General features: G+C 36.0%; 1 long non-coding RNA gene across 1 annotated transcript; it reads right to left on the bottom strand.

Moving 5' to 3' along the window:
- Positions 1-48,563: 48,563 nt before the first annotated feature.
- LOC144224366 (uncharacterized) lies at positions 48,564-58,525 on the bottom strand. Its single transcript, XR_013333024.1, has 3 exons — positions 58,450-58,525; positions 50,870-50,958; positions 48,564-48,615 (listed from the first exon to the last, which is right to left on the bottom strand). It is a non-coding gene; the product is annotated as an uncharacterized LOC144224366 (long non-coding RNA).
- Positions 58,526-72,089: the final 13,564 nt, after the last annotated feature.

Raw genomic sequence — 72,089 nt, 5'->3', positions numbered from 1 at the left:
GGTTATCATCAGGTTCTCAAACTCTGACACTTCCACACTAAGTGTGAGCTTAGAAACATAGGAGATAGAATATTAGGTGCTCAGTCACAGGAAATTGTGAGTAGCACCCTATGGTAACTGGCCCACCCTTATCCTATCTTTGGCACCATAGCTCGAGTTATAAGTGTCGTAACTAAAACAGTCAGCGACCTGCCATAGTCATTTAAGAAACATAATGCAAAGAGAAATCCCATCCATAATAACAAAAGCACAAAATACAAAGGAAGAAATTTGACAAGTGGGCAAGACCTAAATAAGAAAAACTATAAAATGACATATGCAGGGGTGCCTGGGTGGCTTAGTCGGTTAAGCGTCCGACTTTCGCTTAGGTCATGATCTCGCGGTTCGTGGGTTCGAGCCCCGCGTCGGGCTCTGTGCTGACTGCCAGCTCAGAGCCTGGAGCCTGTTTCAGATTCTGTATCTCCCTCTCTCTCTGACCCTCCCCTGCTCACGCTGCCTCTCTCTCTCTCCTAGAAATAAATAAAACATTAAAAAAAATCTGCTGTTTAAAAAAAAATGACATATGCATACATGTGTGTATGTGTGTATATGTGTGTGCATATGTATGTATGTATGTATATATGTGTGTGTATATATGTGTGCATGTGTGTGTGTGTGTGTGTGTGTGTGTGTCTATTTAAAATAAAGATTTAAGAACCTTTAAGAACCAGAGAACCTTACCATCCTCTGGGCACATTAGCTAAGGCATCATCCTTCTCTATCCTACTACTCCCATTTCTATCTAAAAGATAAAATGCAAAGAAATATCTTTGTTGAAATAATCAACTGTCTTATCTCTTTGTTTGCTTATTTATTGTATGTATTGGATACTAAAATAAGCTGTGAAAGCAAGTACTTTGTCTCTCATGTGTACTCATGTCTGGCACACTCATAAGAATCTTTAATATGTATTCTCTTTTATTTATTTTTGAGACAGAGTGAGACAGAGCATGAGTTGGGGGTGGGGGGAGGGTTGAGGGAGAGGGAGACACAGAATCTGAAACAGACTCCAGGCTCTGAGCTGTCAGCACAGAACCCGACGCGGGGCTCGAACCCATGAACCGTGAGACTATGACCTGAACTGAAGTCGGACACTTAACCGACTGAGCCACCCAGGTGCCCCAAGAATCTTTAATATGTAAAGAGTTCTTATAACCCAATATATAAGATGAACTCTTGTACAGAAAAATAATTAAAAGCATTAAGATATAAATAATAAATAAAATTGCTAATAAGTGAAAATAGTTAAACTTCAATAAATAGCCAAAGTATAAATTGAAAACACATAGAATAGCATTTGACCTCCAGTTTTTATGAATAATTTGGTAACACATATCAAAAGAATTTTAATTTTGTATTTCCTTTGAGCCAGTAATTCTACTTCTTAGGAAAGAATAGGAGAGTCACCAAAAAAATGGGTATGTGTAAGGATCCCCAATAGAGAGTTCTGTCTAATGCTAAAATGGAAAAACTATCTACATAACCATAAATGGCTTAATGGGTAAATAAGTCGTGCTATGGCCATGTGAAGTAATAATATGAAGCATTTAAACATTGTTTTCAAAGAATATAAAAAGTTTTGAAAAATATACAGAAAATCGATGACAGAAAAATTACCCAAACAAAACGCAATACTGTCTGTACAGTATTATCTTTATTTGGAAGTGTGTGTCTGTGTAAAAAAAAAATATAAGAAATTTTGGGGCACAAACACACAAATTAGCAACGACTTTTAAGAGTACTACAAAACTTGTTTCCCTTCATATGCTTTTCTTTATAGTTCTTAAGGTCTACAGTAAAAATGACATTAATTTTAAAAGTCAAGTAAAGTTATTTTTTAATTGCCAATTGGCTTCTTTCAAAATATAACCCAGAACTTTAGCTGGTGAGGCTACAGAAGACATATTATAAAATGGAATGTTTTCTGATAAATGTAGCATAATTGTTACTTTAGATAAAATTCACTCTAATATTTCTACCTACTTTTAGGTTGATCTATGTAATTTTTTATATTGTTTCCTTTCTTCTCCTTTTTTTGGCGCATTATGGTAGTCAATTTCATTTTTTAATCAGTTAAAATGCAAGTATTCTATTAGTATGCTTTGTTACTATGGGCGCAAATTCTTGCTTTCAAAAGAAATAGTAAGCTATGATCCGTGAACATGGATGGTAACGAATGCTTGGTCAGTCCCATTAGAGATGTTATATTTCCTCAGCACAGAATCCAGATATCATAGTTGTTTTAGATCTTTCTAGATGTAAAGTATGTCTACTCTCAGGTTCTTGATGATAACAAAAGGTAATCCTTGATCCATTAGAACACAACAAAACCCAGAAGAATTTATTTTGCACAGTTTTTTTTTAATCACTGTTACCAGATGAATCTACATATTATTTTAAATGTGGATTCAATTAGACAAGTCACACATAAATAGAAAATGTATTTATCCTACGTCAACACTTCACAGGCACTTTCAACCACCAAACTATAGACTTCCTTCCGAATGTCATTGTCAATGCCGATTCTCATTTCTGAATTCAGTATAAAAGGCACAGTTCTTACCACATTCACTTCACTCTACATAGCTATGCTTGAATCGCCGTGGTCTTCTCTAATCCATCTGTGGTAGCTGCTGAGATAAACCAAGATTTTTAAACATAAAACAATGCCGTCTTGTAGAATACAGATTAAACCCACTTCTAATCACAGAGGGCTTATGTTGTTTACCAAGTCTCAGATACATATGTAAGATCATCCACTAGGTTGGAAACCACAATTCTGGTATAATCTGAACAGTGCTATACAAATTTATACATACTGAGTTTGAAGGCAGTGATTTTTCTCTGGACCATATTGAGGTAACTCTCTCTTCCTGCTAGAATCCTAGGATTACCATGACAACCTTAAAATTGGGTTTCAACAGTCATCTTTTCAGTCACAATGTCTGGTGTCTGAAGAAATAAACTCCTCTTCCATGGATTTGTATACATATTTTTCCTTTCAGTCCATCAAAATAATAACAAAGGCAGGTTCATTAGCAAAACTTTTCTCCAGAATGCTGGTGGCCCAAGTTATACCATGCCTACTGATGGTAAGGGAAGTCATACCAAGTGTAAAGTGTCATAAACTGCATCTTCTACAGAGTGAAACATAAGGCAAGGATTAAGATGCTAACACATTTCGGGAGGTGCTAGCCCTGGTGGTGAAGGTAACAGGAAAAGTGAAGCAAAGCAAAGCAAAGTGGAACCAGGACACTATGATGTGTTTCTGCTAAACAATGAATCACAGAGATGGTGGATTGACCTTTGTGTTATTTGGCATCAAAACTCACTTGTACGGTTTGCGAGAAGAAAGCAAACCTATGAGGAGTCAGTGAAGAAGAGAAAGAAAGGGAAAGGAATTTATATGCTCAAGACCTTCCAAGCTCCCTTTCCCTTCAGTCAAAGGTCACATCACACATAGCCAAGTCCTACGTCGTACAACCTTTTGGTGACCATATGGAAAGCCATGGGGTGAGGATTTTCATCTAAAAAAGTGTAGGAGAAAACAACACAGGGAAAACTGATTAAGAAACAAAAAGAAGGAACATGTACCAATCTGAAAAATGATCCAAGATTTTTGTCTCCAAACAAAGACAATGTCATCTGTAATTTTCTGACATGCACAAAACTAGAAGATTTCATGTTTAAGTATTTGCATTCCAAAACTGAATTATTCTTTGTGTTAAGCATATTAGAAATAAAGGAATTTAATACGATGGGAAATGGAATATGAATCAAATATCTTAATAGACTATCAATTAATATCGTAATTAAATTCCATATATAAAAATATATAAACCATATCAGTAAACAATAATATTTTCTTTTCTGAATAGAAAAATACAAAGTGTTCAAAACACTTTTTAAAGAAACTATAGTAAATCCATTAAGTTCTATGAAATCTTTTGTCTAAAATTATATTGTTCATGTCAAAATATAACTTTAAAGTAAGATTTGAAATTTATAAAATAACATACATTGAATTTGGAATTTTTGATGTGCTCTGTTATGTCACTTTTTATTAATATTGTAAATAGTAATCAGGAAAAAAACATTGTATAGTGTCAATAAAATAAATCACTTTCTACTTTGTGTCTTCTAATTATAATAGTAATACAATGTTAATTTAATAGAATTTGGACATTTTGGAAGGTATAAATAAAGTAATACAGTCATTAATTCATACTCCAACCAATTAAAATTTGTTAATATTTCATTTCAAACTTTTTATTTAGGCGTACATATTTTACATAGTCATAAATATTTAGATTGGCATTAAAATCCATGTATAATTTTATATCTTTCTTTTTCCCTTATCGTTATATGTTATATACTATAATATTGTATGATAAGCATTTGCTTATATATCAATCTCTGAAAATAACAATTTAAAAGGCTATGTAATCTCTCTCCATTATACTGATTTTCCATAATGTTCTGAACCATTCTCTGATTAGATACAAATTGTTTCTGTTTTTATTGTTAGAAGTAATGTTAAATGCACACTACTGTCTAATTTTGATTATTTTTCTAGGGATCAATTCATAGAAAAATAAAAATCCAAAGGTTATTCATTTCTGAGAGATTTATTTATGTATGTTGCCATGTTTTTCCCAGAAATATTTTTTTGTATTTAAACTCCTAATAGCACTGCATGAAAACGCCTCAATGAAAAGGCAGGTCCTACAAATTTTCATGTTACACTAATAGAATAAAAGTCCAATTAATGAATTTCCATGCAAATTTAAGTTTTTCCCTAATTCACTAAAATTCTGGAAAGGGAAGGAAGAGTGAACTGAAAGATTTCTTGCTCTCCCTTTTACGGGGAGTGTTGTGGTTTTCTAGAAGCCTCTTCCAGTTAGCTGCCCTACAACCCTCCCTTAAGCAGCTCTCTTAGCGGTAGTTTAGCCTCTGCAGTGGCCCTGTGCCCTATAAGTGGTTCTGTGAAATGGTGGAGCCCCTTGTGAGGAGTCTCAGGGAAGGCTCCCTTCCTCAAGGCTCGCACTGGCCCTTTGCACCACGTGCAGCTTAAGCTGACTCTCCGCTGGGCCCCTCTCCGTTGCAGTGCTGCTTGCAGAATGTTCCCCAAGGAGGGCAGTGGCCAGGCCCTATGGCCCTCAGATTCCAGGCGACTGTAAAACGCCTCAAACACTTCTCTGGGGGGCAAACTTCACTTGAAAGGAGGTAAGAGAAAATACCATAAAGCAGTGGGGCCGGTGGGGGGTGGATTATAGGAGCAAATAGTCCTTTTTATTTTTTCTCTTTCATGTCCTAGAGATGTGAGATGGGCTAAAGCTTGCAAAAGCAGTTTCATGATCTTTTAGGCATGTGCTGCAGATATAGTATAGCAACTTTTGGTGGGTTATGACAGGTTTGGGTGCATACGAAATTGAGACTTCTGCTTAGATTCCGAGACAACAGAAAGCATAACTTTTAACATTATCCTAGATACATGAATAGTATTTATTTATATATACATGGTACTCCTGTACTTCTATATTTACATATGAACATATTCAGAGTTTGGTGTATCTATAAATCTTAATACAGAGACAGATACATTTGGAGAAGGCAATAGACGAAAAGGACAGAGAAAAGTTGTCTAAACCCATACAAGATTTAAAGCCTAGGATACAACTAGGGATGGAATTAAATCCTCAGTTTTAACTTTTGCATGAATTAATTATAAGGTTTTGAAAGTTTGTTCCTAGTACCTCTATCTGTAAGCTACAGCTCTCACTCATCGTCTAGGACCTATCTGAAGATGTTAACAGCCCCATGACTGTTCCTCTGGTCTCATTTCTGATGAAGTGCAAAACCACTTGTTAAGGATACATCTTTAGATAGTGACTGAAGTTATGAAACTGGTATGAGAAATCATAAAGAAGCATCATCTACTAAAATTTCTCTCAAGCTGTGGATGAATCCAGTTCAAATATCTAATTTTTAAAGTCAAGAGAAGTATTTCCATGAGGGTCTAGGGCCCATAAGAAAATATCAGTGCAGGGACATTCTGAAGGTTTGTATCTGACCTTTCTTTGGTTTTAATCACTGAAGTTCTCGACAGCTTAATAAGTTGAAGGTGCTGGGTCACCGTCTAACTTAATAAGGCCTGCCACTGAGACTTGGTCACCTCTGATTGCTCCCATAAGTCTTAACACAGCTGGTCCACTGTCCTTGGGTGAGAAATGTTTTCCATAACTTTCCCCTTGTTCACTACCCTGCATATAAATTGTTTTTATTAACCTGAGAATGATACAGCACTGTATATTTGTGTGAGATTTGCCATTTTCAGCTTTATCCTACAGAAAGAGAGTTGATTGTTTTCGCCAAAATGGAATTAAACACTGTTTATCACCAATGTCTCCTTTTCTATTTTTCTATCCTTATTTAATATGGGTCAAACTAACCTTCACTCTGACATGAGATTAAAGAACTGAACATTGTAACTAGACTCTTTAGACAATTTACAATATGCCATAGGTGTGGGAAGAAAGAGCCAGATAAAAACAATAGACCACTTCTAAAGATTACTTCATAGTACAACATACCCAGATGTATATATCTAGGACTAATCAATTGTATATAGAAATATATATAGTTGGATGATTGGCACATTCCTTTGTCCAGAATGACAAATAAATTGATAGACAATCTATTCTGTTTTATTTCAGTCTATTTTACAAATCTAATGAAAGTCATATTTCTGCTCTCTTTATAATTTCCCATATGGATAATAGTAACATGAAAGTTGATCCAGATGTATAAAACTACAATTTTATAGTATAGCATTATGTCTGTATCCTCCACCTTAACCTTAGTCATGGAGAATGCATCTTAGGGCCATTATAGCGAAATGAAGAAAATTGAATGTCTTTATAAAGAAAGTGGACCAAAGACAACATGACTATATTTTTACTAAGAAAATTCTGCAGGTGGAAGTACTTTGTGCTGGAATCCATCCTATCTTCTTGAAAACCAAAATATTTGCATACTGAATTCATCTGCCATCCCATCATTGACACTTATCTTTTGATTTAATATGATTTAATCCTGTCTAACCTGAAGTCATACACAAACACCCTACTTTTCCACATAGCATTGCATCAAAAATGTGAAAAAGGAAGAGGAAGTAGCTAGATAGTGTCAGACAATAAATAGCCAGCTAGTCATTCTATTACACACAAGGTAAAGACCAGTCTGGTCATAATTCAGTCCTTTCCATGATACAAAAGTTAGAATTTCTCCTGAATCAAGCTAATAGCAGTTTTGGAAGGAGTAAAAGCAAAGTCCTGGTTGTGTTATTTTTAATCTGCATATTGAAATGTTGAATCAAAAGCTAAGTGCTCTCCTCTGTCATATGTCACTAATGTAAATCTCTACATGAAACCATGGTTTCGTCATGTCACTTCAGCATTAGTGAGGTGAAACTATCACTCTTTTACATTCTTTCTTCAATTACTTACTACAATTCCCTCATTCACTCACAGGCTGGAGGCAGAGGCTATTGGTTGTCGTTGTTCACCTTTTATTACTAAGCCACTCTTCCAGAATTCCCTTCAACTTCACATCATTCAATTCATTGGTAAAGGAAGCCTCGTGTGATTCCAATGTAAGATGCTTAAATTAAGATTTTAAACGGCTTTTAACTGCTCACATGAATTTATCTATCAGATACATGTACCTGCAGATATCAACAAAATCTACCTGCTGTTCCTCACTTTCTCTCTCATTTATGTCCAGTAGAATGACCCACTCATATCTCTATTAAAAGGAAACTTCTTGTAGTTCTTCCCTATGCCCTATAAGATCATCTTCTCTATCACATTTCTGTGAGCAGATCATTTAGCTATTTAATCACTGGCACATCTAATCATTTTATGTTTTATATAGCACTTCTCTTACCTGAAAATCTTGTGAATATAACTTTGGTCAAATTTTGAGGATGCCTCACTGCGATATTCACAGAATCCTAGGGTTCTAATTTGCAATCATACTTGTATAATGATCAACCCTGAAAGAGGCCCAAAGACTCTCTATTCCATCTCTCACATTTTCAGCTAAGGAAAAGTACTCTGGGTGGCTAAAACAGGATTAAAACACCAATGACTAGATTTCAAGTTCACAGCTCTTACTGCAACAGCTTGCATTTACAACCCATAAGAACTGTTACAATTTAGTCCTCAGCAAATCAGCAGTCCTTTTTTTTTTATTTTAAACTTTTTAAAACACTTATTTATTTATTTTTGAGAGACAGAGAGAGAGGACGAGCAGGAAAGGGGCAGAGAAAGAGGGAGACACAGAATCCAAAGCAGGCTCCAGGTTCTGAGCTGTCAGCACAGAGCCAAACATGGAGTTTGAACTCATGAACTGTGAGATCATGACCTGAGCCAAAGTTGGATGCTTAGCTGACTGAGCCACCCAGGCGTCCCATGCAAATTACCGGTCTTAAAAATGTCAGTACTGACTATACTACTGAATTGTTCAGTGTTCTCTAGAGAAACAGAATCAATAGGATATATACAGATAGCAGTAACAGGAGATTTATTATATGAATTAGCTCACATGATTATGGAAGCTGAGAAGTCCCATCATCTGCTGTCCATAAACTGAAGAACCAGGAAAGCCAGTGGAATATTTCAGTTTGGAGTCATAAGTCCTGAGAATTAGGGGAGCTGATGATATAACTCCCACTCTGAAGAAGGTTCATTGCTCTAAGTCCCAGAGTCAGAAAGCCCAAGACCCAAAAGTTCCAATGTCAGAAGGGCAGAAGATGGACACCCCAGTCTCAAAGAGAGAGATTATTTGCCCTCCCTTTGCCTTTTTATTCCTTTTGGTCTCTTAACCAATTGGATAGTGCCTATCAACTTTGGTGAGGAGGTCTTCTTTACTCAGTCTGCTGATTTAAATGCACACTCTGATGGGTACACCCAGAAACAGTGTTTCATTATCTATCTGGGCATCCGTAAGCCTAGTCAAGTTGACATAAAATTAACTATCACAACTGCTCAGGTCTTCCAGTAAATCCCAAGCCATGTAGATATTTACACTGTGCTGCACAACTTTTCAGAATCTCCTGCCTCATTCTTTACCTCATTATCCCTCCTATTTTCTCAAGTATACTCGATCACTTTTATTATATCTCTTGTATCTGGGTTTGCCTCTTAAGCATTCTCTTCCAGTCTACTACCACCATTTTAATTTCATCTTCCTCCATTTAAAAAGATTCACTTCCCTTAACTTCTCAGAAGAGTTACTTTTCCCCATTTCTGTTGATAGTATCATATTTCTGATAATAAAAATCACAAATACTATAAATGTCTGCCTTGAGTCAGTCACTGTGGATACATAGAGGATATGTATCAGGTCCCTCAAATGTGCATCTCAGGTCCTCTCTTCCTCACTTGTCTCTTGTCCCAGTGCCTACTACATGACTAGCTCTGAAAAGACTCTGACCAACTTTATGCCTGACAGCATTTTATTCCATCTCATACATTACTTCTTCTTCAAATAATTATGGGTTTTTGGAGGTGGGGATTTTTTTACAAACACACAACGAAAAAAGAAACTTGGACCTTTATGTTGGTGGTATTTAAAACTAGATTAACATCCATCCCCTTATATCCCCACTTAAATTTGTCTAAAGGACAGAGTGAAAGGAAATCTTACCAGCAGGCAAAGATAAGAGCAGTATACTGGGTCATTCACCTAATGTGGAAGGAGAAGTGATCTGAAGTATGGTTATACATGAACTTGTGAATAGTGAGAATTGGCTCGTCTGCTCAGTTATGAACCAAAGAATGTCCACCACAGAGAAACAGTCAAATAAGAATATGGAAAGGATGACTTGCCTTGTAGATATCAGCCAGTTTATTTCCTCCACTACCACAGTGCCTAAATATCCTTGTGAAATGAAAAGAGTGGCCAGGATAAGTGGAAGCTATGCGTGGACCCCTTTGCATCAAGGCTAGTCTAGTTGCTGCCACATCTTAATGTTGACCAGTAGCTAACACTGAACCTAAGTCTCTGGTAAAGCATCATTTCTTGAAGCAACCAGCCCCTTGGTAGCAGGTGTGCATTACATCAGACTTCTTTTCCCCTTAGGGATACACAATGATTCCTACCAGAATCTAAGAGGGGGATTAGCCAAGAGAAGGTGTGAGAAATATTCCAGGTGGTTGTACCAATATGAGAGATGTCTTTAAGGTTTGTTCCAGTAATTGAAAATATTTAGATGAAAGTTCAGAAGGTGGTAAAAGATGAGACTGAAGAGATGAAGTCTTAAACAGTTCCACACTACAAAGGAAATTTTGAGTTTATTGTCACATTGATAATCTGAAAGAGGTAAATCTTAGTTTTCAGTGTGCTTTATTCTTAAAACAACATTACAAGACACCTAATGAGATTTCTGCATTTGAAGGCTGATCTGTTTTCAGCCCACAAGTCTCTTCTTTTGCTTGTATTTTCTGCATACTTCTCTATATAAAGGAAATATTAGAAACCTGAAGAATATACTAAATACTTGAGACTTTTATCATAAGTGGCCTTCATAAAGCCATTCTATGAATTTCAAAGTAGGAGGTATTTGAAAAGACATCTAGTTCAAGTTTCTTCTTGGTCTTCCTATTTTTTTATATCAAAAATACACTCCTTTTCTTATAAGAAGTGTTAAAGTAAAATAAAGAAAGATAAATACAAAATTGAAGCTTTCATATGCATTGAGAATCTGCCAAAGTTGAGTTATAAGCATCTATCATGCAGGGATTGGAAATCCCATGTGTTCAGTTGGAAACAGGTAAGAAAATTAGTAAAATGGAATTAGCATACAACAGTAGAGACTAGCATAAAAATCTGAATTAACCAGATTGAGTGTACCTCTTTTAGATACAATTTCATTTTTATAAGTTTATTTATTCTGAGAGAGAGAACACACCAGCTGGGGTGGGGCAGAGAGGGAGGGAGAAAGAGAGAATCCCAAGTAGGTTCCATGCTGTCAACATAGAGCCCAATATGGGGCTTGAACTCAAAAAAGGTGAGATCTTGACCTGAGCTGAAACCAAGAATTGAAAACTCAACTGGATGAGCCACCATGTGCTCCCAATTTTATTTTTAATTGTGCCCCATGTCTGTGGGCTCATTTGTGATTTCTGATACATGTTACCAAGTTGTATATAGGTGGTGGTAACTAAAATTAGGTGATCATCAAAATCATTGGGCAACCTATGAATACATTCGAATTTCTTGGATCTACCTATGTTTCTTATTTTAATGTGATTTGTCTTAATTTGCCTATCTCTTTTTGGTCAGGAAAACCACTAATTTAGGTGAATATTTTCAGCAAAGTTTATCTAACGTTTAATATTTGTCAGAGACTGTTCCAGATGATAGGAATACAGTAGTGAATAAGTCTGTTTTCCTAATCTTATGAAGCTTACATTCTATGTAACAAAATAAATATGGGTATGTCTCTACTCCTAATAACAATGTGATAAACCAAAGTACATTTATTGTATTCGTCAAGGGTAAATTAAGGTTTAAATTAATCATTTAATCAGAAAAGCTACAGATTCATCCATGAACAAAAGAAAACTATAAAATCACAATGTTCTTTCATTCTCTCATGACTTACAATATTTAGAGATAATAACTACTTGATAGTTCATTTAGTCAGTTCTATAAATTCATTTTTATAAAGTTATGCAGATAGAATAGCTTACATGAGTTTTACTAAATTAATGTTAAGTTATTCATTGAATTTTCAATACCATTCAAAACAGGATGAACATAAAACAAATAAAAAATATCTACGAGATTAGATTCTTCCATTGTCTTTATTCTATGAACTTGACATAACCTTACTACAAGCCTTCCCTTTCTTAAAGAACACTCAGTGCTGTCTTGTGTTTTGTCTTGATTTTTAACGGCTGCTCATAGGAAGTAGGTTTATCATCTTGAGTACAAAATACGATATTTAAGACAAAATTTCATGGCCTTCTGCCATGATACAATTTTCCCCAGGAATCTTACATTTTTTTTCTTTTGAGTCACATCAAATAGTCTCTTCCAGTTCCACCCTGGTCTCTTCCACTGGGTGGTCAGTGTACTTCCTGCTTAAAAACAGCTGGGGAGACAAACCACCCTAAATAACCTCCATTTTGATATAAAAATTACAACTCTCAAGAGACTTAAAGCATTGTAGTCCTGACTTGCTGACCTCAGCCAACTGTGGTGGCTGCTCACAAATGAACCCACCAATGAGGAAATTAGAAAAACTCTGGAATGTGTTTTTTGGCCAGAATAAACTCATTCTAGAGGGAGGGACAGACACTGCCCATTTTGTTTTCCAGGGTAATATCTATCACATGGAAGTCCTAATGAACACTCAGATATTTTTCTTCCTACATTTTTGGCTGCACACTAATTGAGGTGGACACTCCTTTATTCAATATTCTTTGTGGGCCAGCAGCTGCACTGTGGAATTATTCTGGTAGTTAAACAAAGCTAAGATTTTTTTTTTCTTCTGAAGTAATTAAAATAAGGTCCTTTAGATGTCAAAGTTGGAACCATGAAGCATTAGCTTGAAAGATTCTCTTATTAGACCTAGTTCTTTCTTCTCATCTATTTTGTTTGTTCAAACATTTTATTCAATATCTACTCTTTGAAAGGTACTAGGTAAAGTGCTTCATTTGTTTGTTTGATATTGGAAAATGAAACCCTTTGCTAGCTGAGTAATTCACAGCAATTGTGTCATCGTCAAGGTTCTTCCAGGAGATTACTGCATTTTTATTTAGGAAAGAGAATTTGTTGGATAAATTCAAATGCATAATATACTTAAAAAACTGGGTACTCCATAATCACATATGGAAGGAAAAAAAACCCTCGAGTATTGCCAGAATTAATAACTCATATATTTCACAGGAACAAGTTTGGTTTTAGGTAGCTAAACACAATAATTCCTAATGATTTTTCGTTGAAATCTTTCCTATAAGCATGCATCTGCTGCTCTTGAGATTTAATTGTAGATACTGCCTACGTTGGCCAAAAAGAAAAAGATCTGTGCTTTCTTCAAAACACCTCTCATTTCACATTTAATCAAAGGCCTGACTTCATTTGATCTCAGTCCCACACAGCTATTCTTCACACTCCAACTTAAAGGCAGTGGGCTTACAAAGTGCAAGCACTAGCATTTGGGGTAATAGTGAGGAGCAAATTTCCTTGCAGTGTCGAGCATAGTGAGAGACTGGTGTGCTCATCTTCCTTACTGAACTGTTTGCCAAAGAAATCCAGTCCATGATAAACAGACAAATGTCTGAGATCGCTGTGGCTCAGTCTCTGATGAGACAGCTGCTCCCATGCTGTGTTTGTTGTTCCAGGACATTGTAAATACTAATATTTTATAAGCTCTGGTACAGTTTAGAAATGAATCTCATAAACATAATTCACTAATTCCAAGTTTTCGAAAACACACAGCTTGGAACGGTCTTACTCAAGGTCAGCCTGTGGATTGGGTTCTGAGTTCCTAACAGTTGTGACGGGCAGAAGAAATTTGGGATGTGCAAAATCTCAACTGATCTGTCTTTCAGAAAGACAGAGCAAGTTTGTAGTTACATACGCAAATACGGTTCCTAGTTACTTAACAGAAGAGAGTACCTGCTTTTAAAATGTAAAAAAGGTATTATAACATTAAGTAATAGGACCAGTTTGCAGGACAGTTTAAGAAAAAAACGGGGGTTCGTTATGAAAGTCACTATGATTACTTGTTTTCTTCTCTAGCATGAAAAAAAGGCTGAGATATCATATTGCATGCAAAACATCAATGGAGGGTATTCTGCTAAAACTCTAAACAAATTGTCACATTCTTTTTGAATTCTCATCCTCTTTGGCACGTTTTCGGATCTGATCTATATCAGTAGTCTCTTTTTCTCTTACTTATTTCTGTATTCTCGGAACCAAGCCTCCCCTGCTCTTTCTGAATGCTTTCCTTCCTCTCATCACTAACTCAAGTACCCTTTAAAGGTATTGAGTCTTCTGCCCACTAACCATTCACGCTTGCTTTGTAAAGAAGTTCCTATCTATGTAGTATGTTTAACAGTGTGCCTGTTTCCTAGAAATGCAATGAAAAATAAAGATGCTAACTCCCTTGTGTATCTTGGAGATTGGCTTGGTTAATTTTATTAAATACCTTAGTGGATACACTGGCAAATGTGCTAAGGACACAAATAAAATCCACATCTTAAATCATGGCAACCAATAAAAACATATTGATGAATACATGGCTAAAGCAGATACTATGTGAGTGTAATAAAGTCGATGAAAATATTTTGTAAATTCTTTAGCACTGTACACACATTACTGTGATTGTTTTTCCTTTAAGACATCGCACTGAGAGTGAATTGAATAAGATGCCAATTGCCTATTAAAAACGTAGCCTTAATTAGTAGTTGGGAACCCCCCTCTTTGTATTAAAGGGCAATAATGATGGAAAGACCTGCTACATGTGGGATCTTTCTTTTCTTTATTCTAAGTTGGTGATGCTATTTGGGTAATAACTGATGAAAGGACTAGGGTGCCAACCAATTTGCAGTTAAGTGGCTAATTAAGACCCAAAGCAAAGCTGCCAGGAGGTTGGTTCTCCTACTTAAAAGTGACACATAAAAGCAATTAGAATGGGGCTGGCTTTGCTAGGACATATTTAAATTTGGACCAAAGTTTGGGCCGGTTATTATTTTATGTTAATATATTCCTCCGTAAGACAGAACCAGAGAGGAAAGGGAATCATTTAGGATATAGAAATAAGTTAGAATATTACTTGGATTCACTGAACTTCAGAAATGAAAAAAAGCAAAACTATAAAATCACTTCTATGTTTGCAATCATAACAGGGGCACTATAAGTAATTATATTCCCTCCTCTCAGAGGAAATGAGAATAGGTGCATGGAGCACAGTCATCCAAGAAGAGAAAAATCTCTTCATTCTTGGGTCTGTTGTCACCTGTCTGTCATACTGCACAAGTGTGACACCTAGCCCACAATGGTAAGGTTTTTAGAATTGTTATATTTCAACTTGGGACAATCCATTATTAACATTTAAATATAGATGCTCTAATAGCACAGGGTAGAAAACAGATGCTCTCTGGGGTTAGAAAAAAGATTTGAAGTGGATGAGGAAAAGTAGAGAGAACTGGAGAAGATGGAAATTACAACACAAATTATCCACATGTAAGGGAAGGTTGGTAGGGGAGAGGAGACAACCTTTAAAATCATAGCTCCAGTGGCACCTTTGAGTTGTGGGGAAGCACAGTCCATTTATACCTTGCCCTTGTGATTTATGATGTCACCATTAAACCCCTTGATGGCATTATATCCTTGTAATTTGCGGTTGCCTAGCATTTTTTTTCTACATACAACTCAATAACTCATTGTGTAGCTATTTCACACACACATAAACACACACATTAGTGTGAATATGGGTGTGCTGAATCTGTCGTTGATGGAAACCATGATTTTTGATGTAATAATGAGTTGGGTTAACAAAAGGCTAGATATCACAGGCTGGATGCAAAGCCACCATATCACCAGTTTTCCCGTGAGGATTCGGAAAGAGACACAGCACTGCATGTTACCAGGGAACAGATTTCACTCTGACTATCTATCTAGTCTTCTTAAGAATTAAAGAAGCAAAACTGTTTGGAAGGGGCAGCCAAAAGTCATTATTGAAAGAAATCTGTGAGATTGCACAGAGATAAAGAAAATATATTCAATTCACCTCAACATTATAGTAATAGGATTAGAAAATAACAGGATTAGAAAAAATAGACCTTCAGGCTAAATTCTACTCTCCCAGGAGATTGCTGGCTGGATCTCTTCATTGCCCAAGGAATCTCTGTTTCCTTCCAGAGAGTCTGGTCATGGCCAGTAATTTTGACACCATAAATCTGAGAAAGAGAAGGTTCTGGAACCTTTGCTTTAAGTCTATAATACAACTAGTCATTAGCATTTCTGTGGGGGTGAGAGGTGGTTTTCAACATCTCTTATGCTAGCTTTTAAACTGACTTTCTGTAATTATTCTCCAACGGAAACATGAATGCCAGCAACTTTCTGGGGAGTTATTTTTATTTCTATTTGAATATTTTAGCTACAATGCTGGATATGCACTGCTGGATCTCTGAGAATGCTGTTCTAAAATGCTATATTTATCAAATGACCAAAGAGCACATGCTGCCTGGATTAAATTTATCCCAAGATGAGAGGTTTTATCTCTAATCATCTGCTTGTTGACTAATCTGGATGCATCTTGTGTAGGTTTGATGGTTGAGACGTAACAGGCTAAAGTGATCCAGATCTCTTTGTCTTGTGCTCGCCTTCCTGAAATGTGGAGAAAATGAAGGTGGCTACCCTGAACTCATCACGCCTTATGGTAACATCCTTGTTGAATAAGACTGCTGGTTTGACATGAGAAAAAGTGGGGTGCTCTTTTTAAAGCAGCGTAATACATAAAATCACAAACACTTTTAAAAACTGTAGGGTAGCTTTTCTACAACGCATTTAAAGCCCGCATCAAGTGTAATTCTGAAGAGTATTTGTTTCTCTGGAATTCTAGGCCATCTATTCTGTAGCCCATGTCACATTATAAAGTTGTTCTTTTCACCTAAGTCTGATAGGCTAGACTAGGTGACCTCTTTGAAAAAATAAATATTTACTTGCCATATTTATATGCGTACCAGCATCCCACACAACTCCAGGCACACTGTGAACATTCAGTAAACACACCTTAAGAAAGGTTGACAGTTTCCCTGCATTTAAGACACTTCATGGTGAGAAAATATCCCTGTTACAATCAGTAACTTCTTCCATGGGACTGCCTTTTTTTTTTTTTTTTTTTTGCATCAGTGTTTATAAAATTCTAAATTGAGATTAGATACTGTGTCTTGCAGACCTGCCTTCCATGAAATAAAAAAAATCAATACGAAGGATATCCATAACAAGCTCAATAACCCAGCCTTTCTCTTTGGAAGCTTTTAATGCCAACAAAGAAAAATAAATGAATAAGAAAGTTTTAAGATACAGAGTTTTGGAGTGAGCATAGAATCATCTGCCTTTCTACTATCCTATACTAGGGCCTATCAAAAATTGTAAGCAGCTTTTATGCTGGCTACATTTTCCCTCATGGGTTATTTTCTTTTCTATTAAGTAATTCCTTAATGCCCAGGGAGTTAAACTTCTGTTGAAAAGAGAGGTCTTAGCATCATCTAAGATTCAAAGCCTTCCTGCACTGTTTTTCTTGATCTTGTAATTTTTAAAGTGCCACCTTAATAGTTAAATGTGTCTTTCATGATGTATTTATTTTACAGTATTTTTAAAGTTATATATATTTGTGTAGATGCTGTGTAATCATAATCTTAGTCTCAAGCACTTTCTACCTCGTTTTGTTGTATGATCTAATACTTTTGAGAAGCCATGCAAACTTTTGGCCTTTTATAATTCTCATCTCAATATGATATCACAGTAGTAGCTGAAGAGAAGGGAAGAAGTGAAAATATGTTAATGTCTGTTTTATTTTATTTCTCCTAGAGGCTAATATAAGCATAATATTTCCAATTTTCAGCCAACATCTTAGAAATGCATGAGAATGTCCACCAAAAAATGAGATATTTCAAACATATTTCGTGAACATTTAACGTTTCTTCACCAATGAAAGCATGCGTTAGTTATGGTCAAAGGCAGAAAACAGTATTTTCTTGATTTTTTAAGTCTATTTATTTATTTTTAATTTTTTAATGTTTTTTATTTATTTCTGAGAGAGAGACAGTGTGAGCAGGGGAGGGTCAGAGAGAGAGGGAGACACAGAATCTGAAACAGGCTCCAGGCTATGAGCCAATTGTCAGCACAGAGCCTGACGCAGGCTCGAACCGATGAACTGTGAGATTGGACGCCAAAGTTGGGTGCTTAACCGACTGAGCCACCCAGGTGCCCCTAAGTCTATTTATTTATTTTGAGAGAGGCAGAGTGAGCTGGGGGGGGGGAGTCAGAGAGAGAGAGGGAGAGAGAATCCCAAGTCCCTGTGAGGCTCAAACTCACAAACTGTGAGATCATGACCTGAGCCGAAACCAGACACTTAACTGACTGAGCCACCCAGGCGCCCCTATTTTCTTGATTATTAAATGAATATATGATCCAATTATAAAGTATTCTTCTATTTAGATTAGTATATAATGGCATAGAAATGATTTATTTATCAATTTCCCCCTCTCTTCCTTTTGATAAAAACCATAGACGATGGTCTTTGAGCCTTTGCTAATTCCAGTTATCCAATGTCTTACTGGCCTTTCTCAGAGTGGGAGTGGCTTTTGAAAATTATATGCTGCTCCTCAATCATAGTGATGTACTATATGAAAGCTGACATGGTTTTAGCAGTTTGGCATCATAAAGAGAGTTGCCCACACACAGCACACAGAGATGTGAGTGTGTGTATGTGTATGTGTATGTGTCTGCACTTGCGCATGCATGTGTATATAATCCTAAAATGAAGAGACATCTATTCTGCTAATAGCCATGTACTTGGTCCCATCTACACTTTGATTGTACATCAGTTATGATGTGTCTCTTTCTAACAGGAGGGATACCGATTTTGATGAATAGCTAAAAGGTAAGATCATTCTTAAAGGTGTGAGTGATTAATAATGGCCATGCATAGATTTTTTTTCTAAGAGTGTAAATAAAATATATCATTCACATGAAGGGCAGGAGTTTGGCAGAATGATTCATAGTGCATCTGAAAGCATAAAAAGTCAAACCTAGGGTCTCTTCTAAGTGTGTCAAAGAGGAAGCTGGTTTAACCATTTGAAATAATTAAGTAGATGATGAAATATTTGAGTAGATATGTAGAAATTATATCACTTATGGGATATGGAAGACAGAAATAATATTTCAAATTACCACCAATTAGATAAAGTCAAACATTTCTATTTTAGTAATGAAAAAGAAATAGTATGACAGGGATAAATGGATAAAAGATGAAGGTGGCACGTCTATACCATGGCACTTGGACCATTGACTTCAATCCAACCAAGATTTACCATAGGACCTTTAGACTGGAGGTTCCTGTGGAAAGTTATTGTATTAACACAAAGCTTGGGTCTAACATGGTCAGCATTCATACTAAAGTACATGGGCCCTATTAAATTACTAACTAATGCAAAAAACTGACAAAACTCTTATTTGAAGATAGAAGAATTATTCCAGTGGTGATATCAAAGTATAATAACAAATATCCGATATGGTTGGTCATTGTTTATTCTCTGCCAATGGTCTAGAGCTCATGATATTTTCACTAGGCACAAGAAAAGAAGCTTTTTGACAATACAATACTATATGACATGCTCAACTATGGCCCAGTACCATAGAGACTGTGCATGTCACAGAAAGAAAGTCTCGGGAGTGGGGTTAAGGTGAGACTCAACTTTTCTTCTACAAGGCATAGGTGAGTGGAGAATCACAAGTTGTGCCTTTCTAGCATGAACTGAAGTTGAAAAAGTAGATGACTGTCAAAATAAACTACATAAAGGGCCACCTGGGTGGCTCAGTCGGTTAAGCATCCAACTTTGGCTCAGGTCATGATCTCATGGTTCATGGGTTCGAGCCCCATGTCGGGCTCTGTGCTGACAGCTAGCTCAGAGCCTGGAGCCTGCTTCAGATTCTGTGTCTCCCTCTCTCTCTGACCCTCCCCTGCTCACGCTGTCTCTCTCTCTCTCTCTCTTTCTCTCTCTCAGAAATAAATAAAACATTAAAAAAAAAGAAAAAAATAAACTGCATAAAAAGGAACTCTGAGGACTGTCTAGGATCAAATGCCCATACACCCTAGAGATAAAAACAAGAATCATCATTTGTAATCTTTTAAGAATAAAGACAAGCCATTGAATTTTTAAAAGAATTTATCAACTTCATGCCTATTAATGATTTTATGAATGTAATTATCCTCATTTGATGCCTCTCCCTGGGAGGACACAGGGCATACATCCTGGGCATGATAGAAGGCACAGTGACATTCTCTCTCTACAGTTATATGGCCTTTCTCCTGTGTTCTTTGGCTGCCAATGTTCCCTGAAAGTCAGGACTTGTGTAAACAAGCCAAGCATGAGGCCTATTGATGGACAGAGATCTGACAAACACATAACACCATCAGGAGCACGACTTTCAAATCAGAAAGGTAAAAACATAGAAAATACCAAAGGATCATGTCATAGGTGAGACTTTACTACATCAAGGTATTCACAGTATTTTTAGACACTAAACTCCCTTCAGAAAATCTAAGATATAATATACTTTACTGACTTGAATATCACAGAATCTGTCATCCCCACTCTTCTAATTCTTTTTCTCTCTAAATACGCATGTTGAACATCATCCGGCCTCTGGGTGTGGGGATACAGATATGTATGTACATTATAGGCATAGATATGAATATCTTGGGCTTGCTGGGGTAGTAAGATTTAAAATTGGTTCAGTTCTACTATTTAATACATTTCAGGATTTGGGAGTTCTTGGGATAAATGTTGAACATGTTGCATATAATACATATCCAAATACAGAATTCAAAGTAGAATCCAGAATAGAAATATTTGTATGTGGTAAGCACCCTAGTGAGATACTATCATTTGTTGTACTCTAAGTTCCAACTCCAAAGTATAACATCTCAGGGTAAATAAAAATTAAAGCATCAAATATCTCAAACAAAGCAGGACTGGGGAGGTGATGGTTAGGGAAGTAAATAATGGTAGATGTACTAAAAAGGCTATAGTATATTTCTCCAGTTCAAAGTTATTTTTTAGGAGATTATTTGAAGATTTATTAAAACACATTTATACTTTCATTTACCTATATTGTTAAGAACACATTGATCTGAAAGACAAATACCATTTCAATATAATGTGAGTCATACATAAAGAATCACATTGTGGTTAATGGGAAAATGAAATATACTAATCAGACGATGAAACAAGTACTTTGAAACTCTGCCAACAAATTATGCTTTTTTTCTCTTGACTTTGCCTCCTGAAGGTGAGGGTAAGCAAGTCATTTATTCCTTTCTTTTTCTCCCTTTGTTGGCTATGCTGCAACAGAGTAAATGGATCTGTGTGGTTGACTTCCTCATCTTGTGTGGCCTGGGTGATTAAAGATTCTGGTAATTCTCTAGACGCTCACCTAAAGGGATCTTTCCTTTTCCCTGTCCTTTAAAGGAATCTTCAGGGAGCAAGTGGATGCCACTAATCACACAATGAGTCCAGAGATGATCGTGTCTTCTTCCTTTAAGCTGGTTGTTGTGGCCAAATGGCAAAATGAGACACATGGAATAAGAACGAGTTGACAACCAGAAGACATGCATATATTTGCAACATGAGGGAGATTCAAATAATCGAAGTGCTAAGACACACAGCCACACTTTGTTTCCTCGAAAGGTACATTTCTAAGACTGATCTCTGATTACATGCCTTCTGTGGTGACACAGAGGTTCTTTCATGAGCTTTTATTTTCCCTTTTTATCTTGCTCTGACCATCGCCACCTCTGTTCCGTTCAATTCCTCAACTCTTCCAGATCTGGAAAGACTCCATGTTTGCTTGGATGAAAGACTGTCTATGCTGAGGTCCCTGACTACGGAACCATTAATGGCCTCCAGATTTAGAACATGATTATTATTCTTTTGTTTTATTTTCTTTTACTTCCTCATTCTTCCTTCATTGCCATAGTACCATTTGCAGATTAGCTAGAGCCAACTAGCTCCATAACTCAGCAAATCAGTAAGTTGTTCACCAAATGACCAATAGAGAAAATCTGGTAGAACAGTACTATGAAGAATTAGTCTCTTTCCACTAAAGTCCACCTGGTGCTAGTCATCAATATAGTATTTTGTACAAAAGGGGAGGCTATTCTTCCTTAGAATTGCAATTAGCACCTGCATTCAGATTGTAGTCATATTTTAGTTTTAATTGTTTGCTTTAAATGCATTTTGTTTGATTCCTTTCACTCAAAATATACATAATAAGACTAAACAGGTGTTTTAGTGAGAAGAGTGTTTACAGAACAATTCAGGTGAGGTATTTCCAAATTGACTGGATGCAATTTTAATGACACAATCATCCTCAAGTGTGTGCTAACTCCTACTACATTTCAGTGACTTATTTATCAACATCACAGAATGCAGGAGGATTCTTTTCTCCTCACTTTAAATATTTTATATTGGCTATTTGAAAGCACTAAAAAATAAGAAGGAAGAAGAGGAGAAAGAGGAAGATAAAGACAGGGTGGTGAAGGAGGGAAGGTGAAACATTCCAGTGAAAAATAATGAAATCACAGGAATCATTCCAGTGATGCTAAACTCTGCTTCAAATTTAGTTCCTTATACTTCCAACTCACAAGCTTTCTTTGGCGTCATCAGCCTCCAATACACTTTTTAGGAAGTTCCAAAGAATCCATAAGGTATAAAAATCCCAGAAAAATTATTTGTTGGAGACCAAATGTAAATAGATATATGTACAGCATCTGAATGTTACAGAAAACTTCTCCAAAATGGCCCATATGTTCTTCTAGAAAAAGCAGCAGTCCTGACAGTGAACCATGAAATATTCTGGAGGCAAATGGCAGAGTGCCAGTGTCTTAAGGGACAGCATTTTCCACTTTAAATAACAGACAAAATAAAGCTTTAAAATGTTCTTGGTGATATATGATTCAGTAAACCCTTCAAGGCGATGTAAAGAAAACCTTTTCTTCTTAAGAATGGTGTTGGGAAGAAACAGACAAAAATTAAGAATTGCTTTGCCAGGCAGCATAAAGAATCAATTGGTGACTTTCTGAAATTCAGGGAATTCAATGAATCGATAGACTGTCAGGAACCAGGCCACACACACTGAAAGTGATTCTTTTTAAGTACAAGATACCAGAGATAACAGAAAGCTCTTCTGAAAGCACCGAACACAAGCATGCCTTTAAAAGATACTAAAATGTGCATAGCAGGAAGTGAAAACAGCTTATTTTTTAATAGGCATCTGCAAATGGGGACATTTGGCAAGGATAAACCAATGCTTAACTGTAAGATAAGCAATTTATAGGTAAATATCAAACTTTATTTTTTTCATTTCTCATTTGATTTTTGTCATTTCTAGTTCACTTACCCCATCTCTAAAAATGGCAAAATCTCTATCATAAAATAATTTGGATTTAATTGACATTCCCCAAGGGAAGCAAGTTGGAATTCTTTTGAAAGCAAACACCTTTTGATGACTGCAAGACTCAAGTATAATCAAAGCATTCTTCTTGGTCATATTATAATAGTCTACCCATCTTTATGTAGCTTATGACACAAAAATTAAAATGTATAAAGTGGTCCTTCAAAAATTATAAATAATCAGTGGGGCAGCTGGGTGCCTATAAACTTCTTTACATTATGATGGAAGATACATTAGAGTAAAATATTTATTTTCTCCATGGATTTATTTTAAATTATGTAAATTACCATTAAGACATGTGAAATGTACTCAACTGAAATCATCACGAATAATTTATAGTTTTATTTTTCAAATAAGGAAAGTTGTAAATAGGAAAGAAAGGAAAGTAAGGAAACTTTATACGACTTCCTGAGCAAATTAAAAAATTAATTATCATAAGAAATTAATCTTAAATTTAGAGTTATTACTTGGAAGGTTTTGGTTTCTTCCCATTATTAAAGTATTCACTGTTGACTGTTTACCCAGGATCGTAAAACATGCAGAAAACTTACAGTTTTAAATGTGTTGGTCAATACTATCCTAGGTTATGATTCTTCCTTGTGGCAGGGTTTTAATTATGTTTAAATAATTTGGGGGAAAAGGTTCTTTTAAGTATTTAGGACAAATAAAATTTAAAATCTGGGCAAAGCAGGAAGATGATGCAGTGGAAATATTCTGAGTTCATCCTGACTCTGGTTACAGAGAAACAATTACATCTATACAACTAACTCTGAAAACAACCTGAAGACTGACAGAATAGGTCCTCCACAGCCAGTAATAGAGAGAAAGCCATGCTGAAAAGGAAAGGAAGTGTAGAAACACCATTGGGAACCAAACCTCACCATGATTAACTACAAATGGAAGGGATATCACAAGCATGTAGAAGTAAGAGGATCAGACCTGACAGAGGGCAACCCTGGCACTGGGGACCCACCATGGGAAAACAAGTTCCCATAATATCTGGCACTGAAAATCATTTAGGGGTACCTGGGTGATTCAGTTGATTAAACCTTCAACTTCAGCTCAGGTCATGATCTCACAGTTCATGGGTTTGAGTCCCACATTATTTGAGCTATCATCTTTACTGATAGCTCAGAGCCTGGAGCCTGCTTCAGATTCTGTGTCTCATTTTCTCCCTCTGCCCTCCCTATTTGTACTCTCCCTCTCTCTTAAAAAATATTTAAAAAAAAAAAGAATAAAATCATTTAAAAAGCAGAAAGCTAAACTCAGAGAGCCAGAGGGTGATAGGACACCAAGTCCCTGCCCTTAAAGAGCCAGAATACTTAATAATGGCCTGAGATACAGCATAGGAGCTGTATGGAAAGCACCTGGGGTATACCTGAAGATTTATTAACTAATCTTAGAAAATATGCCAAAGGAAAAAAAATGTGCCAAAGAGTCAGGGATACACAGGTGATTTCTCCAGGGATGAAAGTGCTGGTGGGCACCATTTCTCTTCTCTTCTCCCAGCTTAGATGGCCAGACACTTGTGGGAGCCAGCACTAGTATTCTTTATCTACCTTTCTGGTACTATGTGCTCACACTAGCATTCTGCTGTAGACTCACCTCATTCAAACTACCCATGTCAGCAGGTAGCTCTCCAAAGTGGCTTTTGCCCCACCACACCTGACATGCACTCCAGCCAATGTTGGGGGCCACTTCAAAGTGACTCCCACTTATCTGACCCTCCCCTGTTCATGCTGTCTCTCTCTCTCAGAAATAAACATTAAAAAAAAAAAATCTTTAAAAAAAAAACAAAGTGACTCCCACTCTGCAGGTATAGGGAAATAACCCCACACACCAGTGTGCCTGGTGTTCTCGAAGTCAGACCTTTTAGTTGGCTGCATGGGAAGCAAGCCCTGCTGTCTGATACACTTGCAACCATGGCAGAGAGACTAACTGCAGACAGCTAGACTGACTGCCAGACATGGCTACCAAAGAGTTCACAGGGGATGCAGCTGGGCCTCTCAACTGTGTGGGGAAAAAACCCTTCCTATATCCCAGTTATGCAGTATGCAGGTTATTGCAGCCAGCTGAGCCAAAATCAATTGCAGCTCAGGCATAATAGGAGGTCAGACACAGCTCACACATGGGACACCCCTGGAGCACCTGGTTCTGGTGACCAGAGAGAGTAGCATTATAGGGAACCACCAGACCTCTTCTAAACAAGGTCACTACTTGCAGGATCAGGAGACATAGGTGACCTACTTAATACAAACAAACTTGTTTGTCCTAAACAAACTCAGAGTTAGACAAAATGAGGAGATGGAGGAATATGTCTCAAATGAAAGAACAAGATAAAATCATAGTAAAAGAGTTAAGTGAAACAGACATAAGCAATATGCTCAATAAAAAGGTTCAAAGTAATGGTCATAAAGATATTCACTTGACTTAAAAAAAAGATGTTCACTTGACTTGAGAAAAGAGTGGATGAACTCAGTAAGAACTTCAACAAAGAGATAGAAAATATAAAAAAGAACAAATCAGGGGTGCCTGGGTGGCTTAGTCAGTTAAGCGTCTGACTCTTGATCTCAGCTCAAGTCTTGATCTCAGAGTTGTGAGTTCAAGCCCCACATTGTGCTGTGCACTGGGCATAGAGCCTACTTTAAAAAGAAAAAAGAGTGGAACAAGTCAACTGAAATGAAAAATACAACAAAGGCAGTAAACATATTTGAGAGGGGAAAAGAGATCAGTGAGGTAGAAGACTAAAAAATGAAAAGGAAAAGCTGAACAGCACAAAGGAAAAAGAATAAAAATCATTAACAGGTTAAGGGAAATTTGTGACATTATCAACCATAACAACATTCACATTTTAGGGATTCTAAACAGAGAAAAGAGAGATAAGGAGCAGAAAATGTATTTGAAGAAACAGTAGCTGAAAACTTCCCTAATCTTTGGAAAGAGCCGCACATCCAGGTCCAGGAAGTACGAAGAGCCCCTAACAACAAGAATTCAAGGAGGTCCACATCAAGAAACATAATAATTAAAATGGTAAGTGCAATGATAAAAAGAGAATTTTAAAAGCAGCAGGAGAAAATAAAATAGTTACATAAAGGGAAATCCCATGAGGATATCAGCTGATTTTTCGATAGAAACTTTGCAAGCCAGAAGAGAGTGGCATAACATGCTCAAAGCATTAAAAATTTAAAAAACTAAATAAAAAACCTACAACAAAGAATACTTTACCTGACAAAGTTATTCAGAATTGAAGCAAAGATAAAATTTTCCCACTAGACAAAAGTTAAAGGAATTCATCACCACGAAACCAACCTTACAAAGAATGTTAAAAAGAATTTTTGAAGTGGAAAGGAAACACCAAAACCAAAAGTAAGGAAATTATGAAAGGAAAAATTTCACAGGTAAAAGGAAATATATAGTAAAGGTACTAGATGAATCACATACAAAGCCAGCATTCATGTTAAAACACAAAAGTAATAAAATTAATTACATTTGAAAAAATTAGTCAAAGTGTATACAAAATAAAAAGATGTAAAATATAATATCATATACAAAAAAGGAGGAGACGTAAAGATTTAGTGCTTTTAGAATGTGTTTGAACTTAAGTGCCCATCAACTTAATATAACCTGCTGTAAACATAAGATGTTAAATATGAACACAAGGGTAACCACAAATCAAAAACCGCTAGTAGATACACAAAAATAAAGTGTAAGAAAGCCAAACAAAATGCTACAGAAAGCCATCAAGCCACAAGGGAAGAGAGAAAGGGAAGAAAAGAACAGAGAAACTATTAAAGCAATCAGAAACTAATTAACAAAATGTCAGTCGGTACATAGCTATCAAAAATTACTTTACATTTTAATGTACTAAATATTCCAATCAAAAAACACAGCATGACAAAATGAATTTAAAAAAAAAGATCCACCTATATGCTGCCTAGAAGAAACTCACCTCATAACTAAAGACACATATAGACTGAAAGTGAAAGATGGAAAATGATAATCCATACAAATGGAAATGGGGGAAAAAAAGCCAGGATAAAAATACATATATGAGACAAAATAGAGGTTAGAACATATTGTAGCAAGAGAAAAAGAAGGGAATTATATGATAATAAAGGAACTAATCCAACAGGAGCATATAAAAGTTGTAAATATCTATGCGCCCAACATAAAGCACCTAAATACATAAAGCAAATATTAACAGACAAAGAGAGATATTGATAGAAATATAATAATAGTAGAGGATGTTAACACCTCACTCACATCAATGGATAGATCATCCAGGCAGAAAATTAACAGATAAACAGTGGCTCTGAATGGTATATTAGATTAGATAGACTTAACAAATATATACAGGTGGAGCTCCTGGCTGGTTTAGTTGGTTGGGTGTCCAACTTCAGCTCAGGTCATGATCTTGCAGTTTGTGGGTTCAAGCCCCAGGTCAGGCTCTGTGCTGAGAACTCAGAGCCTGTATCCTGCTTTTGATTCTGTGTCTTCTTCTCTTTCTGCCCCTTCTCTACTGATGCTCTCTCTGTCTCTCTCTCTCTCTCTCAAAAATAAATAAATAAATAAATAAACATTAAAAAAATTAATATATATAAAATGCTCCATCCTAAAACTCCACATTCTCTTCAAGGGCACACAGAACATTCCCCAGGATAGAACCATGTAATAACAAAAAACAAGTCTCAATAATTTTAAGAAGATTGAAATCATACTAAGCATCTTTTCCAACCACAATAGTGTGAAACTATAAATCAATTAAAAGAAAAAAATCTGGAAAAAACACAAACATATGGAGGCTATACAACATGTTACTAAACAACAAAGGGATCAATCAAGAAATCAAAAAGGAATACAAAATACACAGAGACAAATAAAAATGAAAAAATCTATTATCCAAGATATTTTGAGTACAGTAAAAGCAGTTCGAAGAAGGAAGTTTATAACGATATAGGCCTATCTCAAGAAACAAGAAAAATTGCAAAAACAAAACAAAACAAAACAAAAACACAACCTAACTTTAGCCCTGAAGGAAATAAAAAGAAGAAAGAACCCAAAGTTAGTACAAGGAAGGAAACAAAAAAGATCAGGGAAGAAATAAATAAAATAGAGACTAAAAAAAATTATACAAGAGATCATTAAAACCAAGAGCTGCTGCTTAGGAAAGATTAAAAAATTGATAACACTTTAGCTAGACTTGTCGAGGGAAAAAGACTCAAATAAAATCAGAAATGAGGGAGGAGAAATGACAATAAAAACCACAGAAATATAAAAAAAACTATGAGTATATTATAAAAAAATCATATGCCAATAAATTGGACAATATACAGGAAATGGATATAGTCCTAGAACATAAAATCTTCCAAAACTGAATCAAGAAGAAAACATAAAATGTGAACAGACATATTGCAGCCACAAAATTGAATTAATAATAGAAAATAAATAGAAAAGTCTAGGACCAGATAGTTTCACATGTGAATTCACCCAAATATTTAAAGAAGATTTAATACCTATATATCTATTCTTCTCAAATGATTTAAAAAAGGAAGGAAGGAAGGAAGGAAGGAAGGAAGGNATAAAAAAAACTATGAGTATATTATAAAAAAATCATATGCCAATAAATTGGACAATATACAGGAAATGGATATAGTCCTAGAACATAAAATCTTCCAAAACTGAATCAAGAAGAAAACATAAAATGTGAACAGACATATTGCAGCCACAAAATTGAATTAATAATAGAAAATAAATAGAAAAGTCTAGGACCAGATAGTTTCACATGTGAATTCACCCAAATATTTAAAGAAGATTTAATACCTATATATCTATTCTTCTCAAATGATTTAAAAAAGGAAGGAAGGAAGGAAGGAAGGAAGGAAGGAAGGAAGGAAGGAAGGAAGGAAAGAAGGAAGGAAGGAAGAAGGGAAGGGAAGGCAAAGGAACAAAAAGAAAAGAAAAGAAAAACTTCCAAATTCATTCACAAGTCCAGCATTACTCTGATACCAAAACCAAAGACACTACACACACAGACACACACACACACAGACACACACACACACACAGATGCAAAAATCATCAACAAAATACTAGGAAACCACATCCAGTAATATATTAATAGCATTAGAATGATCATGCCACAAACAACAGGGATTGATTCCAAGGATGCAAGGGTAGTTCACTCTTGCAAATCAATCTGATGCATCACATTGACAAGAGGGAGAATAAAAACCATATAATCATGTCAACATATGTACAAAGAGCATTTCACAAAACATAATATCCATTCATGATAAAAACTGTCAACAAAGTAAATGGGAACATCCCTCAACATAATAAAGGCCACATATGAAATACCTCAGTTAATATCATACACAATGGTGAAAAACTGAAAGCTTTTCCTCTAAGATTAGAAGGGATAAGGATTTTTTTTCAACATGGTATTAAAAGTCCTACCCTCAGTAATCATCAAGAAAAATAAATAAAAGGCATTGAAATTGGTAAGGAAGTAGTGAAACTGTCAGCATTCGCAGATGACCTGACAGTACACATAGTGTCAAAACCCAAAAGATTCCACCAACTATTAGAACTAATAAATAAATTCAGTGAAGTTGAAGAATACAAAATTAATACACAGAAATCTGTTGTGTTTCATATAGTAAAACCAAAATAGCAGAAAGAGAAATTAAGAAAATCCCATTTACAGTTGTACCAAAAAGAAAAAATATCTAGGAATAAATTTAACCAAGGAAGTGAAAGACCTATACTATAAAAGGTAAGACACTGATTAGAGAAATTGAAGATGACATAGTAAACCCTGTAAAGATATACTAGGCTCTTGCACTGGAAGGATTAATATTATTAAAATGCCCATACTACCCAAAGCAATCTACAGATTCAATGAAATCCCTATCAAAATACCAATAGCATATTTCACAGAATTAGAACAAATAATACTAAAATATGTATGAAACCACCAGACCCCAAATAGTCAAAGCAATCTTGAGAAAAAATAACAAAGCTGAAAGCATCACAAATCCCAAATTTCAAAATATACTAGAAAGCTATAGAAAAAAAAAACAAAGAAAACAATATGGTACTGGCACAAAAATAGACACATGTAGATGAATGAAACAAGATGAAGAGCTAAGAATTCAACCCCTGCGTATATGGTCTATTAATCTATGAAAAAGAGGCAAAAGTATACAGTAAGAAAAAGACAGTCTTTTCAATAAATGGTTCTGGGAAAACTGGACAGCAAATGACAAAGAATGAAACTGGACACCATACACATAAACAAACTCAAATGAATTCAAGACCTAAGTGTGAGATCTGAAACCATAAGACTCCTGAAAGAAATGATGGGCAGTAATCTCTTGGACATTTGCCTTAGCAACATATTTATGGTTATGTCTCTTCAGGCAAGGGAAATAGAAACAAAAATGAACTATTGGGACTATACCAAAATAAAAGCTTATACACACAAAGGGAATCCATCAACAAAACAAAAAGGCAACCTATGAACGGGAGAGGATATTTGTACATTTGTAAAGGATACTTATAAATGATATATCTGATAAGAAATTAATATCCCAAATATATGAAGAACTTACACAACTCAACACCAACAAACAAACAATATGATTGAAAAATGGGCAGAATACATGAATAGACATATTTCCAAAGATAACATACAGATAGCCAACAGATACATGAAAAGATGCTGAATACCACTCATCATCAGGCAAATGCAAATCAAAACCACAGTAAGATACCACCTCACAACAGTCAGAATGGCTAATATCAAAAACACAAGAAATAATGAGTGTTGATGAAGAGGTGAAGAAAAGGGACCTCTTGCTCACTGTTGGTGAGAATGTAAATTGGTGGAATCACAGTAGAAAACACTGTGGAAGATCCTCAAGAAATTAAAAATAGAAATACCATATGATCCAGTAATTCCATTCCTGGTTATTTACCCAAAGAAAATAAAAACAGTAATTTGAAAAGATATATGCACTCCTATGTTTATGGCAGCATTGTTGAGAATAGCCAAGATAAGAAAGTAACCTAAATGTGTATTGATAGATGGATAAAGAAAATACATATATATGTATACACATGTACATATATATGTATTTATATATGCATATACACACAATAAAATATTATTCAGCCATAAAAAGAATGAGATCTTGCCATTTGCAACAACATGGGTGGATTTAGAGGAAAATAAGTAAGACAGAGAAAGACCAATATCATATAATTTCACTTAATTGTGGAATCTTAAAAAGCAAACCAAAAATATACTCTTAAATACAGAGAAGAAACTGGTGGTTGCCAGATGGGAGATGAAGCGGGGGGTGGGCAAAATAGATGCAAGGGGATTAAGAGGTACAAACTTCCAATTATAAAGCAAATAAGTCAGGGAAATGAAAAGTAAAATATACAGAATTTAGTCAATAACATTGTAACATATTGTTTGATAACAGATAGTGACTACACTTACAATGGTGAGCACTAACTAATCTATAGAACTGTCACATCAGTCTGTCATGCACCTAAATCTAATATAACAGTGTATGTCAATCATATTTCCATAATAAAAAATTAAAATCTAACATTTGTAAAAATTAAAACATTAATTAAAGCAATAAATGTGACAGTTAAAGAAAAGTTGCACTTTCTACAGTAAATTCTGTCACAGGGACAAGATCAATGTGTATATACCACAAATATGAGCAATTTAAAAATGTGTCTAAATATGTAGCATGGAGCACCCAGTGAGTTATCAAGGACTATTCTGAATTTGTGGTTCTATGGATATGTTTGTGGGTTACCCTATGTTGGCAACAGCAGCTCCTCAAATAAGGACAACTTTGATTAGCCAAACGATGGGATAGGTATTCAAGTTTTGAATGACTCCCTTGAAGCTTAAATCTCTTTCTAAATTTTTCAAAACTATATTTACATGCTCTCTTATATTAAACATATAATGTAAACAATAGCGTTATTCCTTGATGTTTCCTGGCCCAACAGTCCAGAGCACCATTAACATCTATTACCACTGACTATGCTGCAGATGGAGTTGTGCAATATATGCCACTGAATCAAAATCATACTGAGAATCTGAGATACATTACATCTATTTTCCTATTTCTTTTTTTACTCATAAACTTGGTAAAATTATACAAAATATGCTTACTGGAATGCTCTAGTTCACCCAAATTTTTCTTTGCAAGGTGTGGATTTTATAAGGTCATCAATATGAAACAAACAATGGAGACTGAACCGGAATAGGCATCACTAACTTCACTATAAATTTGAGTTGTTTAACGGGGCTGACTTTGTATTCATTGTAGATGGCATGGTAAATCACTGGCTTCTGTTTTTTTTTTGTTTTTTTTTTTAAAGAAGACATTTCATAATTCTTAGTATGGGTGTTCATCTGTCAGAAATGGCCATTCTGAGCCAAGAGTCAGTTGGTGTAAGAAACAAAAGTTCAGTGTTAGAAAAAACAGTGACTCCTGAGGAAATCAAGAATGACAAAGATGAGGACTTCTTCAAGACTATTCTTGGGGCACCTGGGTGCAGTTAGGTGTCTGACTCTTGATTTAGGTTCGGGGCCTTATCTCAAAGTTTGTGAGTTTGAGCTCTGCATAGGGCTCTGTGCTGTCAGTGCTGTCCTGCATGGGATTCTCTCTCTCCATCTCTCTCTGCCCCTACCTTGCTCTCTCTCTCTCTCTCTCTCTCTCTCTCTCTCTCAAAATAAGTAAATCAATAAACTTAAGAAAAAAAACACTATTATTGATATAGTCTGTTTCCCTTTGATATGTTTATCCAAGTGCATTCCTAGTTGTGAAGTACTCTGGACAAATATTTTTGTAGGGTCTCTGTCTATATAAACAATTATATTTAAAATGTGTTACCAAATGTATGGGTCCACATGAGGTAAAGAAGAACTGGTTATACATTTGTTGTCCAAATCAATACATACAAAGACTCATCTTGGTTTCCAGGTATCATTTCTTCCTGTGCAGATTCAGGAACGATCTCTTCATGTTATTTATTGTCTAATAGGTCATTTTTTAAATAATTTCATACCTCACACTACATGAAAAAGGTAGTAATCCCATTATTATACATAAAGTCATAGCTCTTCAGAATGCACTTGTATTGAAACAAGATAGATCATTCTGCTACTGCAGTTCTCCAGCTGCATTTATTTGGTTGTATCATCACTCATGATACTACATCACCTAATGGCTTCACTGTGCTATCAAAGGTTTTAGCTGCACTTCATTAATGAACACAAATAAATGTAAGTTTTATCCCGAGTATGCAGCAGAGTATGAGTTATCATTCATCTGTCATTTTAATCTTACCTGACAGAATTTTATAGTTTAAACATAGGATAACACATCTTCCAAGCATATTTTCCCTCAAAATCTTTAACCAAAATCATTGCATTCGTAGAGTGTCATATCTTCCATTGTTGCCCTCCACATGCTGCCACCAGTAGGGAGAATTGGTAAGAGCCCCATGAGCTAAACAAGAAGAATGGTCCTATTCATCTAAGGATGTCCTCCCCACTTCCAACAAGGCTTCAGGCTAACCCAGGAAAGTATGTCACCACATCAATCACAGGCAAGAGAGAAGGTTGATCAGAGGGGCTGATTAGCAGTGAGAAACAATGTTCTGGAAAACCCTCAGAGGAGACAGGCACAGCCAGTCCCAGAGATGTGCTTGACATCCAGGGCAAAACCTGAGGCAGGAAGAGTAGGGCAACTGTCCTAGACGACAAGCAAGTAAAGGGTGTCTGCTATACCCTGTCACCATCTGGTGCTGCAGATCAGAGGAGACATGTTCTGAACGTAGACAGGTGAGAACTGACTCTGTGGCCCATATATACAGCCCAAATCTAAGGGTCACAGATGGACTATCAGGAGCCTAGAACCCTGAACTCATCCTGTGTCCAAAGTGAGCAAAATGCACCCAAAATCAGGTCAGCACTGTTCTGTTGTTCAATTTCATGTGATCCCATGAAAGAAATACTGTGATCTGAACTGAGGGTGCCCTGCCTAGCCAGTACTCCTGGATCCTATAGGTCCTAGTCTCTATTCTACCTTTTTTTTTTTTAATGTCTATTTATTTTTAAGAGGGATAGAGATTTCAGGCAGGGCAGAGGCAGAGAGAGAAGGGGATAGAGAATCCAAAGCGGGCTCTACACTGACAGCAATGAACCCAATGTGGGGTTCAAACTCACAAACTGTGAGATCATGACCTGAGCCAAAGTTGGCCGCTTGATCAACTCAGCCACCCAGGCACCCCCTCAGAGATGATCTTAAAAATTTTGGTGGAATGCATAATAAAGTGCAGAGCAACCTAAGACAGGTTAGAAGCAGGGCTCATATTCGCTGGTACTATATTTTTCTCCAGTTTTTAAAAAGCCCTTATATATAAGCTGGGTCTTCCTAGAGCATGTCCCATTCCATATTACTAATCATTGTATTTTCAAATATATTGCCAGAGAGTAGGATACCCGATAATATTAGAATAGCCTTCCAGAAAAGAATCATGTCTTATATTTCTGCTCTGCTCTGTAAAACCTGGCCCAGGGCTAGTCACATAAAAGTCAACAAATACTTCTTGGTACGTAACAGCAATTTACCAAATACAACAAATACGGTTAACAGGAAAAATGTAGGACTGCTACACAAGAAGTCAAGAGTCACTGATAACTATAAAGGTAATTGTTACTGGAAAATAAATTCATAGTCAGAGCAGTCATTCTTCATCATAAAGATTGATGTCAATCTTTCTAAAGAAAATAATGTCATACACCAATTCTCTGGCTGAAGTGAAAGTACTGGGTTGATACTACATTTCCTAAAATTATTCACCAAATAAAGTCCTCTATTATTTCTCTTCCCTTTCTCTATTTTTATTATTGAGAGAATGCATATCTTCTTCCTTTTTTACTAAAACAGGTACAATACTTCATTTTATGTTGAATTCAATAATGATCTTTCTCTATGACTAACCCTACCTCACAGTGACCTTTTAGAATTGAGGTATCACTTTTTATGTATGATCTATACCACACTGATTCACACTAATATGTCTAGGAATATGCAAGAGCATTGTAGGTATATATGAATATTGCCTATTATCGGATACATATATATATATATACATGCATGTCCCAACCCCAAAAGAAAATTTTATGCTCTATGCTAATGCACAAACCGAAATGATCACTAGTCATCACCATTACCTACCACTTCTATAGCCAGCACAACCGAAGATGCTCAATTATGAAGTCTTTGGGAGCCGAAGCCACATATTAATCATATTTCTATCCTTGTGCAAATAGCACATAGTAGTGCTCAAGAAATATTAATTGGGGAATAAATGAAAATCTACATTGTTTTACCTTCTTTAACTGATCTGGCCATATCTGAGCCAGCACATAAAAGCTAACACTGTAATTTCCATTTTTCCAGAAATTTTATCACATGTTGTGGGGTCATAATAATTACCTTGCCAAAGTTGTGAACATTATACAGGAAATCTCTTCCATGGTTACCAGGATACACAGCTTACTTTACTCATTCTTCTCAAGGGAAATTTAGCAAGAGGATATAGGTGGCTTTTCTTTTCAATCGTTGCTGTGAAAAAAAAAACAATACGATCATGAGTCACCTTCATTTATGAAAATATTATATCAAGCCAAACTGGAACAAATGACCTTATTATTTACAAAAAGAAGAGATGATTATGACACACTAGAAAATATATGGGTGAAAAGCAATAAAGAGAACATGCTTAATTTATAATTTGTAGTAAAATATTGTCATTATAAAACTTCTCAGCATGATCAATAGTAAGTGGTTAGAAAATGGCCATAAGGTAGTTCAGAGAGTAAGACACTGTCATTTTTTTTTTAATTTAGAACATCTTTTGAAATGTGGTAGTATATATCTTACTTTGTGATTAAGCTATACAAACATGTGGAATACAGAATACTATAACTTGTGAGGCATGTTCTGATTATGCAAAAATAAAGAGCCATTGAAATAAATGGATACTTTTCATCCCTATTTCCAGTTCAAAACAAGATAATCTTCCATACCATCAGGTGGATTCTGGAAGATAATTATTTTGCAGGCTTAGTTCAGGTTCTTAATTCCAACACAGGAGGTTACTACAGATTTTAGAGGAGGAAAGAGCCAAGATACATAAACTTTATTGTTATTGTTGCCCATTTGACAAGATACTGTCCCAAATGAATGGACATTGGCCATTCAGATGGAAAACAAAAGCCTGTTTATCAGCTGGTTAATTGCTCTCAGATATGAAATAAGATTCCCAGCAGTAAAGCTCCCTCACACTTCCATTCCTCACCTGAATTATAAACTATCTGCAAAAAGAACCATTTACAGCAACCAAGTGTTTATCAGATTGAAGCACATCTACCACAGATGACTGCTGACCTTTCAACTTTGGCCAGCATTTTGGCAGCCAGCATAGTCACAGGAAAGGGGGATGGATGCACGTTTCCTGGCACTCTCCTCTTCCCTTCATCTTCCCTTGTGTGGCTGAACTCTAAAATGAGGAAGTAACTAAGGAAAGTCAGAACACTGAAAATATTCCTTACACAAGATGAGTCTGGTGAATGCATTTACTTCCCATCACATTTTCTAGATTGGGGGGTCTAGAGTTTTTGTTGTTGCTAACTCTTTATTAGTTTTTTTCCCCCAACTTACCAGGTGGAAAGAGTATTCATTGCATAATTGTTAAAACGAATGGTTACTAATATTTTAGGCTGTCTGATATCTGCTAGATCATCCAAAAATCACCAAAGAGTCTCACCATACCAATGGAAAGAGATTTAAATATAGGACTTTGTCTTTCCTCTGTGGAATCTTTGGACAAGCTGGATAATCAGTAAAGGGTACGTTTTAAAAAGGTAAATTAGGAACTCTTGCACTAGTGGAGAAGCCTTAACTTTGATAATAAACCACTATTAAAAATAATAACAACAATTTACTAAATACCTTTAATAGACACTGCACTGATAGCTTTATTATATTAATTCTCTGTTAACATGTAGGCTTTCCCACTTTTGCACAACCTCAGTGCACATGGAACACAAGTCTTAACAAGGTAGCCTCTGGATAGGTCTGCTTACCTGACTTTGACTTGTTTCAGCAACAAAATAATGACTGCATTCATGCATACATGTAACCCAGCCATACAATTTTAATAAATATTAAATCATCTCTTCCTCCATCCTTCTCTTCCTTCCTATCAGCAAATATCTGGCCACCTACTATCCAAGGCTTTGGTGGCCCTTTTAACAGACGAAGCAGTATAAAGGCTATTCCCTGTGCTTCTGAAGCTAATCATCGAATCAAAGTTTACTAAAGAGATGGCTGCTCCCAGGTGATCCCTCAGTTTCTGTTTTGGAAATCCCTTCCCTTTCTTTGTGTGTGAATTCCATGCCACTCCCTCCCTTCCACAAAGGTGAGGAGATTCAAATTATTCTTTTTCCTGGACCACTAGTAGAGCAGGAAGTTGTATCTATAGCCTAATTCCATCAATTGGATCTTCACTGCTAAGACATTGAGAGGGACTTGCGTGACCCAAAAACAACTGTCCCCATGATGATATTGTGACTACTCTATTTCAGCTGTCAGAAAGCTACTGTGGTAATTCTATCGTTCCTGAGTTCTCTTGGATCAAGGTCTAAAGCCTGGTCTACAAGCTTCCCGTTAATTGTGTGAGCCTCCATCCTCACCTTGATGTTCTTCCAATTAGTTCCCTTTCACTTTTGTTAACCAGAGTTGGTATTTGTTACTTACAAGGAAGAACCATTCCTGACATATAATGCATGTAATTATGAAAGATAGTTTAAAAAGTAAGATAATATATGTGATACTCGGGAATGGCATAGACAAAAATCCCAATATGTTTTAAGAAAGGAAAGTGGCAGTGGCATCAGCTAATCAGGAACAGATAGTAGAGATAGTGACAGAAGATTTTCAGCAAGCATGGTCAGGTGGATGATGACCTGTAGACAGGGGGAAAGGGCAAAATGTGCCTATGGCATAATGAATAGATCAACTTGGACAAAATGGGGATTGTCTCAGAGTATTCTTTCTGCCACAAACATTTCTTTAGTATTTCCTACTGCTGGGTGCTAAGGTCAAGTACCCATCCCTGGGGAGCACAAAGTCCAGTCTCTCTTCAAGTAGAGAGTGATACTCTTGGAGTGGGTTAATAAAAGATTTTCGACTGCTGTCCCAAAGCTGTTCTTTGAGGAAATAGTGTCTTCTCCAAAGTAAATCTCTGATGTTACCAAAGCACTATTTACAGGTAGAAAAAGGGAAATAAATGCTAGATTTAAATAAATGCATTTAAAACTGTAATGAGCAGACGTTTGAAACCTTCAAGGGTAGCACTCCATGAAAATTGTGAGAATTTCTAGCTTCAATTGGTTTTCACTTTAACACTTGAAGTAAGTGTAAAAGCATTCATAAAAAAGATATATAACCTATATGTGAAGAAAAATTTAATTTTACCATTGTGATAGCTTTATATAGTTTTCTGAAAAATCCTTACTCATATGTCTGCTTCTTTCTGACAGATATTAGCTAGTTTTATTATTTTTTCCCCTTTAGGGCCCAGGTGAAGCAAAAGGGATTTTGTGGAGCATCCTATTGTGAACACAGTTTATATCTTCTTTCTATATCTTGCTATAATAATTAGTATGTAAAATTCTGTTAAATGTAAAGAGCAACTTCCTACTTGGTAACCAAACCAACTTTCCCACTGGAAGAACATGGGTGACAAAGAGCCGTATGTGCTGTAGTGAAATAGCTTCCTTATAGGGCATAGTTGAGGAGATACACATTTTTAAGCATCTCATCGAGTATGAAGTATAAATACACACATAGACTACCTGTGCATAATTCTAAGGGCTGCTAATAAAGAAGAACTGCTCCATTTCACCCTAACTGGGAACAATTGTCAAGAGTGATGTTTTTTCATGGTTGGAATTACACAATGATGGCCATCTGGATATAATACAATTTATTGAATCAATCTTGTATAGTTCACATTTAGGTTGATTCTATTTTAATTACCTGGATTATCTGACCATTTATTCTGGATAAATTCCAAGCAGTAGAATCATAAGTATGTATACATTTTCAAGGTTTTTGACCTATAGGGCATTTAATTTTTTCCTTCAGAGAAATTATACCGATTTATGCTCAAACAGAACTGTGTGAGTCACTGCTACATTTCTTTTGAACTGCAGCCCTGGAGCACAGGTGGAGGAGGAACACGGTTGGGTCATTACAATTGTTGCATAAATAACCACTCTGAGTTTTCATCCTCAGACAGAAAAATGATAAAATAAAGTTTAAGTTGCTAGGTTTTCAAGTCTCCCTTTCCTTATTATTCAAAATTTGTTATATTAAGACAAAACAACTCCTTCATAAGTTTTAAATGATACTAATTTTTATTTCTATTTTATTTTATTTTTCTATTTAATAAGCTTCACTAAAATATCACCACAGAATTTCACTTCCCAGTATAGGTTCTCCATTCAGCATCTACCTATTCAACTATGTATGTATGTATGTATGTATGTATCTATCTATCTATCTATCTATCATCTATCTATATTTTTCTATCTATGCAAAGGGAAATTCAGAGTTTGGATATTTTACAACTATACTCATCCTCACATCTGTTTCTGCTCCTTTGATCCCTTTTCCAGCAAGGCTCTTTCTCCTCTCCCAGTCTTATTCTAAACTTTCAATCTAGAGTACAAGTCCCCCTCTCTGCCATGCCACATCCCTGGTACCTGGCTCTCAGTAATTATTTGCTCTACTTCTCAGTCCTGACATGCATCATTATAACCTACAGGATGAATATTGGCTAAAGTACAGTGAGTAATGCATTTACGCTGAATAGATTTCAGAAGGATAGCATTTATCACCTACTATTTAAGAATGACTGTCAGCTGGGTATTTTATCACTTGAACACCTTGCTCTTTGTCATCAGAGAAAGAAACTAACAGTTTTCATAAGAATAAAAAGTTCCAAAAATAATCATCACATTCATAAAATATGTGAACCTTTCTATTATTTCATGATGTTGATAATCTACATAGATTTTTATATTTTTAAGACCCTGAGTTTTTCCTTGAACTCTTACCAGGAATTGTCAAGATAGGGCTGACCCATAGGTCATTATTTTTCAAAATAATTGGAATTCTTCAACTGTATAATGGGTATCTTATTAAATATAAATGAAATGAAGAATTAAATATCTTCATTTTGCAAGGGCTCTAGTATGAAGTAGTTACTATTCACAACATAATTCTTTCTACTTTCTGAGTATCATTAAAAAAACCTTTTCACATAGCTACTGAATAGTAATCTTTAATTTTGGGTCATTTGAGCTCCTCCCCACCAAAAAATAAGTAAATAAATAAATAAAATAGAGATTTGTTCTTTTAACTTACACATATTTAATTTCATTAAATAACTTTTAAAAGTTGGCCTCCCGTTTCCTTTCACATTAAATCGCTGGCTCATATCGGTGTCCTACATAACTTCCATGCCCAGGAATTTCCTAATAACCGAAAGCAATATTAGACTAATCTTGTTTTCTAATGCAATTTTATCTGTGACTTTCAAGTTTAATAGCTATAACCCTATCAATATCAATTATGACAGGAAGATTTTTAAATACAGTTTACCTTAGGAGATTTTTCATGAGGACCATTATCAAAGGGAGTAGAAATATAATCACTACAAATAAAGACTATACAAAAATACTCTTCAGGTGTTGATATAATCATTTCTGCTCAACCTTCAGAAATAAATATGCAAATGTTGCAGTTTAAGGTGTACCCACTGTAAGTAAAAAATGAAAACAGAATTCAACAATTTTGTTCAGTTATTTGTACAAACATATATTTCATATGCAATTGAGAAAAACTCTCATGTAATCAGTATGTTAAATATTTTTTATAGATTTCTTATGGACTGACTTGAAGTCTATATAAGACAAGTGTTTCCTTCAAGTACTCTGAATTTCTGAACTTAAAAGTAAAGCAAAATAGGATTCATATTTCATCTTGAAATCTACAGCATTCTTTCATGTTCATCCTTTTATGATTTTTTCCTCCATAGCAGACAAAAGAAAAAAGATATAACCAGAAAATTAGCTTTCTCCTGTTTTTCTTATTTTATTTCACTTGCACTCTCTCCTTTCTCTCTTCATCTCTCTCAAAAGATTGGAAATGTGTAGTAACACCTGCTGGGGCGGTAACAGCGGTTGAGCTTTGCCTGAATAATGCCCTGTGAGTGCTCAGAAGGAAACAGATCACTGTCTCCATACTCCTTCCCCTCATCACATGCTTCCACCTGGCATCAGAGGTTGGCCACAATGAACTGTCTTCATGCCCACCATGGCAGGACCTTGAAACTTGGGGCTCTGGGCAGTGGGTCCCTCCCGTAGCCCAGCAGAACTGAGAATAGAATCTTTGTCCTTCCACTACAGATGGTCAACCGACTGAAGTGTGCCAGTAATCTGAGAAGGAGGCCAAGCTTATTTTAATTACAAATTACTCCGTCACTTCACATTTGTTATCTCTCTGTACCTGTAGTTCATGTGGCAGACAACTTAATACACATTATTTAAATAATCATCAAAACCTTCTCTGTTTCGGCACTTTCCACCTTTCTCTGGAAAGCCTGCACGTTTGTAGGGATTTATAACCGCAAGTGCCTGAAGTCAAGTTTCAGTTCTAGCAAATGTGAGGTAGATGCAACTTTAAAACAAACTGATCAGACATTGGAACAACAAAGACCGGAGGATTAAGGCAGTGTCTGAAGATGAAAGTGTAAAGAGATCTTGGGGGAAAATTTGTTGAGAGGAGCCTTTTTAAAATCAAACAGAAAAACTCTCATCAGTGGGTTCCTACTCCTTTTTTAAAATTTTAGCAACATGTGCAAGAGGTTTTATTTATCAAGTCAGATCTTCCATTCTTTAAATAATTTTTTAAGTGAAAAGCAGGTTCATAACCCTTCAGCGGTTTCTCCAAAGTTACTTACCATTATTGTCACTAGAAAAATATTTCACAATTTCAGAACACTTTCCAGCAAAAATGCATGGAACTGAAGGAAAACCATGTGCCCATGTGGAAATACTTAGCTGCTTCTCCTATACTGAACTGTGTGCATTCATAGAGAACGCGTGACATATTTCCTTGTTATGTATACACTTTTTTTGTTCAACAATGCCAAAAAGTGATAACTTGGAGACTGAGAATTATACTGACAGTCACCTGTCATTCATTGTCCTTTATTCTGACAACCTCAGGCATTCAGGCATGGATTTATGGGTTTTCCCTCCTTTTGCTTTATTTTTAAAGGAGCTGGGGGGTGGGGGAGAATATCAGAGGATTCAGTCCTGAATAGACTTTTGTTTTGCTCTTTCTTTTACCTCTTGACTGTGTCAAATGCAGTGTGTCTCTCATGCAGTTTCTCTCTTTAGAGAGCCTCGGCTGGGCCAGCTAGTTAGTATTCAGAGACAAGGCAAAGAGGATAAAATTCTTCTCTCTGCTTGCTGAGACTGCAAATAAGCAATTAGACTAAAAGCAATGTATTAGAGAAAGAATGCCATCGCAGACATCACTGTTGACTGGAACCTGCCAATATAACTTTAAAATGGTAAAAACTTCAGAGCAGGGAGAAATAGTCACTTAGAGGCACATAAGTTGGTTAAGACACTAAGTCAGTATTTGCTACAGACATTTCTGCTATGTAATGTACTCTGTGAACTGTAAGGTTTTCCATTTAATCTTGTTTACTTATTGTAATGAGAAGCAAATGGTTGAAATTAGCAATGGTGATAGAAAATTCAACCTTTTATAGTATTGCGTGTTATGAAAACATTTTCTAGATTGGCATGTTACTCCCATTTTCATTTGAGCACATTTTAAAGGATTGTAACGGAGGTCTGAAGGTTACAAACCGTTTTATGTCTAAGCAAGTAATATCATAGATCTCTGCTGAAGGGTTATATGAGAGGTTTAAAACAATATATGCCAGCCTTTTGCTAGGTATCAATGATAGCATGTGAGGTAGAGTTTAAGACTCTTCTTCCTCCCTTTAATATAGAGATTGCATGCTAGGTTCTAGCGATTGATGCATTTCCTGTGCAAATGCTCAAATGCAGCTACTCTGTTAATGACATTGGGATTGCCTAATTCCATTCTGTGATAGACCAATCTCCAGTGAGCCTTCAAGATTGTCCACATGATGGGAGGTAGCAAGTAGACCTTCCTGATTTGATATATTTAATCCATCCCTTTTTCCTTTTTCCTCCCCCATCCTTCCAAACCACATTTCCCTAAAGTTGAGAACTGCTAGCCTGATGAATTTATTTTTACATTTTCTAAGCCAGGAAAAAGAAAGGAATCTGGATTATTGACATTCTTTACCGGAACTACAGTAGACTAGAGTTAGCAGAAAAAACTGCTAATCATCACAGTTTTCGTGTTGGAAGCAATTTGCCTATAATTAGTAAGTTGATAAATACCAACAAAATGGGTGCTAAAACGAACAACTCTTGTGCTGAGAGACATTTGACTCTACATTACACTTTGCATTTTTATATATGCAGCATTACATTTTGTTACAAAGAGCGACAACTTTAGTGGCAGCTGAAATGCTCTAATCTGTCTTCTGAAGGAAAGCAGACATACATCTTAATATAACAACTTCTTTTATAAAATGTATCTTTTTTGAGGAGTAAGCAATGTAAGGATAAGGAAAGAAGTTGGTGTTTTATTTATTTTATATAAAATGGTAGCAAAAGACAGAAGACTTGTTTTGCTGGATAATGAAATGGCATAGCATGGAAGATTAAATGGTACCATTGACTTCGGGTGTATTCTTCATTGGTAATACCAAATGCATACTTGTTTGTAGATATTTCTTTACTACATTTCGTGTTAAATGATCATTGCATGAAACGTTTCAACTCCATTTAGAATCAGGCTCATGGTCATTCTTGTTTGATCGAAACAAGGAAAGGTGTGTGGTGTAATAATATGTGAGACAAATGGTTAATTCAAATAAACAAGGCATGGTATATTGTATCTTTAAAATCAAATAAATTTTATGTCTGATATGTTTTAATAAAACGCTAGCTCTTCAAGGGTCTAAATTACAATAGGTATGTTATATGTAATGAATAAAAGAATATGATAGCTTTATCTGTGGTATGCTGAAATTCTGACTCTCATTGTTATTAGAAAAAATACCACAAAATATTCGATCTGATAGAATGAAAGAGATTATTCGAAATAAATTGTGAGGGTGTAAATAAAAAAAAAAATTCTTACCAAGCCTTGTTTGTGCTTTTTAAAAGTCTGGTGTTTACAGACACAATTTTAGGAACATTCTTATCTACAACTACTTAGTAGGTAACTTGATTAGCACATGTGGTTCTCTGAGATCTTGCCATATCCTTATACTATCAGATCATGTGGTAAATGGGTTGATTTCTAATTATCAAGCATCTTTTAATATAACCTTTATATTCTTCTATTTAAATACATTTGACTAAGTTTGCTCTTCCTTTCCTTTCAACAGTATACTTTTTCTATTCCTACAGACTGAATGAGACAATAAGAAATGACCACCGGCCAACCAAATGCATGTTTTCCTTCTCCTCTTCAGAACATTCTATAGTGGGTGGTAAAATATTTAAGCCATTTCAAAGTCATGTGAAGTATCCCAAATATGTCAATGGAAGAAGAGTCTGCAATTCATTATTTTTCTGCAATGAATCTATAAGAAAGAGAGCATTTTAAGCCCTAAGTAGCTTTGTTTTCATTTATAGTTCATGTCAGTAATCTACTCCATGAGCATTTTGCTTATTTTAGGTACAGCATGTCTTTGATCAGTAGCAGATTGATCATTAGGCAATAAAAAGGCAGAGATTTTGAGGAGGTGTCTATTGAAGTTGTGAAGTACATGTTCCATCTCATTATTACTATTGATATCGTTATTACTTTTATTATCATTATTGTTTTCCTTCATAGCCATCCTAGTTGAAACCTGGGCTTTCATTCGGTAGACACATATGGTTTAAATGATGATTTATTATAAGATGGGTTCAAAATTAATTTTGTAAAAGTAAATTTTTCACGGCATGCTATTTGATAAAAAAGTAAATATTTTCATATTTAAATCTAACCTTGTAACTCCTTTTGAAAAGCCTTTCTCTTACCTATTTTCCAAAATCAAGAACAATATATTTAAGGAGAGTCTGAGATTAAAGAGTAAATCTATGCAGTTTGGATCTGTTCAATTTTGCTCCCATTTTTCTTCACCAATATTATTTCATTCATTGTGGGTCCTCTTCTTTCCACAGACAACTCATTTAAGAGACAGCAAGTGCCGTTTAACCTGTCTTGGTGGAGTATTTATTCCTTTCTGAAAAAAAGTTACCTAGAGTGAGCTGCAAGTGTCTTTCTTTGTGCTTGGCTTATTCCCAACCTTTTTTTTGCCATTCAAAAACAATGCTGACACATGCATGAAATGACAAATAGCATTAGTGTAATAAAGGAGTTAAACCAAACCCAAAGCACAGTCATATATTAAATTGTTTTTAAAAATACTGACCTAAGCACCTCTATGAGATGTTATTAGTAAAATTTGAAGAAGAAGAAAAAAGACATTTGGAAGTGAGATGTGCTCTCCTTTGTAGCCTGTATAATTGCTGATTTGCCATCATGTTTGCTTGCGATGCCTTTGTCAGATATTATTTCATGTCTCTTTGTCAAAGGAGAGTTTTTGAAGCCTTTTTTCTGCATCTGGGCAACTGCTGTTCAGGGCTCAGACCAAGCCTCCCAGGGTTACAGCAATGTGTCCAAAAAGCTTTGGGTAAAAAAATCTTTTAAGCAGCCCCTCATTTCCACTCACCAGGCCAATGCATATGTTTTACCAAAAGAAAAATTCTAACATTTCAACATTGGCTTCAAACACCATAAGTGTAACTTAGTGATGAATTTTCATTAAGACCCTGTGTTGAATAACATGCTCACCCTATACCGAATGAAATCTAATGCAACTGTTATGTCATCTTCCCTGGTAAGTGGTGATTTTTGAGAATTTGATGATTTATAAGGCTTTCCTAAAAATAGTTGGCATTTCTAAGTAGATACTTCCCAATACATAGTAAGTCTATACCGAGTCCGATGGAGTAAAAAGAAGTTTCTTTTTCACCCCTTTACTTCATCCTGGGAAGGTCAGCAAAAATGCTATGGTAAAGCTTTTCATATCAGCAAGCAAAAACAGGAAACGAAATAATTGTAGAACATACAATAATAGGACTATTTTCTGCACAAATCCAACTACAAGGAGAACTATTCAATTAGGCCTCATGGTTACTTTTAATGAGGGTTGTTGTGGAATAAGTGGAAACATCTGTTACCCATGAACCACCACAGTGGCTACACAAGAGAAAAACAGTTCTCTCTTCTATTGATTGGGACTGGTCTTCACGGAACATTCTTATTAGTATGCTTAGAACAACCATGCAAATCTCTAAACCAAATTAATTATTCTTGGCATTCCCAAGAGATAATCCTACAGTCATTTTTTACCAAAGTCAGGGCGCAGGGGAACCCTTTTTCTGTACATATTTTACTATGGTTAGGGATGCCTAATTGTCCTACTGTATGCTGCCTTATTTTACCAGCTACAGACTGAATTCATTCCCATTCTCTCCTTAAAAGTTTGAAACCCCCTAGTGACAGGAATATTAATGTGCCAACACTGTCATATCTATTTCAGCTCATACATATGCAATGTCTTTGTTTTCAAAGATTTATGTCAGACTTTGCTGAAGTGAGGTATTCTACCATTTTAGATAATAGCATGCCAAAGTGATGTTATCAGCCACATTCAGCACTCACTCAAGCAAACGGGAGGAGCTTCCTTCATGGCTTCCTTCAAACTCCTCGAAACTGTTATTTATCCTTATTTGATGAGAAAGTCTTTCAGGGGGAAATAGTGTATTTTTAGAAGAAGATTATGGCCATCCTGTGGATTATCTTTTAATTAAGAATGGATGATTTGTGCCCACTCTGCTGTAGCAAACGTCTTGCTGCTAATGAAGTTTAAAAAGACTTACTTTATTTAATTACAGCTAATCACCAGGGTAAAATGTGGAATTTTCTTTGATCCTACATGTATTGTGGTAATCCCTTTGGCAGATAGCATCTCCTCAAAATATTTTTGAGGGGTTTTTTTTGGCGGTCATATCTTAGCAGAAGGTGGAACCACCTTACACTGAAGAATTTCTTTCATTCCCTCTGTAGTCGCCCAACCTGGCATAAAAACTACATGAAATTTTCTTACAAGTTGAGATGGCCCTTTAGACAGAGAGTGGTGAAGCCTTCATGTATTTGAATCCTTTACTTTGTCTAATATCCAGAATAGAGTTCTTTTCTCTTGTTCAATGATTTAATTCAACTAACATTATTGGGCAGTGTTAACGTGCCCAGCACCAGGCTGACCACTGTGACTAGAAACATACAGAGAACACAGACCTACAATTAACCAACTTTTACAGATGAATCGTGTTCATTTTCTGCTGCATTCATTCCATGTGGACATAAATATGTAAATATGCTGTAAACCCAGGGATGGCTTTGTCTTTGGTTTAAAACCAGGAATTACTTTGTCTATGCTTTGGTTTGTTTCTAATCACCAGAATACAATCATTTTGCTTACTTGAGCCTTCTAAGATAAAGCAGGGTTCTGCTTTTTATTTTGTTCCTCTATCTTTACCCTTTGGAATATAGGATTGTATATATGTTAACCCATTTATTTCTTCCTGAACCTCAAAGAAAATTCTTTTTAAGAATATATATTAAGCCAGTTCTGATTCTAGGTGATAGCTGTCTCTGAATTTTCGTCTTTATAAACACCAGACTTAATCATTCCCACTAAAAGTAAAAAGAAAATCTTGGATAACCTTGCTACATTTGCTCTTTTGATTATAGATTACTTTTTTTTTTAAGTGCAATCCCATCCCAGAAAACTAATAAGCATGGTTTATGTTTTTAATCTCAAAGATGTCATCCTATTTTTTCAAAAAATTACCTTTTTCTCCTTTTTCTGTGTTTTTATCCTATAATCTTCTGTCCTTTTTATCCAGACAATATAGGCTTGTTTGGCATAAAGGCCCTGAAGGGCAAGGTTGGCTCCCTGAGGAAGAGAAGAAAGACTGCCAGTGGGTGGCAGAACAGGGTACCAGCCTGACCTACTCCACCCCAACCGCCCACACTCACTTAGAGATGGGGTCAAAAACAACATCTGAAGAGAATAAATGGACTTTTTTTTTTTAAACAAAACCTTCCTGGCAAATGACTATATCTAAACTAATCAAAATGAAAGAATATAGGTTTTGGTACAACTTTTTCATGACTTTACAGTTAACTGGTTTCGAAAATATAAAAACGAACACCCAACATTCCCCCAAACAGATTTCACACCGGGACACATAATTTTTTTTGAAGTAGTGTAAACAATCTATTAAATCATTACTCTTACCGTTTTTAACTTAAGAAGTTATCTGGGCAGAACTACTTGCTACACATCTCCAAATATTTTCTGCTCTGTTTAACAAATGTTTTTCTATGAATTCTTTTGGTTTTCCATGACTCCAGCAGATTTAAAGTAAGTTTGTTGTGAAATCAGTGCAAGGTCTCTATCTCACACCTAGGGTTCCACTATCACACAACAATGAGAACTCTCTCCCATGCCTGCATATGAGGACTTACACAAATCACTCCTGGCATCCTTCACACTGCTCCGCACCCAGGGGGGTAATCTCTGTGCTACTTCACCCAGAACTCCCCTCATCCTAGCATTTAGACTTAGAACTCCCGTCATTCGGCATTTAGACTTACGAAGTAATTAAGATGAGAGGAAGTTCTTCAAAGTGCAATTCGTGTCTTAAAAAAATTAAACATTATAAAGTTGGAGAAGCAAAACAGAAGTTAGTTCCTGTAATATATTAAACATCTGCAGTTTTGTCTCTTTATCGGGATGTGGGGTTGTGCTGAAGTCACATCCTGATAACATCTGCACATTACTGATAGCTTTTGCTTTATTCTTTCTGGTCCGTTGATGAGAGATTCTTTAACATCCCTTCAGTCATCAAGACCCCAGTTGAATTTCTTTGCTTGTGACAGCCTTAAAGGTGGTCTCATTTACATTTGCGAAAATGTCACAATATAGAAAGATATTTTCAGTTTGATGTTTCATCCCTTCCTTTTTTTATCCGGATGCTAGTTTTAGCTTTTCAAATGAATGTCGATCTCAAAATAGATTTTCCATGAAATATATTTTGTCTGATTTTTGAAACACCATGTCTACAGCAGAAGATTTTTTTCCCAAAAAAAAAGTTTTCAGCGATGGATGGCACCTCTGTTTCTGCTTTGCGCTGTGGGAACAGCTGCGCACCAAGTAGGGGCTAGCTGGTGTGACACCCAGTAACACAGCTTGCACCCGCTATTGGAAAAGGTCAGGTATTGACCGGATCCCTAATGACCCCAATTACATCTGAGCTGAGTAAACAGTCAATAAACAATGACATTAACCTCTGTAGAAAAAGCATTTATTTTGCATTTCCAAGATGATTGGCAACACCCTCTGCAGCTCCAGGAAGTCTCTGAGATTCTAGAGGCTTTCAAAGAAGATGGGACCATGAAAAGTAACATAGAACATCTATCTAAATAATCTTAAGGTAGCTAGAAAGTTCATTCATAATGTTGAATACATCTTTTTTGATGCAGACAGCCAATGGTTAATTGGCATTCTTTTTAAGAGTTGGATTCTTATTCATAAATCATACCCTTTTATTAATTTCAAAATATTTGGGGGATTTTTCTCTATATTATTGACCTCTAATATAAATCTGTTGTGATTAGAGAATATACTCTGTACAATTTTTTTAAAGAAATGAATCATTTACTTTTTCTGTCTATGCTATTGACTCTCGTGATCCTCGTGGTCAACTTTCCATATGTACTTGAAAGAATGTGTATTCTGCCATGTTGGGTGGGTGGAATGTTTTACAAAATACTGTTTGTGCCAAAAGTTTTGATAGAACTATCCAAATTTTCTACATCCTTACTGATATTTTTTGTCTATATGTTCTATCAATTATTGAGAGTGGAGTATTAAAAATGTCCAACTACAACTGTAGATTTAAGTACATCTTTGCTTTGCAGATTTTGAGACTCTTTTATTAGATGAATACACATGTAAGATCTTTTCCTGATAAACTGACCCTGTTATCATTATGAAATGCCCTCTTTATTTCTGGCAGTACTCCTTGTCTTGAAGTCACTTAGTCTGATATTAATTTAACCACACAGCTAGGAAACACAGATTTTATTTTTAAGTGTCTGGCTACATTGTGGGTCAGATATTTAGAAAGAGTGCATCAGCTTACCTGTCACCTTGCATTCCCATAAATATCAACCACAGGGCCAGATTTATCCTTTCTCATTGGTAAGACATAGCCTTCTGAGACGGGAGCAGCTAGAGAAGGAGAAATTAAACTAAATGAAAAATGAGTGAGAATATGATACAAAATAAATCTGAATATAATCTTTATTACCTAGGACACTTCAATCTGTAATTTTTATAATTATTTTAATATTCTCTAAAATTTTGAACTAATTATGAGCTGCTGTGGGTTGACTAGTATCGCCCAAAATTCATATCCACTCAGAACCTCAGAACGTGACCTTCTTTGGAAAGGGGGCATAGATATACCTGATTTTCCCCTATTCCCTTAGATAACATTCTTCTTTCCTTTAAGCTCATGCAGAGAAATATTTTTATGAATTAAAAAAAATACTACTATACAGTGTTTTCACACTCTTATAGTAATTCCACTTCAAGTTTAGCCAAAGAAGTATATTAAACATCAAGCGACCTTGACATATGTGAGAGAAATCATAAAACTATAATATTGACAACAATACTAAAAAAGTACAAGTCACTTTTAGAGACCTCCCAATTTTGTAGGGGAAATCTCTTCAAAGTAGATTTTCAAGGTAATATATCTAGAATATGTAGAACACAAGTTCCCAAATTTCAGGAGGATCACCTGGCCCAATTCCCCAGTTTCTAGAAAATTCTGGTTTTTCATGAGTAATTAAGGGACATAGCAAACTTCTCGACATAACCTTGTCTTGTCAACTCTTCATTGCACCTAGTGGGAAACAGAAAGGCTAGAGTTGCCCTATTAATGCTGCTGCTGCAGTGTTGATTCTGGCTGCTCAGCACAGCACAACCCCCTGAACGATGAGAAAGCTGGCGAAGTCTGCTGTCCAGTTTCCTTCCAAATCCATTTTCTGTCACGACCCTTATCAAATAAAGCTCACACTTCAGTTATGAGTATGTGTCTGTGTTAGGTATGTAGTCCACATGTCTTTCACCTCGTAATCACTTGGATTAACTCTTGGATTTTGCTCTCATGTGAGTAATTGAGATCTCCTAATACCAGAACTTGCCAACTACAATCACCATTCCTGGACTTGATTTTGAGGTAGTAGGCAAATTCTTTCAAGGACTCAGAGTCTATAGCCTATATTTGTGATTCTGTCAAGACAGTCTAAATGCAATCCTCTGAAGTTTAATTGGGGTTCTAAACAAACCTACAGATATTCTGGAAGATAAATTACTTGTGTTTTCCTGATTCTTTTATTAGAACATTTATATCATATGCTGTCTTTTACTGTGATATGTGGCGATTTGTTCTAATCTAAATACTACTTTTTCCCCTTTAGGTTGCTTGTTTCAAACACAATACTCACAGATTTTGATTGCAAATTTTCCATCTCTATTGACAATGTCCTATTTGACATCTTCTCTTTCCCAGGTTCCTTTGACCTCATCCATAGTCTCCTGATCTCTTCCCACTTCTCTGATTACTCTTGATTCTTTCTCTGCATTTCCTTTTTTTTTTTCCCCTTTCCTCTAAGATTAGGATTCCTCTCATAGACCTCTCTCTAAGCTATTTTCTCCCTTTTATAGTTTTTATTTGGGGACACCTCAATGCAGATGACTCTCAAATCTATACAATGGTCAAAAACTCAACTATTCTTCCTTATACATCTTTTCTACTTGTGCTTCATATTTCTCTAAAGTATATATTTCAACAAGCCTCAAAACCTCATTCATCTCTTTATAACTGCTCATTCCCTTACATACAGCTTTTATATTCTGTAGCATAACCTCCAAATACTTTTTGAAAGCATTCCTTTCTCCCCATTTTTATTGCTAAGGTCATATTGCCAGTAGTGTACAATATGTCATTCACCCCCTCCAGAAATGTGTATGTAGATAGATAGATAGATAGATACAGATATAGATATAGATAGACATATAGATGCAAAAAATACATAAATTTAGTATGTTATTAAAAATAAAAGATGTATAGCACACAACTTAAAAATTATAATAAAATCTATATTATTCTTTGTTATAAATTTTACAGGTTCAATTCATTCTCACACAATGCACTTGTTGATTTTCACCAAACTCTCATACCAAGAGCTAACCAATCTATGGTTGCACAGATGAAGTTCTGATGTAAATATTCTGAAATAATAAAGGCATATGTTGGAACTTTACTCACTCAATAATAACATGGGCAACTTCTGGAAAAAATTATTTATTAGAAAAAATATATGGGCATGCTAGGTGACTCAGTTTAAGTGTCTGACTCTTGTCCATGATCCATGGTTCATGGGACCAGGCCTTGCACTGGGTTCTGCACTGACAGTGGCGGAGCCTGCTTGGGATTCTCTCTCTCTGTCCCTCACCCACTTGTACTTTCTCTCTCTCAAAATAAATAAGTAAATCTTAAAAACAGAGAAAAGTATTCTATGAATTTTTGTGGTGTTCACAATGGAAGTACCATAGGCATGACATAATTTTAAGTTTAATCTGCATTATTATAATTTTCTTGATGACTTTCTTAAATCTAGACAATAAGCACAACAAAAAATCAAGTCATGATTGCAGCATTTGCCAATCACCGTAGTGTAAACAGTCTGTCATAACTAATTTCAAGCTACTACCATAAGTTCACTAAAATCGAGTTGGGAAGAGATATGCTATAGTATACAATTTTATCTTATGTTCCCAGTGCAGATATGTGTAAACCTCAAATGCACAGACAATAGTAAAATAAGTATTAAGTGAGTGATTTTGAGTACTTATCACCTTTACTTTTAATAGAAATTATTTAATTGTAAGTTTACATAATTTAGCTTTTAATAATGATTGTATATAAAAACTGCCTCTCAAAATTCCTGAAAACTTAGCAACTGGCTCTCACTAGCAGGTACAAGCTGGCTCCACAGTAGCACTGCTTATTGTTCATCTAGCCTATGCAATGATTTCCTAACTAGTTTTCTTTTCCTTCCATGAAACCTTTTCACATATAGTTTTAGACGACACGTAGATGTGGATGCACAATTTCTATTCAAACACTCAGAATATTTCCCATTCGTAAGAGAATAAAGCCTGAACTTTCGACTGACATTTGGGAATCTAGATCTGGACCTGGCAAATAGCCCTCACCACTCAACTTCCTGTTACAGTTCACTTTACCCACACTAAATTCTCACTGTGTCCAAGATTCTTTTTATATTCTTAAACTGTACTTTTAGCCAGCGATGTTTTTCTCTCCATGTTTGCATGTTCAAATCATATACATACCACAAGATCATTTAAAAGTTCAGATTCATGTGTGAATTTTCCCCCTCTTTCTCTCTATCTGGAAATAACTTATCCCTTTGCTCTCTCATTACAACACTCATTTTTTCTACCTCGTTTTCACTTTTACTGCATTTTTTATGTATAAGGGAATATTTTCATTACTGGGAATATTAAAGGAAATATAGTCTCTCTGTTTTAATGAAACTCAGTTTACAGAGGGAGATAGAAAATCCATGATTATAATAGATTATGTTCACTCTATGGTAAAGGAATGTACCTTAGGCTAAGAGCCAAGCAGAGAAAAAGGGAAAAACATTGTAAAAGGCTCAACAAATCCTGTCTGTCTCATGTCCTGAAGGAAGACAGTATATCTGATGCACAGATATGGCAGGAGTGAAGGGCACCTAAAGGTAAGAGGCAAGAAGCAAAGTATGAAAGCTAGGCATAAACCTTCTATGACAACAAGCTTGAACTTCATTCTGTAGGAAATTGGGAACTTTCAAATGATTTTAAGTAACTATCACTTTGACAGCAGTATGGAGGATGGATTGAAAAGACTAAAGATGGGGAAGGGAAGACCAGACAGAAGTCTTCTGAAGCAATTTGAGGGAGAAACGCTAAAGCACTGAATTCAAGTAGTGACAGACAAGTGGGAACTTAATTCCAAATATGATTATTTAGTGACTGGACATGTGAGTGAGAAGGAAGAGTCAAATAACCTAGTTTATGTCTTTGTTCAATGGATCAGCAGCGATATCTTTTATTTTAATAGGTAGGATAATCATATAATTGATCATCCAAGCCAAGATAGATTTAAGAGCTGAAGAGGATGCTAAAAATAATGGAAGTTGTAGAATTTTAAAATTGTTTTGCTTTGGCTAACTAACTGTTCTTATTTTATTGGTGGGACTATGTAGTAGATCTGCTCAAAAAAATAAATTTCCAAAATAAAAGTATTTCTAAAACAATACCGTTTCTATTTTGATACATAGAATATATCAGCTTGTTTGGAAATAGCTATGAGTTATATGTGTGCCACGACCAAATCTGCATATATATCTGCTCCATAACTTTCTTAGTTTGTTAAAAACATTGTTTTTAGTATGATGCCACACTACTCCAAAATTTCTTTTTTATGATCACTGGAAGAACAAATAATTTTATCCTCAGTGTTGCCCTTTGTAAAGAATTTGCAGTTCCGTTTCCAGTAATGTCATGCATTTCATCTATGACAAAATGTGCTTCCAAAAGTTTTACTTGGATTCTGTAAATTAAATGAGGGAAAACATTAAACCACTTTTGTAATTAATTTTCTACTTGAACTATCTGATAACATTGGCATAAAATTGACATCATCTAACACTTTATGGAGGGTTTTTTCCTACTAATGGGTCAAAAATAAAAGCAAAACCTCATTTTTTTGTGTGTAAAAGAAACCTTGGAATCAAAATAAGTGAAATTAACTGAAAGGAGCTGTCATCTGATCTAAATGAAAACTCATGTTTCAAAGAGTGATATATAAACACACTGACTATATATGCAAATGTTAAATAGTTTACTTTGGACTCTGCCTCCAAAAGACATTTCTTTTGTAGTATATACTGATGGTGCTTAGCAAATTGTCATATTTTATTTACATGTACAGTTATATCCGTTTAGGATAGTGGATAGTAAATGTCACTTAACCTTTTGTGCAAGTCATATAGTCAACATGAAAATATATTTGAGATATGGTGTTTAATTGTTCACCAAACATGCACTTTTGTTTTTTCAATAATTTTTTGCTTAAGAGGAAATGTATTGCAAAATATAAAAGTATTGCCAAAAATGAAAACTATTGAACAGTTAGAAATTTGCACCATATATTAAATACCAAAATCATTCTAGCAAGACTGTTTAAATTATTCTTTATGTTTTCCATGGCAGTCTATACTCAACCTTTATTACCTGCTTTTCTTTCATGTATGCACAACCTATAATTTCTCATTTTCTCATTGAATTAACTGGTTGATGACTCTGTGAATCTCACAGACCATCATTTGGACCTCAGCACAACTGGTTAGTATACCAAGAACCATCAGAGGCATCAGAGGAGAACACCCCTTTCATTACCACATGGGTGCCACATGGAATTAGCTGCTTTGGATGAAATCGGAGGTTAGTCTCACTCTGTCCAGAAAAAGCTAGGAAGAGTGACAGAATATAAATTCTTTTCACTTTACATACTCACCTTACATACTCGCACATTACTGGATAAGAACATGGCAGAAGCTAGTGGAATTCTACTAAGCTCATGTAAGACTAGTTTAATTCAACTACTAATAATATTCCATCAAAAATAAAACATTGGAAACAAATATGAAACTAGACAGGATGCTGGGCAAACAGGAACAAATTGTAGCAGTTCCAGGAAAACTGGGATATAGAGTCACCCTAATACTAAGTCTGCCTCCAATAGCCAAATAAATTGATTTGAATTCCCAAATTACATCTTGTTTTCAGACTATGTGTGGGCACACATTTTATTAAAGTGTGATACTGCTGGCAGTTTTCAGATTTTAATTTTCTATTCCAAATTCCAAGATGTCCTTTTTTGTATCCATGATTTGGACTCAAATGAAACTAATTTGCCAATATTCACCATGGCCTTTACTGTGTATTTTTAAAAAATTCACTTCTTCTGCCATGTTAAAGAATACTGGCAGAGGTACAAATTTTAGAGGGAAGATGATTTCAGCTGTGAGCATATCAGAAGTGAGGTGTCTAAGAGACAACCATGGAAAATTAAGTAAGAAGATGGATATATGGATCTGGAGCTCAGGAAAGAACTCTGTGCTAAAAATACAGATTTGGGAATCAAACTTATAAGAGGTTATTTGAAAACACAGGTGTAAGTAGCATGTTTCCAGGGAGACTGGATGGAGATGGCTCAGTGTAGAACACTGAGAAACAATATATGTTTATATATATATCAAAAGGCCCTGGTACTGCAGGATCCAGTTTTACCTTAGTTATTTACCAAATCTGCAGTAAACATTACTCACAACTGTTCTCTCTAGGTGTGCCCTCTGAATGTGTTTTGCCACATAATTACACTCCTGGCCATGAGGGCAAAGCCACCTCTTGGGACAAAGCATCTATTTTGAGCCAATTAGAATCACATACAGTTAAGTGTAATTGGATTGCAATGTCTAAATTCCAAGATGGTAGACCAGCCATATTCTCTGCCTAGTGAGGAGAAAGAACACAAGTGCAAAGGCAAAGACATGACACATGGAAATTGACCACTTTGTGGGCTTCTTGCTACAGACTCTTCCATTCTTGGGTCAGCCCTTAATTTATAACTGTCAATCAAGTATTTTCTACAATTGTTAATCAAGCACTATTAGCCATGTGCCAGGTACTGAGAGGGTAGTCATGGCCCCAGTACTAAAAGAATAAGTTCCATGGCCTCTTGAAGCATCTCTTCCTGAGGTTTGGTATACTCCCTTGCTTAGAATGCCATATCCCCTTATAATAAATCTCCCCTGGATTCAATGTTAACTTTAGCTGGTTTCTGTTGACACAAATCAAAGCCCAAGCGTTTATATGGCTAATATTTGTACCTTCCTCAGAACAAATCATGGTATCTTATACTACATCTCTCACTGATACTCAATAAATGTTTGTGTAATTAGTGACTTAATTAAATAATTGCTATCTATTTTTAATAATTCCATAATGCCTACAATAACTCTAGTGTTACCTTCTAGGAGCAAGGGGCAAGGCATTCTGTGACAAAATATTCCTTCTTCCAGCATCCAATCAGGTGTCTGTTTTTTTTTTTTTTTTTTTTTTTTTGAGAGAGAAAGAAACAGAGAGGGCACTTGCGTGGGGTGGAGGGACAGAGGAAGAAGGAAAGAGAGAATATCAGGCAGGCTCCATGCTGTCAAGTGCTGTCAGCACAGAACCTGACTCAGGGCTCGATCTCATAACGGTGAGATCATGACCTGAGCCAAAATTCAGTCAGTCACTCAACCAGCTGAGCTACCCAAGCACTCCAGCCTACCTCTAATCAGAGTCTCCTAGCTTGTTTACCTCAGGAAGAACTAAATCCCTTAAGCCAAGAAATTCTGAAAAGCAGATTGACATCAAACTTGTTTGCAAGTTCCAAACTAGACGTTTCAAGTGGGTGGCTCTGCTTTTCCTATGGCAAAGCCATATATAAAATTTCTTACTGTATTAATTTATTGTTAGTTATCTTTGAGGATAGCTTTGTACGACAGTCCCAATCCCATGCTTTGATTTGTGACTTACCATGGACTCCACACAATAGGAGAAGCTGCTTCATATCTGTGCATTCAGGTGTCAAAATGTAAATTAAAGACAGCTATTATATCTTCTCTGCAGAATCTCTAGTATAATACTTTGTTCTTCAAACGTAATCATATCACTGATGAATCATTTGTAGATTATATTCTTTGAATCCAATTCCGGTGGAATCGAGTCAAGACTGAATTCTACATTCCATCTGGCAATGAGAAGGTAATTGAATCCATGAAATTTTCAATGCTCTCTTCTATGTTCCCAACCTTCTGTTTATGTTCCTCTTTCCCCATCTCAATGGTAAGTCCATCCACATTGCAGAAACATTGAGTTTTCTAAGTTTCTTTCTACTATCTTTCCCATCACATTCACTCATCAAAAGGAAGAGATCTAATATCTGCCATTTATAGATGTTAACTGATTGATTGACTGATGACACTTGAGTGTGAATGAGTTTCTGTAAATCCCTAACCATAGTCAGGCTTGTGTATTTTAAGCCTTTTGTCTCTAATTATGGAAAGTAAGACTGTATTCCTGTTAAAGAAATTTCAGGCAGTTGCAAGAAGAAAGGCTAGAATGCTTCTGTAAGGTAGGGCCTACACGAAAGGTAAATCTGCTTGACTCCCTTTAGGATAATTGTACATACATTCAAAAAGGACATGAGGTCCTCCTTGAAATGGTTTCTTAAACACTTAAGAGGAGTGGATGCAGGAGGGGCTGAAGATGTTTGTTCCTGGGTGACTGGTTGCAACTATCTTCTGACTTCTCTCCAAGCTTGCAGCCATCCTGCCCAGGACAAGTGGGTATGCTGACATCTCTTCTATGGGGGCTTCACTTAATTCCAAATCAGGTAAGACAATGATGCTAGAAGGCAAGCCCACTAGAGCATAGTAAGTAATCAGAAAAGGAGCCAGAGGTAGCCTATGGTGTGAGTTAAGACCAGCAGTCAGCCCCATGATCATACTCCAAACAAACTTCCAATTATAAAATAAATAAGGCACAGGGATTAAAAGTACAGCATAGGAAATGTAGTGAATAACATTGTAATAACATTGTATGGTGACAATGGAGAAACTTATCATGGTGAGCACTGAGTAATGTATAGAATTGTCCAATTACTATATTGTATACCTAAAACTAATGTAACACTATGTGTCAACCATACTTCAATACTACATTTTTTAAAAAGATGGTGAGTGGAGATTTCAACTCTCTGGATTGATAAGATGCTCCAGGAGCTTAGAACAAACATCAGGTGGAAGCCCGAGTCATCAGCAGAAAGAAGTGAAGGTACTGTCTTAAAGATCAGAGTCCCAGGCAAAACTGTGGTCTTTGGAAATAACAGGGCAGAATGAAAATCCTGGTTTGGGAACCAAGACTAGATGAATCACCAAGATTCTAGTTCCAAAAAATAGTTACTACCCTCAGACTAAGATGAAAAGTTCCCCTACTCTGATTCCTGTATTTGGAGAATGTTTCTGGGGCCTTCCTCCAGCCATGCTACATCCTATGGAACAGGGAGTACGTTATGCTAAGAAGACATGCCCATCTAAAGCTTGCACTCAACATTCTAAACTCTGCTCGGGGCACCTGGGTGGCTCAGTCGGTTAAGCCTCTGACTTCGGCTCAGGTCATGATCTCACAGTTAGTGGGCTTGAGACCCGCGTCAGGCTCTGTGCTGACAGCCAGCTCAGAGCCTGGAGCCTGCTCCTGATTCTGTCTCCCTCTCTCTCTGACCCTTCCCTGCTCATGCTGCCTGTCTCTCTCTCTCTCTCTCAGAAATAAATTTAAAAAAAAAAAAAACACATTAAAAACTTTAAACTCTGCTCAAATGACCCTGAGCTTGCTTCTAGGACCTGAATAGGCCTTTTCCTGGTCCATTTCCTCAGTAACTAACAGCACCAACTATGTGATCACCATGAGACTACAAGGTAGTTCTGGGAAAGAGGGAAGATGGACAGAATTGGCATTTGGACATGTGGCTATAACACCTGCATATGTGCACACAAGACCCCTTGAAGGTATAGAGAATGAAGCTGCAAGTGAAAAGAGAAGGAAAATGACCAGGGAACTTTCATTTATACAGGAGCTTGGTGCTTCTTGAACCACCCTGACCAAAGGAGAAACTGACCCCAAAGCATGAGGTCTTCTTGAACTTCCAGGTAAGAATTAAGAGGTACATTCACAAGGTTAATGGACTCCAAAGGTAAAGAATTCAATAAATTATTCCCACCATAGCTGAAGAATAAATCTCCTACTATACTTTTTTTTTCTAATCATAGCCTTTTCTTAAACAAATAACCATAATTATCAAATGTATAGGGTTTTCTTTAATTAGTGCTGAATGTGTTTGAAAAATTTCAGTTTGGAGTTTGCAAAGTCAAATACCTTAGGGCTCAGGAGTGGGAAGAGCCTGTAGTAGCTTCAGGGTACAGGAATCACTCCATGGCATTTACATTCTGAATACAAAAATAAAAGACTATTTGAAGACAGAAAAAAAATTTTTTTTCAGTGAATAGGAAGAATTTAGGCCCACTAGTTTACCACCTCTAAATAAAACTTCCCCTTCTTAATTTCCTAAAATATATCTCAATGCTTTCGTCAGCATTTCTAGAAATAAACTTTCTGTCCAAAAAAGACTGTTATTAGAACATATATTTTCATTAATTAGCATAATGTATGATTTGTGTTCTTTGTTTTCCACTCTTCTCATTACTAAATCTACCAGAAAAGGTATACGTTTACCAAGAATGTTGTTCCCAATCCTATATCTATTTGTGAGATACTATGTTCTATATGTTCTAGAATTAGTCTGGATAAAACACACACACACACACCTCCTTGCTTTGATATAAATGGTTTTCCCCACAAGTAGATGGGTATTTTGAAATCACACCAGATATATTTAATATATAAGATTGGTCACTTAGTAACTTGGTTCATAGAGAAAAGATAAGAAGTACAATTATTACATAATAAAACCAAAATTTAGGATCCAAACAATACACAGTTAGTGTTGCCAATTTCAATTTAATCACTTTAGGAGGACACCTATTCCACTGCTAAGAATATTTTTGGAAATCTTCTTTTGGGAATTTTTGGGTACCTTTGGTACAAATCCCTTGAAATATCCTTAGAGATGATGCATCTTGACCAATTGAGGTCAGATTTTATTTTTAGAGAGAGCAAAAAGTCAATCAAAGCCAAGTCTGCTGTATGAAATAAGTGATCAAGCTGAGTTGTTCCACTTCTAATCAAAATCAAAGTATGCTTATAAATCCTAGAGTGGTGTGTTTATGTGGCTTTATAAGTGTCTACTGGCATTGAAGATAATTTTAGATAAAAGTTACAAATATGTTTACAGTATCATTAGAATATGTGATTAGGATATATAGCTTTTAATATATATGTGTGTGTGTGTATATATATATATATATATATATTAANCTAGAGGGTATTAAAAATGTGTTTTTTTTAATTAAATCACAGATATCTAGAAGAAATTATAGATGATTAGCCAACATCATAGCAACAAAGTAAGAACCTATAAGGAATACATTGATATAATTGATAGTTGAAAACCTGATACATTTGAAAACAATGTAAAAATACAACAAATGGAATAAAGATGTGTAGTACATTCACATGTTTTAAAAATGGATTCTTTTTTCACATCAGAAAAAAAACTCACATTGCTATACTAATGAAAAGAAAGAAGCACTCTCCCAGGCTCTGGGAGCATCAAGTGGCACAACTTTGTTCCAGGGAAAATTGGTCATATGTAAGAAGTGCCTGAAAAACATGTATACTCTTTGACCTAATAAGTTAAGTTGTAAGAATTTATCTTAAGAAAGTTGTTATAAATCTGTACAAAATTTATATTCAAGGAAATTCTCTGGACTACTGAAAGAGAAGAAAATAATCTGATACCTAGTTATAGAGGATTAAATTAGTAAATTTAGGTATTTCTATATAACAGAACAAATAATGACAGGAAAATGTTGTCAAACAATAACACACCTATAGCCATTTTACTTCCTTAGACAGACAGTTACTCTATTTTCCAATACTCTTAATTCAATCATCTAATGAAGAACAGACCATTGGCAGTATGTGTATGTGCGTGTGTGTGTGTGTGTGTGTGTGTGTGTGTGTGTGTGTCACAGATTTCTGCTTTTGAAACACTCTATGCTGGCTATATTGTAAGCTCTTGATTTCTGGGGAAAAATGTCGTCTCTGTTTATGGAGTTTTTCTCACCGGCAATGCCATATACACTTTAGGCCATCTTGGAACAAAGATGCACAAGAATATTGCTTGCTGCTCACGCAGATCTACCTTCTTTCATGGGCACATTATGTGTTTTTATGCTTTTCTTTTAAGAGATGAGGTTTCTGCTTTCTGAGACACTCAGAGTGGGTGATTTAAAGCTGTGTTTATCACTTCAGAACGGAGTGTTTTTAATGACAATTTAAATCATAGAGAACACCATCCAACTTACTCATACCCTTTCTATACCAGATGACCACTTAAACCCTGTCTTTCTGCAGATCTTTGCACCTTTTCACATGTGTTTTCTTTTAGTTAAATCTAAGAATATGATTTTGATTGTTCATTTATTTTTGTATGTTAAAGCTCAAGCTCCTTCATCATATTTCAGGGTTGTTTAATAGCTTATAGAGATTAAAATATCTTCAGTGAAATAACTAATCCTGGATTCAGCTACATAACAGAGGGTATTTTCTGAGTTCTTTAGAAGAAAATCCCCCAGAGAGTAACTTCTAGACATGATGGTATGTCTCAACTGGGGAAAAAAATGGATTTTTTAAGTTAAAAAGAGGCTACTGAAAAAGGGATGATACTGAAATACTGGATATTTTTTAAAGTTCTATTTTTCTAAAAAAATAATCACGTTTTATATGATTTTTCAAAAATGCTGATAAACTGATTTCTTTCATAGATAAAATAATTGTAATCATGAGATTTATATTGTGGACTCAAGGGGAGTTAAAATACATGCATGCTTGATTTACTTACTAAAGCTCTAGAAAATTAGACAAATTATTTTGAATTTTGTTAATATGCTATAGGTATAATACAGTTATATTTCTCACTTTAGTGGAAAGTGATTTCAGAGGAGGAGAATAGACTGAGCACTGGAGCCATGGTCTTGCCACACGCTATCTGTGTTACCTCAGGCAAACTGTTCTATTTCTTCTTATGTACAAAGGTATAACAATACATATCTTAAAAGTCCATTGAAAGATAAATGAAATAAAATAGAAAGTCCTCTGTAGAGTTCTTGGCTCAGATGAAGCACTAAATTCATGGTGATTATTGTTTCTACTACTAATACCAGTTAGTATTAGGTTCTAATACCAGATTTAACACTCACTAAATATTACAGTGGTCTCTTCTCCTGAGCTGCTCCCTCACTAAGTTATGTTTTCTCTCCAAGATCCGTTCAATTATAACTTTGTCCTAAGTCTTCCTTGACTCTTCTGGCTTTTACTGATGTAAGTGCTCCATGACTGATCCTTACCGATTAGTCCAAATGAATTTCAAACTCATAGAGATCAGGACAATGTCTTCTATTGTTTCTGAATTGCTTAAATTTTATTTATTGTACCCTTGTTCTGGTTATTTCTTGCTATATAATAAATGCTAAAACTTAGTGAATTAAAACAACCATGTTATGATGTCATGTGATTTTTCTGAGTCAAGAATTTGAACAGTGTTTGGCCACGTGTTTCTTCTAGCTCACGGGATGTTGACAGTCATTCTGTGGTATGTAGCTGGTGAGGATTTGTATGGAGGGTAAAAGGTAACTTTGCTCATATTTTGGTGCTTTGGTGGGGTTAATGGGAATATTGGGCCCAGTGGGACTGTTAACAGAGATGTCAATACTGTGAAGTGTTCATGTTGTCTCTTGCATGTTGGTCTCATGGTAATTGTTGGGCTTCTTATATGTCAGTTGAGGTCACCAAGTGCATGACCAAATAGGGATGAAAAGTCTTGTGGCATCACTATCATTGGTTGAAACAGTCACAAGCTCACACAGATTCCTGGTAAAGGGTCAAGATCTCAAATTTTGATGAAAGGAATGTCAAAGAGTTTGCAGCCATGGTTTAAAACTGCCACAATCTCCTTTGACCTAAGAGTTCTTGAGAATATGTCCTATGTTCTGGTCATATTTATATCATTGGTGATGTCTTATAGGCCAGGATATAGTCAGTAAAGAAGAAGAACTACAGGAAAAAAACTTTTAAAAAATGATTGAAATCTTAGCCTTTGTGCATATTTTCCATACTTAAGAAAAATCAAACCACTTTGAAGTTTTTCATACCAGAAGCTAAATTTTACTAAAATTTGCTGTATTTTACTACCATGAAATGATTTAAGTCAGAAGATGTGGCATTCTCTACTAACAACTCTGTATAAGCCACTTCTTTTCTTCAGAGAAATTTTCTCTTTTCCTTTTGTAAGAATAATAATGACAGTGAAAACAATAATATTAAAGTAGACAGTATTTAAGATTTTATATAGCTCTAGAACCCTCCAACTTTTGGTTTACTATTTTTATAACAATAACAGAGAGGCAGAGAGTGGTAGAAAGGTGCCTAGTATGGAGACAATAGGAAATAGATTTTTGTTTCAGACCTGCCATCTGCTAGTGGTGTAAACCTGGAGGATAATAATAGTTTCTCTAGTACGTTTTCAAGGTCATGGTGAATTTGGTAGGATCATGTAATGAAAAATCTTGAGAAACTATCAAGAGTTACAGGGCTGGGAAACATTTCTCAGTCTTCCTAAATGGATGGAGTGAAAGGAGCAGGTCGTACCAGAATTTGGGTAGGTTCTGTCCTTACGGTAAACAGTTCAGAGCACTTCTATGAACAGGCAGCTATACTGGAATATCTCCAGCTCCAGAATCTATAAGCATAGCTCATGTAAATTTTACCCCCTTTTCTTACTCGGAGGCTGCATTTCTAATCATTGAAAACATGCATATTGCCAAGGGAAAGGCACTGATAATTCAGCCGCTGAGCCAGTATAGAGGAGTTATTCATTACTGGGTTCAATCCAAGGTCAAAAACATCAAACTCCAACCATTAAGCAAAATGGTGACAGGCATGGTAGTGATGACCCAGAGTGAATATATCGCCCATAGGAAGCAAGGTCAGGAATACAGCAGGCTGAAAAGGGTTGCAGAGTCAAAGTTAGGAACAGCCAGCCTACAGTCCAGAGGTACATGGGACACAGCACGTGCCAGCTGGAGTAGAGGAGAGCAGCAAAAAGTAGGCCAGCCACCAACAAACAGGACAGGCTAGGAAGTCTTCAACATCTAACTACATTTACAAGTTTTGTTTCTGTGCTTCAAAACTCTCTCTTCCCACCATTTAGATCTCCTCACCCTAATAAATCTGGTGAAGACAAGGAAAGAGATACATTCTATCTTTTCTGCTGAAGACCGCAGTTTGTTTGGGCCTCCAAGGCTCAGAGCCGGATCTGGACTTCTTGAAACCCATCTCCTCAATCAGCTTCAGCCTCACTACTGTTTTAGACAGATTATACTTTAACATTTCTTTTGGAAGGATGCTGAATCCGGTAGGTTTAAGGACTACTGAAGTTTTTAGAAGTTAGTGTTTGTGTTCTCAGCAATGAGCATTGTTGTCTAACTTGTTTCTTTGTCTACACTTAACAAAAAAGCGTCACTTGTATCAGGGCAACGACTAAAATGCAAAGCTCTGTGTCTACTGCCTACTCTGAACAGAACTGGAATGGTTTGGTTGTGGGGCTACAAGGAGCCATAATGTATGAAAATGCAGAAAGGAGTGGCTGACTTCTGCATCCTACTCTCCATGGAGGTGGCTACAGACACCCACCAAGATATGAAAGTCAAGAAAGGGTAATGCTCCACCTTGTCTTTGTTTAAGACACCTTCTGGAAGCCCAGTTCTTGCCGGCCACTGCAGAGAACTGCCCCACAGCTCTGGGTGTCTGGGAAATGCCTGTTTCATTAAGGCTCCTGAACCCTATCATGTTACACTTCAGAAGTAGTGACCAGCTTACTTAAAACAAAGAAGCTTTGACCTTTCTCCCCTTCTGAAACCAAAAACAGATGAAGTTAAAGTGACTCATTTCCGGCTTTAAATATGCTCTAAAAAACATTTTTTCAAGTAGTTTTTGGCCTCCGGGTTTGGGGGTTTTTTTCTTGGGGGGGGAAGGTTGGTGTTTTTGCTTTATTTTTACATAAATATATCTCATATCCTTCTTGTCAAGGTCAACATATTTATTATTTATATTCATGGTGCAGCCCACTATACTTTTTTTTTCCCTTTTAGCTTTCTTACTTTCTTCCTTTTTTTTTTTTAATCTTCGTTGTTTATAACCATGACCCTTGATCCTCCAAGTCTTAAAACAGCTTTGCTTTCAGCAGCTAAATCTGACAAGGTCAGCATTTTTCTGTTTATTCTGAGAATACTATTTACCCTCTGGGGTTTTTAAAAGCAATTCTGTAAAACATCACTTGGAAAAAGTTTGTAGCATTCATAGAGACTTCCATAAAGTCAGATCACCATAAATGACAACTTCTTGCTCTGATTTTTGAACTCTGGGACAATCATCACTATCTATTTGGTGCCAAAGTAACTTCATTAACCAAAGTTTTGAAAATAAAATTTTGGATTTAAAATCATCTCGGTATAATTTATTTCACTTGAGGCACTTGCCACCTTGAATCAAAAACTACTCAAATACTTCTTGTATTTTGCCCTTTAGAAAAATATTTTCCATTAGGAATCACATGATACATTATATCATTTATTTTAAGTTAGAAATTAGGATAAAGAGAGGAAGCAGACTTTTTCAGTAGTAGAGCTACAAAACGAATCTACTTGTGAAGCAGTAGTAAAGGTAAATTGTGAAGCAGTTGGGAATCATAACTTGTGCTCAAGGAGACAAAAGCACAAAATTGAACTGGCAAAATTGAAAACGTTATTTGCAAAGAGACTAGCATATTTTTCCAAGGCTCAAAGATAATCCATCAGGCCTGGATACAGTTTTTTATTCACTAGAGCTACAGCAGACCCCTTTGCTTCAGCATGAGCCCATCAGATCCCAACAGCTCTTGGGATCAAGCTGCAAATACAACTTCCTAGTTCTGCAGTTTCAGTAAAGAACACGTCTCTGCTGCACACGGACCTCCCCACCAAGAGGCTTGATGGTAAAACTAAAGTATGTATTACATTCAGATCTCATTAAGAAGTTTATTTACTAGACTATGAGTAGAAACATTTAATGCTAGCAAATATACTGCTAGTTATAATGAGTTGCGCCACCAAACAGACCTCTTTTTGCTGGTAGATCAGGGTTGGAAGGGGGTAGGAGGGCAATCATGCCATTGGGAAGGTTTGTGGTTTCTTCAGGAAGAGTAAGGATGCTTGAAACTCTGGCTCAAGATAATCAAGGAGCAGGTGGTGCCTGGAGGATAAACTGTGCTAAGTCTGCATTTATACCTTTAGCCCTAACTGTACATTAATTCAATAAGATGGTCTAATAAAATAATGCATTTTTCAAAATGCTTAGCTAGCATTTCGGGAGGGGTGAGCAATTTTTATTATTTACCAAGGAATGCATCTTGAAGAAACTGGTGAATAAAGTAAGTTCGCGCTGTAGGCTGCTCTGGCCTCCAGGGGTCACCCTTCCCTTTAATGACTATACAACAATAGTCTGAACCCCACCCTGAGGGACTTTGGTCTTTTAGCAATTTCTTGTGCCCTAGTAACTCTGAGAATCCCAGAGATTGCTTTTATGTTCAAGAATGTGTTCTGGTTGTCACTTTCGCCCTCAGCCAGCCATCTGTCTCTGTACGCTGCCACACCCTTCTGCCTGCAACCTCTTGCTGCCTGAATCTGACTTCTGCCTTTCTGCTCCCCTCATGCCATTTTCTGCCAAGAGTAGACATGGGCTTATCTCCTTTTTCCCCAGAGCACAGTCAATGGCAAGCTGAGATATTTAGCAAAACTTCGCTGAAGGCTTAGGGATAACAGAAGGAAAGAAATTACAAGGAAAAAAAAAAATAAAAAGAAAGAGAAGAAATACAGGATACTAGATTTGTATGACTCTCCCCAGAATGTGCATACCTCCACAGGGATTCCCTACTAAAGGCTCTTTTTTAACACACACACACACACACACACACACACACACACACAGTCTTCTTACTTCATGTTGCTATGGCTAGCTTACTTCTCTCTCATCTGGAATTGAGACCCTCAAATCCTCTGTGATTGCCACAGAGGGGAATATTTATTTTCTTAAAAGGAAACCTGATGTGATCTTCAAAGCATATAATCCTTTATATTATCATATATGGCAGCTTCTCTCTGAACATTCTCATTCTTTCCAATGGCTCAAACTTTCTCAGAATAAAATCTCTGCCTTATCTGATTTTATTTATTTTAACCAAGAAGCAGGGGCAGGGAGTCATAAGTTTAAAAGGCAGGGTGTTTCTGGATTCTAGTTACTCATTTTCAATCAAATATTAGCACCCACCTGGGGACCCTGCTCCACATGTTCCACCAGGGAGTTAGCAACTAAAATGTAGCACCCGATGTGATTTAAGAAGTTCTGGGGTCTTGAGATCACTCAGAATCAAAAGAAGTAAGTGAACAGCAGAGTCACAAGCATAAGGGGATAAGGCAAGAAGTGGATTCTGGAGGCTGGCAGGTTAATCAGTTCAGACCTTAGACTGTGTAGACTGAGGAACTGTTAGGAATTAGAAAGATGGTGACACTTCTGGGGGAAAAGCAAAGACTAGAGGGATTGTGTATGGAAAGGCCAGGGATAGAAAAGAAAACTGTAAAACTGATTTCAAACTAGGTGGTGCATATACTGTATCTCCTCAGTGAAATGGACTTCCTTGTTAGATACAGCCTTAGAAAACCCAGGAGGACTAACTCTGGGCTAGCCAGGGGCAAAGACCAGAGACAGGAAATAAAAATTCCTCTGAGGTATGTCACTGTGCTTTCACCTGTCCTCTTCTCGGGGGACTTAAATCAGGCATTTGGGCAGGGCAATCATTTGGTGCCCCTACAAACCAATATAGCTAAAGTATTCCTTCACATTTATTCAAAGGAGGACCTCATGAGGGAAAGATTAAGAAGGAAGATTCCCATTGGTGGCAGCTTTCACCTCTGACCCTATTTCGAATACTTCACTCAATAAATCAAAGACATTTCTGAGAAGATATTCTGGTGACTACCTATTGTTATTTGACCAGCTCATCCCCACTGCAAGTAGCCTTTCAAAGTATTTCTCCCAACAGTATATAAGTTTTCTTGGGAAATTTCTAATAAATTGAATTCTTTCATCTTGTTAATTTCCCAGTGTCCCTTAGAGACAGGGGCACTGGGTACTATCTAGCTGGTCCACCTCTCAACAAAAATTTACCAGTTTCATGCCACTGCCACCTAGAGCTACTGACGTCAGCAACATTCAACACATGACTCATTCCCTACTTATCCACATGACAGAAAACAAACAGTGCATTTCTGAGCACAAGATCTTTCCCCATGAGGATTCCCACTAAATGCTGTTAAATTGAAATGAATGCAAGAGGTGGGTCTCGGGGCACAAAGAATAGTAGAAATGGAGGCCAAAATGTCGAAGATACAAATACAAAATGCTCAGTGTCAGTAATCTAGGTGTGATATGTCAAATGAAGTTTGGAGCCACTTCTTTGTGCTGCTGTGTCTTAAGAAAACATTTAAGAAATTTTCCTGAAAGATGCGCCTGGGTGGCTTAGTTGGTTAAGCGTCCGACTTTCGCTTAGGTCATGATCTCGCGGTTCGTGGGTTCGAGCCCCACGTCGGGCTCTGTGCTGACTGCCAGCTCAGGGCCTGGAGACTGTTTCAGAGTCTGTGTCTCCCTCTCTCTCTGACCCTTCCCTGCTCACGCTGTCTCTCGCTCTCTCCTAGAAATAAATAAAACATTAAAAATTAAAAAGAAAAAAATTTTCCTGAGAAATATGCTCCATTCTAGCTTATACAGGAAATAGAACTTTGGACTTCTCAACCTTGCCATCTCATTAACATGTTTTGCATGGAAACTTCCAATTGGTTTCTTTATATTCACTTTTACAATGAATATATTCTTTTGCATTAACATTTTATATAAAATCATGATCTAGGCATGTACATGTACTGCTAAAATTAAATCATCAATAATCACTATCTAAGATGAATTACATTCCAAAAGCTCTGGCTAATGATTTATCTCTTCTTCATGGAACCGATCTCTATCAGATTGATTTATGTAGCAGCCAATCATGTTTCAGTAAACTGCAGCATGCGCATGCATCTTTAAGTGATGATAAGCTGTGACTGTCCATTTATTTGTACAACACCAGCAGCAAAGAAAAAAAAAAGAAGAAGAAGAAGAAGAAAAGAAAAGAAAGAAAAGAAGGAGAAAGTCCCAACCTCTTTCAAAAGCTTCACATGAGGACCAAATCCTCTAAGTAATAATAGTTAATTCTATATAAGATTTCAGAATAACTGATATCATATCAAGCACATATAAAACCATTCACAAAAATAGTAAACATTAAACTGGTGACATTTGATATAGAGAATTCTTAGCTTTTGCGTGTTTACATTATTTGCTTTGATAGCAAGTTACCTTTTTGCACATTTACATTATTTGCTTTGATAGTAGATGCTTTTGTTAGTTGTTGAAGTGATTGACAACCTCATGCTGTTCTATTTAATTGCCTTTCTGCAATGCAAGGTTCTGTGTTTAGAAGACGCTGTTTCATAAATAAATCCAAAGTGTGTGTGTGTGCGTGCGTGTGTGTGTGTGTGTGTGTGTCTACTACAGAGGTTTCATTTCTCAAGCCAATTCTGTAACTATTCAGCTACAGCTGTCGCCATATTTATCTGTATTTACATTAAGGTTCATTCTCATCCTTCATGTTTTTTTGGCTTTTCTATGGATAAGGAGATTGATAGATCTCCTTAAGAGAATAGAAACCTTTTCATACAGCTCTTCATATTTAAGGGAAGAGTGAGGTATGAGACATAGAATGTTTTAGCAAAATATGTAAAAAGCTCAAACTTCCAAGACTTAAATGATTATTTCCCACAAGATTATTTCAAATATTTAAAACCTATAAGAATTTTGCATTCTGCCTGATTTTACATTCTAGCCCTTGCATTTGTTCTCTCAATTAACAATGTCCAAGCAGCAAACTTTTTTCAGTTAACAAAATCTAATATAGAAATTCTACTGATAAAGGGTTGTCACATGATGATTTCAAAAATCTTCTCTCACTGAAAGTTTGTTTAATATTGTTGTGGTAGGCAATATATGTAGCTCAATATTGTAAAATCTTAAGCATTTTTTACTTCACCGAATCATTAAGTTCAAGCAATTCTTAAAAGTAAGTTATTACTATTACAATAACTTATTAGATATATTATATCTTCAGGATATATTTCAAGATAGTCTTTTTTTAATTTAGTTATTCTTTGTTATTTGGCATTTGTCATCAGTCTAGATAATTTTTAACAAAGTTGATAATTTCTGCAGAGATTCAACAAGTCAATACAGATGAGTATAAATACTATGATGAC

Source organism: Crocuta crocuta, unplaced genomic scaffold (assembly GCF_008692635.1).
Source record: "Crocuta crocuta isolate KB4526 unplaced genomic scaffold, BGI_CrCroc_1.0 scaffold42, whole genome shotgun sequence".
Classification (NCBI taxonomy): domain Eukaryota; kingdom Metazoa; phylum Chordata; class Mammalia; order Carnivora; family Hyaenidae; genus Crocuta; species Crocuta crocuta.
The sequence above is the reverse complement of the archived record's forward strand: the minus strand, read 5'-3'. Positions and strand labels throughout refer to the sequence as shown.